The 69,685-nt window shown below is 37.1% G+C and overlaps 2 protein-coding genes and 1 pseudogene across 2 annotated transcripts in view; 1 reads left to right on the forward strand and 2 right to left on the reverse strand.

The window, feature by feature from the left end:
• Positions 1-6,257: 6,257 nt before the first annotated feature.
• On the reverse strand, positions 6,258-6,770 carry LOC103203334 (annotated as a pseudogene).
• Positions 6,771-19,222: 12,452 nt separating this feature from the next.
• Positions 19,223-46,359, forward strand: SRSF11 (serine and arginine rich splicing factor 11). Its single transcript, XM_042781983.1, has 14 exons — positions 19,223-19,422; positions 20,326-20,356; positions 21,429-21,430; positions 25,807-25,940; positions 29,688-29,797; positions 32,791-32,883; positions 33,547-33,596; positions 34,656-34,783; positions 37,246-37,327; positions 37,754-37,885; positions 41,619-41,708; positions 45,476-45,571; positions 45,919-46,057; positions 46,165-46,359. The coding sequence occupies exons 1-14, from the start codon at positions 19,223-19,225 to the stop codon at positions 46,357-46,359; spliced, it is 1,482 nt and encodes a 493-aa protein (XP_042637917.1).
• Positions 46,360-54,735: 8,376 nt separating this feature from the next.
• The window catches only part of ANKRD13C (ankyrin repeat domain 13C), a 164,419-nt gene continuing 149,469 nt past the window's right edge, over positions 54,736-69,685 (reverse strand). The window contains exons 12-13 of the mRNA XM_007948319.2: positions 65,596-65,696; positions 54,736-54,866 (exon numbers count right to left, since the gene is read on the reverse strand). Of these exons, the coding sequence (XP_007946510.1) occupies positions 54,736-54,866; positions 65,596-65,696 (232 nt within the window). The remainder of the gene's footprint in view (positions 54,867-65,595; positions 65,697-69,685) is intronic.

Below are 69,685 nucleotides of genomic sequence, written 5' to 3' on the forward strand. Positions count from 1 at the left end.
GGATGTCATGCTTGGTGGGGTGGAGGGTCGACGAAAGAGGGGGAGGCCTTCAACGAGATGGATTGACACGGTGGCTGCCATGATGGGCTCAAGTATAGCAGGGATTGTGGGGCTGGCGTGGGATCGGGCAGTGTTTCGTTCTACTGTGCATGGGGTTGCTATGAGTCGGAAATGACTCAACGGCACTTAACAACAACAACAACATCCATATTGTTAAGGTTGTCTCTACTCTGAAGAGTCAGCTCTTCCCCAGTCAAATTTTGAATGCCTTCTGACCTGATGGGGTCATCTTCCAGCACCGTGTCGGACAATGTTTCAAGGCTATTCATAAGGTTTTCCAGTCTTCTGAGTCTGTCTAAGCCGAGAAGCTCTGCTGAAATCTCTCCACCATGGGTAATTGTGCTGACGTTTTGTTACATGGTTCCATAGCCTCCAGCCTCACAGCAACATGTAAGCTACCACAGGACAACAAACAAGTTCATCTCTTTTAGTTGTTCCTAACCCCTCTGCACCTGCCTACCTTAGTTTAGGCCCCCACCTTAATATAGAGCCCCACCCAAGGAAAAGCATCCTCCAAGCTCTGGGGCTGCCAACCTCAGGCCCCTGCCTTAATATAGAGCCACACCCAAGGAAAAAGCAGTCTCCGAGCCTCGGGCCCAGGTACCTCAGTCTCCAAGTAGTCTGGGGCTTGGAGGCTGCTTTTTCCTTGGGCATGACTCTATAGTAAGGCCAGAATCTGAGGTGTATACCTGGAACTACTTACAGAACATACAAATACACTTAGAGAAATTTGCCAGTACATACAAATACACTTAGAGATAGTTGCCAGCCCTATACATGGTCATGGGAACACTCCCCCCTACATAGACATACCTGTCGTTCTGCCTGTCCACTCATTTATCAACTTTATATATTAATGTTTGCTATCACTGACAACAGTACTGTATGTGCACAAAGGTAGTGATCTTTGTTGTTTGTACCTCTCATGCACAATCTATGTCTTCCTCTTCCTCAGTGCCATCGTGTTGATCACTCGCGTTTGGTATATTTTCCTTCCCTTCACCCAAATCAATACTTGTCTCTACCTATCTAGCATTGTTCCCTCCCCTCCACTCCCACCCTTGGTAGCCAACAAAGAAAATTTCCTTCCACGTAGAAACCTTTCCTTGACTTCTACAATAACGGACTAATACAATATTTGTCCTTCTGTGACTGAGTTATTTCACTCAGCATAATGTCCTTCAAGTTCATCCACATTATGTGGTGTTTTGCAGATTCTACATTATTCTTTAAGGTTGCATAGTATTCCATTGTCTGTATGTACCATAGTTTGGTTATCCATGCCTCAGTTGATGGATACCTAGGTTGTTTCCATCTTTTGGCTTCTGTAAATAGTGCTGTAATGAAATGGGTGTGCATATGTCTGTTTTTGTCCTGGCTCTCAGTTCTTTAGAATATATACCTAGTAATGGAATTGCTAGGTATATACTAGTAATGGAATTGCTAGGAGGAGCTCTGGTAGCATAGTGCCTATGGCACTTGACTGCTAACCAGAAGGCTGGCGGTTCAAACCCACCAGCCACTCCTCAGAAGGAAGACTTGGCAATCTACTTCCGTAGTGATACTGCCTTGGCAACCCAAGGAGGGGTCGCTATGAGTCGGGGCCGACTCGACGGCACATAACAACAACAACATGACTGTGGAGTCAGCTGTCATTTCATTTCTGTTGAAGTCTGATTTATGTATTCTGCTGCTTTTTCATTGGGTCCATAGATATTTATTATGGTTGTATCTTCTTGTTCAATTGATCCTGTAATCATTATATAATGTCCTTCCTTGTCTCTTATTGTGGTTTTTCTCTTAAAGTCAACTTCATCAGAAATTAATATTGCCCCTCCTGCTCTTTTTTGGTTGCTATTTGCTTCATATATCTTTTTCCAACCTTTAATATTTAGTCTATTTTTGTCTTTATCTCTAAGGTGTGTCTCTTTTGGACAGCATATTGATGGGTTTTGTTTTCTTACCCAGTCTGCAACTCTCTTGTCCCTTGAGTGGTGTATTTAATCCATTGACATTCAGTGTAATTATTGACAAGTATGAATTTTGTTGCAGTCATTTTGTTATGTGTTTTTTCAAGGTATTCCTGGTTTCTTTGTTCCATATAATTTTCTGTGTTGAGCTTATTTTGTTTTGTGAGTCATGTTATCATTTCCTTTGTTGTTGTTGTATTAGTATTTGCTAAATATTTGTGCTTATCCTCTTTTTTATTGTGATGTGAAGGCTTATCATTTTTCTTCGAGATTACCCTGTGATTTATAATTTATCCCCAAGTTTAGAATAGTCTATTCTATCTTTTAACTCTCTTGACTTCCTCACTATTTAGAAGTTCTGTAACTACCATGTTTTTTCCATCTTTTTGGTTTGTAGTTGTCCTTATTTGCCAATTGATGTCTCTGGTTCCCTGTTTACAATCTTGTAAGCTTATTTTACTTTGGATACCTCCATAACTGGGTTGGTTTATGGGTTATGTCATCATGTGTGTTAATGTTTGGTGGTTGTTTGCTATTATTGCTTCTCTGTTTAAAGGACTGCCTTTAATATCTCTTGTGAGGTTGATTTGGTTTTAACAAATTCCGTTAATTTCTGCTTCTCTGAAAATCTAATTTCACCATCAAATTTCGTGACAGTTTTGCGCTGTATACAATTCTTGGTTGGAAACTTTTATCTTTCAGGGTTTTATATATACCATAGTAATATATCCTGAATGGATATATTCTCATCTTTCATCCTATCAGGGAAGTTCTCTTCCAACAAATCTTGGACAATTTCTCAGTGGTTTTCTTTTTCTCTTCCTGTTCTGGAATTCCAATTACACGTAAGTTATTCCTTTTGATGCTATCCCACATGAATCTTAGGCTTTCTTCATTTTGTTTTGATTTTTTTTCTGATTGATCCCTTTCTATCTGTAGATTTTGTATCATTTTAATTTTTCATTTATTTTGTCATTTTGTTCTTGTGTTTTCTTCCGAAATTGTTCTAGGGTTTTGTCTTTGTTATCCTTAATTTTGTCAGGTTTTTTTTTTTTTTTTTTCCTTGACCTGTCTCTCAGTCCATTGAAGGTACCTAAATATAATTCTTTTGAATTCCTTATCAGGGAGTTCCAATGCTACTTCTTCCTCAGGGATTTGTTCTAGGTCTGTATCCTGGTCCCTTGTTTCTACTGCTTTATCTTGCTTCTTTATGTGGACTGTGATGGTCTTTAGTTTCCAAGACATTGTGACTTTGTTGTATTTATATTTAATTGGTGATTGGATGTTGTAGTGATTCGCCCAAGATTTTTATTTTATTTTATTTTTGGTGTAAGGGATAGATACTGTGCTCCTCTATTCACTAGTTGGCAGCACTTATGCACTCACCAACTGTCTCCTGGGTGTGATAGAGAATGAAAGTGGCTGCACAGATCTCTGTTAACTGTGAAGAGCCGTTAAGGGTGAGTCAGGCTCTTATTGGTAGTCATGTGTCATTGGCCAATTGGTTCAATAGGAAGTGGTGGCTCTCACTCAGCAAGTGGAGCTGCACAGGTGATGCAGGTGTGGTTGGGTCATATGGGCATGGTTGATGTCTCCCACTCAGACAAAAACAGTAATTGAAAAACCATGAAAAAAATAAAAGCAAGAAGACAAAAAACACACCCTGCATAAACACAGGAACAATCGCCAAAAAGAGAAAAAAGAAAAGGCAATAAATGAGAGAAAATATTTAAAGAAATACTTTATAAAGCTAAAAGAAATATTAATAGAAAAACGGAAAATTAAAAACAAAAATCTGCAGTGTCTGGGGAGGGGAGAATAAGAAAAGAGGTAGAGTTGGAAAATAATGAAGGGAAAAATGCAAAAAGAAAAACAAGGAATGGGGAGAACCACAAGAAAGAAAAAAGTGGGAACCAGGAAAAGGGAAGAGACTAAAAGCCAAAAACTAGAACCTGGGAGAGGGAGAAGAAGGAATAATAATAAAAAGGATAAAAATAATAATTTTAATACAGATAAAAACAAACAGACTAAAAAAAGAAAAATCTGGCGGGATGGGGCAGGGCATCCAGGTGCCTTCAGAGCACACAGACAGGGATGGAATTCCTTTCAGCCCAGAAGGTGGTTGGGAGTGAGGTATGACTGCCCATCAGTTCACCAAGAGAGTATAGGATATAAGAGTAATCAGGGAAATATTGCACTTTCCATTCGTTCGTGTCTGGAATGTCCTTGTGGTCTCCAGCAAGTGGACCCTATTCTTAGGGCCCTGGAATCTGAGAGAATGCTGTTGGTTTAAATATCCAAAATGATTGAAATGCTTGTAAACATTCAAAATGGCTGTGCCCTCTGGACAGCCAGAAATCCATGGTTCAGCCTGTCTCCATCTTCACTGCTCCCTTTATTCACCAGCTACCAGTGCAGTCCTCTGTGCAGGCCCTGGGTATCAGGACCGAATTTTAGATTAATTCTTAGTTTCTAATGCCACTTGGAAATATCCAAGCTGTCCATGCTGTCAGGATCACCGACAGTTTGCAGTTCCATATGTCTCCTTTCTCGGTGTTTTCATTCAGGTTCTGCTACTAGTTGGAGTTTAGTCCACTTGTGTATCCTTCCTTTCAAAGCTCAGGGCTCCAGGATTATCTTCTGTATCTGTGTTAACTGGTTCCTTTTTTCTTTATTGAAGAGGATCTGTGTAGTTTGTCTGTTTATTCAGCCATCTTACCAACACTCCTCTGAAAAATTATTTTTTTGATGTGTTGTTGGAGTCTATTGTCTAGGATTTTGTTGAAGATTTTTGCATCTGTGTTCATGAGGGATATTGTCTGTAGTTTTCCTTTCTAGTGATGTCTTTGCCTGGTTTTGATATCAGTGTAATACTTGCTTCGTAAAATGAATTTGAGAGGATTACATCCTTATGTTCTGCAATAGTTTGAGTATGACTGGTGTCTGCTCTTCTCTGAATGATTGGTAGAGTTCTCTGGTGAAACCATCTGGGCAGAGAGTTTTATTTGTTGGTAATTTTTTAATGATCTGTTCAATTTCTTCTTTTATTATGGGTCTGTTCAAGTTTTCTATCTCATTCTGTGTTAGTTTTCATAAGTAGTGTCTTTCTAGCCATCAGTCCGTTTCTTTTAGGTTTTCAAGTTTGTTCTTGGTAGTATCCTGATACTCTTTTTATTTCTGTTGGTTCTGTTGTGACATCACCCCTTTCATTTCTTATTTATGTTATTTGCATCTTCTCCTTTTTTGTTAAGTTTACCAGTGGTTTGTCACTTTTATTAATCTTTTCAAAGAACCAACTTCTAGCCTTTATTTTTTTTTGTTGTCTATTTTCTGTTTCATTTATTTCTCCTCGAATCCTTGTTATTCCTTTTCTTCTGGTGACTGTAAGCTTTTTTTGCAGCTTTTTCTCATTGTTGGAGATGTTGTGTTAAGGTGTTGATTTTGACTTTTTTTTTTAATGAAGAAGTTGAATGTTTTATTAAACTGTTTCTTACTTTGCTGCAAGGCTGTTGCTTCATTGTATAAAAATAGCACCAGCAAAGACAGTATATATTATTGCAAAATTAAGAGAGAATCGTTCTTCAGCTTACATTGTACAAATAACAAAAACTTATCTCCACTCCCAGTCATTTCCAGTGGAAAAATCATTAGGTGTTCTGACCAAATCCAGGTATGAATGTCAACAGTAGTTACAATATTAAAGATATTAATTAATATTAATTGGCTTAAGATAACAGTGTTATCCTTGAATTACATAATGTTTGTAATTATTGTTACCACAGATAATTTCATGAATTCTGATTATTATAACTCGATCCTAACCTAATAATCGCAGGGTGTTGTGAAAAAGATGTTATATTGTGTTTATCTGCAGTCTTTAGAAAATTAAGGGGTACTGTCTTAGCAGCAAAAGTAATTTGTTTTCCATTGGTATTGCTAAAAGCTATTTTAATTCTCTCCACCACTAATTTAAGACAATATGCTGGAGTAGTGACCTCTGGTGGCGTAGTGCTTAAGGCATTTGACTGCTAACCAGAAGGCTGGCACTTCAAACCCACCAGCCACTCCTCTGAAGGAAGGTTGGGCAATCTACTTCTGTAGTGATACTGCCTCAGAAACCCAAGAAGGGGTTGCTATGAGTCAAAATTGACTCAACAGCAGTGAGTTTGTTTGTTTTGTTATTCTTGAATAAGTTCTTTCATACCAGTTTATTTAGGAGTTCTGTTTTCACTTCTCAATAGATTTTATGTATTTCCACTATGCTTTTTCATTCATCAGTTCATCAAGTTCTGATGGATTACTCAGTGTCATCTTGATCAGCCAACCATCTTCATAAGAAGATTTGTTAACAAGTCGTGGCTTTTCTGTAAGTGCTTTGTTAATTTACATTACTTCTCCAGATAAAGGAGAATAGAGTTAACTAGCACCTTTGACACTTTCCAGAGTACCAAACTTACCTTGTTTTTTCAATTTTGTCCCAACTTCAGGAAGACCACAATAAACAACAGCTCCCAAAGCTTCCTGTGCAACACTTCTGATTCCCGCTGTTACAATACTGTTGTCTGCTCTTACCCACTCATGTTTGTCTGTGAATTTACACACCAAGAGCAGAGCGTGGCCGGTGTGCAGAATCTGCACAGAGCCTGGCCCAGGCCTCCAGAGCCGCGGCAAGCACGGCGCTGAGAGTGCACACCAGCTGCAGGCCACAGCCCTTAAGCTCCACACCGCTTACAGTGACATGTTCACAGGGTGCAGAGGCTCACTGCACAGGACTTTGGCTCTCAGTGGTGGGGCAGGGAGGCCGCAGACCAGAGTGAGCTGGCTGGGTCTTTCTTCTTTTTTGATGTGTGCCTCTATTGCTATAAATTGCTCTTTGATCACGGCTTTTTCTGTGTCCCAAAGATTTTCATATATTGTTTTTATTCTCGTTTGAGGCAAAGAATTTTTTAATTTCATGTTTTATTTCTTTATCATCCAGTCATTTTTGAGGAGGGTGGTATTCAGTCCATGTGTTTGCTCTTTTTCTGTTGGTCTTCCTATTGTTGATTTCTAATTTTTAGCATTGTGATAAGAGAAGATGCTTTGCAGTATCTCAGATGTTTTTAAATTTATTGAGGCTTGCTTTGTGGCCTAACTTATATTGATCCTGAAGAATGTTCCATGTGTGCTGGAAAAAAATGTATGTTTTGCCGTTGTTGAGTGAAGTGTTCTCTAGATATTTTGTAAGGTCAAGTTGGTAAATCGTGTTTAGTTCTTCTGTACCTTTGTTGAGTTTCCAGTTTTTCTGTTTTGAAAGTGGGGTGTTAAAATCTCCTACTATTACTGAGGAGTTATCTGTTTGTCTTTTCAGTTCTGTTAAAGTCTGCTTTATATATTTTGGGGCTCTTTCTTTGGGTGTGTAGATATTTATTATGGTTATGTCTCTTGTTGAAGTGATCCTTTAATCATTATATAATGTCCTTTCTTGTCTCTTACGGTGGTTTTTGTCTTAAAATCTGTCTTATCAGAAATTAGCATTGCCACTCCTGCTCTCTTTTGGTTGCCATTTGCTTACTGTATCTTTTTCTGACCTTTGATTTGTCTTTGTGTCTAAGGTGAATCTCTTGTGGACAAAGTATTGATGGGTCATGTTTTCTTATCCAGTCTGCAACTCTCCGTCTCTTGAGTGGTGCATTTAATCCATTTACGTTCAGTGTAATTATTGACGAGTATAAATATATTGATGTCATTTTGTTGTGTTCTTTTGTGGTGTTGCTGATTTCCTTATTCCATATAATTTTCTTTGCTGTGCTCATTTTGTTTATAAGTCATGTTATCATCTCCTTCATTACTATTGTTTTAGTATTTGCTAATTATTTGCTTTTCCTCTTTTTTATTTTGATGCCAAGGATTAGTATTTTTCTTTGCAGTTGCCCTGTAATTTATAATTTTTTTCTCACGTTTAGAATAGTCTGTTCTACCTCTCAATTGCCTTGACTTTCTCACCATTTAGAAGTTCTGTAACTACACTATTCCCTCTTTTTGGTTTGTAGCTGTCCTAATTTACCAATTGATGTCTCTGGTTCCCTGTTCATAGTCTTGTAAGGTTCTTTTACTTTGGATACTTCTATAACTGGGTTGGTTTCTGGGTTATGTCCTCATGTGTGTTGTTTACTATTGGTTCTCTGTCCAAAGGATTGCTTTTAGTATCTTTTGTAAACTTCATCTGGTTTTAACAAACTCCCTTATTTTCTGTTTATCTGGAAATTTTTTAATGTCACTCTCATATTTGATAGACACTTTTGCTGGGTATATTATTCTTGGTTGGAAATTCTTTTCTTTCAGGCTTTTGTATATATGTTATCCCGTTGCCTTCTCACCTGCATTGTTTCTGCTGAGAAATCAGAGCTTGTTAGTCTTATTGGTTGCCCTTTTTAGGTAATTTTTCATTTTTCCTGTGCTGCTTTCAGGATTCTTTCTTTGTCTTTGGTTTTGGTAAGTTGATGATACTATGTCTTGGTGATTTTCTTTTGGCGTCTATCCTGTTTGGGGTTTGTTGGACTTCCTGAATGGATATATTCTCATTTTTCATCATATTAGGGAAATTGTCTTCCAACAAATTTTGACAATTTTCTCTGTGGTTTTATCTATCTTTCCCTGTTCTGGAATTCCAGTTGCACATAGCCTAATCCTCTTGATGGTATCCCACATGAATCTTAGGCTTCCTTGGTTATGTTTTGATCTTTGTCTGATTGATCCCTTAACAAAATAGTGTTGAGATATTTGTCTTCAGTCTCATTAATTCTGTCTTCCACTGATTCACTTCTACTCCTTTGCCTAGCCAATGTGTCATCTGTTTCTGAAATCTTCGTATTAATCTTCTGGATTTCTGTTTATTGTTTTTGTATCGTTTCTAATTTTTCATTTTGTCAGTTTGTTCTTGTATTGTTTTCCTAAATTGTTCTAGAGTAGCAAGTAAGTTTGTTTAAAAATCAGTTTTAATCCTGACTTTTTTTTTTCCTCTCCTTTTTTTTTTTTTTATAAATTGTGATTTGGGTGAAAGTTTACAGAACAAATTGGTTCCATTCAACAATACATACGCATTCTGTTTTGTGACATTTACTGCAGTCTCCACACTGTAACAGCATTCTTCCCACTTCCTCCCTACCTCTACCCCTGCCTTTGTTCTTCCTTCCCATTCCCTTCCAACATCCCAGCTCCATCCCTGGGCAAATGCTGTCTCCTTGATCTCATATAGGAGCTTGGTAACATAGTGCCTAAGGCATGTGACTGCTAACCAGAAGGCTGGCAGTTCAAACCCACCAGCTACTGCTCGGAAGGAAGGTTGGGCAATCTACTTGCATAGAGATACCGCCTCAGAAACCCAAGGAGGGGTTGCTATGAATTGGGTTCAGCTTGACGGCAATGAGTTTGGTTTTGGTTTTGATTTCATATGCTTGACTGTTATAATGAGTACATAGCCTCCTGACATTACTGTTTGTTCACCGTATAGGTTTGTTTGTCATTTGGCTGCCAGTTGACTTACAGGATTAAGTTCATTTCCTAGCTTGAAGCTTGTCTAAGGCCCATAGTGTTGGGGGCTGGTTCCTCCAGTCTTCATCAGTCCAGTAAGCCTGGACCTTTTTATGATTTTGAGTTGTGTTCCATATTTTCCCACACTGTCCAGGACCTCTTAGTGTGATCCCTTTTAGAGCAGTCAGCAGTAGTAGCCTGACACCAAGTTCTTCTGGTCTAAGGGTCCTGAAGTCAGGGGTCATATGTTCCATTATTCTTTTGAACTAATTGTTTCCTGTGGCTTCGATTTTCTTCACTCTTCTTTGCTCTAATGGGGAAAGACCAGTATCTGTATTTTTAGATGGCTGCTCACAGGCTTTTAAGGCCCCAGTCACTAGTCATGAAAGTAGAATAAACAACATTGTATTTTTGGACTATGTTATGAAAATTATTGTGTCTCAGTGTCCCCTAAGACTTTGGTCCTGAGCCTCCATACTCAGTGACTCATTGCCTCAAGATGACTGAGATGCTTTTATAACTTTGTACCTTGTATGTTCTACCACATTCATGGATCTATTTGCAGCACATAAAAACATATAGGTGGAGATGGCCTCTGTCAAGCCTGTATATATTTGCGAGTGTAGAACCATTTGCCTTCCCCTCCCTTTTCAGCTTGTATATTTATGCATCCACTCCTGAATTGTTAGTACTATTATTGAAGGATTGTGTATATAGTAATGTTCACTTTTACTGCTTTTAATTTTTGTGCTCCTCCAAGAATGTAACTTGTTAATCAAAGATCATCTATCTATAATGTATTTTTCTTTTTAACCCCAAAAAAAGTCAGTTTTAATCAAAATTCAATATTAGTTTTAAAAATTTACTTTACATCTCCCCTGCCCCCAACAATTTACTTCAAGTGGATTCAGTTTGCAACTTCATTTACTCAGTACTTTAAAAAGAGAAAGGCACTCTGGTGGCACAGTGGTTAAAGCATTCGGCTGCTAACTGAAGGTCAGCAGTTCGAACCCTCCATCTGTTCCATGGGATAAAGATGAGGTAATCTATGGGCAGTTCTACTTTGTCCTACAGGGTGCTTGGAGTCAGAATCACTTCATTGGCGGTTGGCTTGGGTTTTTTGGTTTTAAAAAGAGAGAAGCAGTAAATGTTTGTAAGTGGCAAATATGGTTCTATGTGGGCAAAGCAATCCTACAGTTTCAGTTAGACACCATATGGTGCTTTAGACATTATCTTTAATGTTCTCTTAACTTGCCAAGGGAGAAGAACATGAACAATTGGCAATCTGTTGACAATCATAATCAATAGATTATTAGTTGAGCATTTGATACTTAAATTTGGAGATGGCATATACTTTCAATTGCAATTAAGATAAATGTGAGATAATATTGATACCTTCCACACTGCCCCATTTTTTTATTTTTGCTTGAGTTACTCCACCACACCACGCTATGCTTTAAAAGATCACAGTTACATATACCTAAATAATTTGGGGAGCTCTGGTAGCGTAATGCCTAAGGCACTTGACTGCTAACCAGAAGGCTGGCAGTTCAAACCCACCAGCCACTCCTCGGAAGGAAGGTTGGGCAGTCTACTTCTGTAGTGATACTGCCTCAGAAACCCAAGGAGGGGTCGCTGTGAGTCGGGTCTGACTTAACGGCACATAGCAACAACAACAACAACAAATAATATGAAAGCTGTCTTGAGGGTGTTGAAGCCCTTGTTTCTAATTGTTGTCGAGTTGGTTTTAACTCACAGAAACCCTCTATAAAACAAAACAAAACACTGCACTGTCCCATGCCATCCTCAGAATCTTTACCACACTTGAGCCCATCATTGCAACCACTGTGTCAAACCATCTTGTTGAGGGTCTTCCCCTTTTTCGCTGACTCTCTACTTTGCCTAGCATGATAATCTTTCTCCAGGGACTGATCCCTTCTGACAACTTGACTAAAATCTGAGAGACAAAGTCAGGCCATTCTTTCTTCCTCTGGGGCATATTTGCTTATTTATTTAGCAATCCATAGTACATTCAGTATTCTTTGCCACCTCTACAATTCAAATGCATCAGTTCTTCTGTGATCGTCTTTAGTCATCATCCAGCTCTTGGATGCACATGAGGCTATTGAAAATACCATGTCTTGCTCAGGTACACCTTAGTCTGTAAAATGACATCTTTTCTCTTTAATACTTTAAAGAGATCTTTTGCAACAAATTTTCCCAATGTAATATGTTGTTTGATTTCTTGATTGCTGCTTCCATGGGTGTTCATTGTGGATTCAAGGAAAAGGAAATCCTTGACAACTTCAGTGTTTTCTTCATTTATCATGATCTTACTCATTGGTCCGTTTGCAAGGATTTTTGTTTTATTTTGAGGTGTAATATATACTGAATACTGCAGTCTTTGATCTTCATCGGTAAGTGCTTCAAGTGTTCTTCACTTTTAGCAAGTAATGTTGTGTCATCTGAATGTCTCAGATTCTTAATGAGTCTTTCTCCAATCCTGATACTACATTCTTCCTCATCATCCAGTTTATTGGATTATTTTCTCAGCATGCACATTGAATAAGTATAGTGATAGGATACAACTCTGACACACACCTTTCTTAATTTTAAACTATGTATTATCCCCTTAAGAGCTCTGGTAGCTTAGTGCCTAAGGCACTTGACTGCTAACCAGAAGGCTGGCGGTTCAAACCCTCCAGCCACTCCTCGGAAAGAAGATGGGGCAATCTACTTCCGTAGTGATACTGCCTCGGAAACCCAAGGAGGGGTCGCTATGAGTCGGGTCCGACTCCATGGCACATAACAACAACAACATTATCCCCTTATTGTATTCTAACAACTGCTTCTTTGTCAGTGTACAAGTTCCTTATGAGCACAATTAAGTGTTCTGGAATTCTCATTCTTCACAATGTAATCCGTAATTTATTATCATCCATGTAGTTAAATGTCTTTGCGTAGTCAATAAGGCACAGGTAAACATCTTTCTGGTATTTTCTGCTTTCAGCCAAGATCCACGTGACATCAGTATTGATAACCCTCATTCCACATCCTCTTCTGAATTTGGCTTGAATTTCTGGCAGTTCTCTGTATTACTGCAACGATTTCTGAATTATTTTCAGCAAAATTTTACTTGCATGTGATATTAATGATATGGTTCAATAATTTCCACATTCTTTTGAATCAGCGTTCTTTGAAGTGGGCACAAATATAGATCTTCAGTCAGTTGGCCAGGTACCTGCCTTCCAAATTTCTTGACATGAACAAGTGAACAAGCTGGTGCTGCATCTGTTTGTTGAAACATCTCCATGTCAATTTCTGGAATGTAAGACATTTGCTAACCAGGTTGGTGGTTCAAACACACCAGCCACTCTGCAGAAGCAAGACTGAACAATCTATTTCCATAAACATTTACCACCTCGGAAACCCAATGGGGGGGTCGCTATAAGTTGAAGTGGAGTTGACGGCAGTGGGTTTTTTTGGTTTTGCTTTTTGCCAGTGCCTTCGGTGCAGCTTGGACTTCTTCCTTCAGTAGCATTGGTTCTTGATCATATGCTACCTCCTGAAATGGTTGAACATTGACCAATACTTTTTGGTATGGTGACATCTTCTTCTGATGCTCCCTTTATCAGTCAGTGTTTTGCTCATAAAATCCTTCAGTACCTCAATGCAAGGCTTGACTTTTTCTTCAATTATTTCAGCTTGAGAAATGCCAAGCATGTTCTTTCTCTTTGATTTTCCAATTCCAGGTCTTTGTTTCATTATAATACTTTACTTTGTCTTCTCGAGTTGCCCTTTGAAATCTTCTGTTCAACTCTTTTACTTCATCATTTATTCCATTTGCTTTAGTGACTCTGTTCAAAAGCAAATTTCAGAGTCTCTTCTGACATCCATTTTGGTCTTTTCTTCCTTTCCTGTCTTTTTAATGACTTTTGCTTTCTTCATGGATGATATCTTTGATGTCATCCCACAATTCCTCTGGGTTTTGGTCATTGGTGTTCAGTGCATCAAATCTATTCTTTAGATGTCTCTAAATTCAGGAGAGATATAATCAAGGTCATATTTTGGCTCTTGTGGACTTGTTTTAATTGTCTTCAGTTTCAACTTGAACTTCAGTATGAGCAGTTCATAGTCTGTTCCACAGTCAGCCCCTGGCCTTGTTTTGGTTGACAATATTGAGTTTCTCCATCACCTCTTGCCACAGATGATTCCTGTGTACTCCATCTGGTGAAGTCCACATATATAGCTGCTGTTTGTGTTGTTGAAAAAGGGTATTTTCAATGAATAAGTTGTTTGTCTCGCAAAATTCCATCATGTGATCTCCAATGTTACTTCTATCATGAAAGCCATATTTTCCTACAACCAGTGTTTCTTCTTTGTTTCCAACTTTTGCATTCCAGTCACCAGTGATAGTTAACACATCTTGATTTCATGTTCATTCAATTTCAGACTGAAGAAGTTGGTAAATCTTCAATTTCCTCATCTTTGACTTTGGTGGTTGGTGCATAAATTTGAATAATAGCAGTATTAATTGGTCTTCCTCGTCGTTGTTGTTGTTGTTCTTATGTGCCGTCGAGTCGGCCCCGACTCATAGCGAGTCCTCCTTGGGTTTCCGAGGCAGTATCACTACAGAAGTAGGATTGCCCAACCTTCCTTCCAAGGAGTGGCTGGTGGGTTTGAACCGCCAGCCGTCTGGTTAGCAGGCAAGTGTCTTAGCCACTATGCTACCAGAGCTCCCGGTCTTCCTCGTAGGTGTATGGATATTTCCCATCAGTGACAGCATTGTACTTCAGGATAGCTCTTGATATATTCTTTGTGATGATGAATGCCATGCTATTCCTTTTTGCCAGAGGGCAAGGAGGCTGAATCTTCTGACCTCCTCTGACCCCACAAGAGGAAGACAGAATCACCATCAATAGCCCAAGGCAAGGCCAGACATGCCACCTCCCTCCAGCCCTTTCACCAACCCTGACACCAGCCATTCCTCCTGCAGCACCCACCACCTCTCTGCTGGGCTCAATAATTCGCTGCAGTGGCCACACACAACTCACAGATTATGGGGTTTATTAGTGAAGCACAGACTACAAGTCAAGTTCAGAAATGCACTCATTCTCTCGCACATCTCACTTAGCAGCCAACAGTCTCTCTCTCAGCAGCATGTATCTCACATCTCTCAGCACGTACATGTGTCTCAGGATCACGCTTCTCTCAGCAGCACATCTTTCTCAGCCACCAATCAGAGAGACTCCTTCTGCTTCTAGGAGGGCTCCTTTTGAGCCTGGCAGAGTGACCAAACTAATTAATCTCAACATCAGAATTCTGTACACCTGAGAGAGAACTTCCTAGAAGATTGCTTCTTGTCACTCTGAACAGAAATACCCCAGGTGGATAACTTTAACAATCAGGAGCTATTCAGTTGCTCATGGCAAATTCCACCATGGAGTTTATAGAGACTTACGGCTAGAAAAGCCATACCAGGTAATTTAGTATACTGTACTTTTCAATTTGTCATTTCCAGCATAGTAGATCATATGATTGTCTGATTCAAAATAGCCAAAACTAGTCCATTTCAGCTCACTAATGCCTAGGATATTGATCTTTACGTGCTCCATTTCATTTTTGAAAAGCATCATTTTGTGAAGCATTATTTTTTAATATTCTCTGACAAACTTTTCTGCTGGTACCAGTTACCAATAATTCTTCTTCTTCATTCTTCTTGATTCTTCTTAATGTTAGTCCTTATAATCTTAGGGCACATATGATAAGTAGAACCTTGTGGATCTTTAAAGTACTGTGGAACGCCTATCAGCTATTTTATGTATTTCAAAAAGTCTATTGGAAAAAATATATTTTCCTATAATATGACCATGTTGGCCAAAATGACAGGTTGGGCGCCCCCCCTTTGGGTTAAAAATAGTATTAACATTTAATCACACTGATAATATAATTCCCCAAGATAAACTACATGACTTGTCCCTGTGCACTTTCACTTTATTTTTCACATTATACTGATAGGAACTCTTTTGAAATCCCTCTCTGAATTATAAACTAGCAATCATTCAACAAACAGTGGTCTTCTTACTATTCTTGAAAACTCCAAACTTGTTCTTATATTCGGCGCTTTTCTACATTTGCTATATTTTCTATATTTGCTGTTTTTTCTGGAATCCTCTTCCCCAGAAATTCAAATGGCTTGATCATTCCTTTCAGGTCTCAGCTTCTATAACACCTTCTTCTCTACCTCCTAACCTGTTTTTATCATAGCACACTACTCCCTTATATTTTTGTGTTTGTTTACTGAAAATTTAACATAAACCAAACCCAACTCACTGCTATCAGGTCAATTCCAAGTCATAGCAACTCTCTGTAGGACAGTAGAACTGCCCCATTGAGTTTCCAAGGCTTGTAAATCTGTACGGAAACAAAGTGTTTCATCTTTCTCCTGTGGAGCTGTTGGTGGTTCCAAACACCGATGTTTTGCTGATGCTTTAATCACTGCACTTACCAGAGCTCCTGAAAGTTTGCAATACTAGACCTAAAATTTGATGAGGTCAGGAACCTTTTTACAGTTGTATATCTAGCAGCTTGGAAAATCTCTGGAGAATGTTGTTTTTGCCTATGATTCTGACTCAGAGACCCTACAGTTCTACAGGGTAGAACTGCCCCTTGGGGTTTACAAGGCTGCAGTTTTTATGGAAGCAGACTAACATGTCCTTTTGCGAGGAAGTGGTTGATGGGTTTTAACCTTTTACCTTTTAGTTGGCAGCCAAGTGCTTAACCACTGCACCACCAGGGCTTTTTCCCTGGAGCATAGTCAGTCCATAATATCTTAAGGAATTTATGGGTTTTTTGAGAGTGATTCTTCTAAAATAGAAGATAAAATAAGACAGGCATGATTCCTTCCCTAGTGTTATTTGTCTTTTTTTTTTTTTTTTTAATCACTGAGTATCACATACTGATTGGCCAAACCAAAATACCAAAGTCACTGCTATCAAGTTGATTATGATTCTTGGGACCCCGATTGTGTCAGATTAGAGCTGTGTTCCATAGGGTTTTCAGTTGCTGATTATTCAGTTCAAGAATTTAACTCTTGGAAGGCACTTCTAGGTGGACTTGATTAGCATACAAGCTGGTTAACTATTTCCACCACTCAGGGACTCCCCAGATGGATCCTTGTAGGCACTCCTAATAAATATTGAACTGTTAAGAATCTGTGATTGTCAGGTAAAGATATCTGATTTTGAAGTGATAAATTATTTAACATTCTTTTACATTCACAGATACAGCATTATAACTGGTAAGCAGCTACTTGTAATTAATAATTTTGCTGAGGCTCACATTCAGTCAAGTATAGGAACCAACAGAAGTCAATTAATAAATTGTTGTTGTTAGTTGCCATTGAGTCTTATGGAGATCCTGTGTATACAGAGAACTCCATAGATTTCCATGGCTGTGACTTTTTGGAAGCAGATCTCCAGTCTTGTCTTCTGAGCTACCTTTGGGTGGGTTTGAACTGCCAACCTTTGAGCCAGTAGTTAACTGTGTGTACCACCTAGCCTGGTAGCATAGGAGCTCTGGTAGCATAGTGGCTAAAGCACTTGACTGCTAACCAGAAGAAGGCTGGCGGTTCAACCCCACCAGCCACTCCTCGGAAGGAAGGTTGGGCAATCCTACTTCCGTAGTAGTGATACTGCCTCGGAAACCCAAGGAGGGGTCGCTATGAGTCGGGGCCGACTCGAGGGCACATAACAACAACAACAACAACAACCACCTAGCCAGTTGGCTCCACACCCAAATCTCAATAACCATGTACCTTAATCTTTCAGGAATTATACTCTTGGTATTCACATATCACAGATACTGTATAAGGCCTCAGGTTTTAGCCTCCAAAATATACAAGGTCAAGTAAATTATTAAACAAGTATTTTGGAGTAAATGACTGCTATTAAGGCCGATTTGTGCAGTGTGTTCAGTACGTTTATTGGGCATTGTGTGACATTGTGCTAGGTCTGAACTGACCCAGATAGCTCATGGTTTTGTGAGGGATACATGTCACTGTGTTGTTGTCGTGTTGTTATGTGCCATCGAGTCGGCCTCGACTCATAGCGACCCCTCCTTGGGTTTCCAAGGCAGTACCACTAGGCTGGCGGTTCAAACCCACCAGCCACTCCTCGGAAGGAAGGTTGGGCAATCCTACTTCTGTAGTGATACTGCCACGGAAACCCAAGGAGGGGTCACTATGAGTCGGGGCCGACTCGACGGCACATAACACCATCACCACCACCACCATGGAAGTAGATTGCCCCATCTTCCTTCCGAGGAGTGGCTGGTGGGGTTGAACTGCCAGCCTTGTGGTTAGCAGTCAAGTGCCTTAGACACTACGCTACCAGAGCTCCCACATGTCACTGTAACAAAATATATGTATGGATTCCCTGTTACCTAGCAGAGAAGAAGCCCTGCCTCTACATGGTGGCATGTACTCTACCTGGAAATGGTAACAGTAAGGGAAAGCTCCACAGAGGATATCAGTTGGATAAAATGAGGAAGGACTTTTGCAACTTGTATGTACAATGAAATAAAAGATTTTTATGTTGAAGAACTGCAAATGGGTAACTATGAAGGTGTGGGAATACTTCATTCAGATGAAATTAAAAATGTAGGCCCGCATTTATTTTTTATAGTCAAAACTTTCAAAATTATTTTAAGCAATAGTATGCATGTGAAGAACTCTTTCTTTAGAAAGTTCAAGTTGTTTACTTTTACTTAAAATAAAAAACATGGCAGGGAGGTCATTTTCAACCCAGCAACCCTATAGGACAGAGTAGAATTGCTCTATGATGGTTTCCAAGGCTGTGAATCTCTATGAAAGCAGAGTGCCACATTTTTCCCCCTCAGAGCGGCTGGTTGGTCCACTGACATTTTGGTTAGCAGCCATGTGCTTAACTGCTGGGCCACCAGTGGTACGGTAACATGTGCTTTTTAAATGTCAGCTATTGTGAAATAAAATTAACTTACAAATATATCTTTATGAAGGTTTTAGTGAGAAACAAATTGATTACTAATAATGTTACTAAAAAAAATCTACGTAAGGAGCTTTGGTAGCGTAGTGCCTAGGCACTGACTGCTAACCAGAAGCCTGGCAGTTCAAACCCACCACCTATTCCTCGGAGGAAGGTTGGGCAATCTTATTTCCATAGTGATACTGCCCCAGAAACCCAAGGAGGGGTCTCTGTGAGTCGGATCTGACTGGCGGGCAGTGAGAGTTAAAATCTATTAAAAAGGAAACAAAAAAAAGGGAGGTGACAATGACGCCTTTCACCAGGCCATGGTGGCGCTTGCAATTAATTCTGTGGCTGCACGCGAGGCTACTGGGCCTGCGCGGGGCGGGGTCAGCGGTGACGCGCCTGTGCGCCGCAAGGCATTGTGGGGAGTTCGGGTCCGCTGGAGAAGTGGTTGTAGGTTAGGTGGGGTGGCCGTTTGTTTTCTCGCCATCTCGAACTCCCGCGCTCTCTTCCCTCCCCCCAGCGAGTGGCGGGGCGGAGAAACGGTGGTGGCGGCAGCAGCAGTGACCAACAGCGGACACTTTCCTCTCACGAATCGGTTCCTCTTCCCTCTCCCTCTCACTGTTTGTTGTGTGTTTGATGTGTTAAAGCAGGAGCGAGAACGTGAGCAGCGCCATGAGCAACACCACCGTCGTCCCCAGCACGGCGGGCCCGGGCCCCAGCGGCGGGCCCGGTGGCGGAGGTGGCGGCGGCGGAGGCGGCGGCACCGAGGTAATCCAGGTGACTAATGTCTCCCCGAGCGCTAGCTCTGAGCAGATGCGGACCCTCTTCGGTTTCCTAGGAAAGATCGACGAACTGCGCCTCTTCCCGCCGGAGTGAGTATCGGCCACCATCACCGTTTTTGCTACGCCGCCTCAGTCTGGGCCTAAACCACACACCATTTTCTTAGGCCCCTGTCGCTCCTTACCCTCCCTACACAGGGCTGGTTAGGTGAGGCTGGTTCATTTACTTACGAGTCTATGTCTTAGGCCTACAAATAAAGTAGAGGCAGAGCAGAGACTTCCGGGAGTGGGAAACATTGGCTCTTGATCTCAGAATTTCCCCCCCCCCCCCTTAAAAATTGTGCCAACGTGGTCCTTTTGCCTTGGTGCGCGTAAAACCAGACAAACAGCACGCTGTGTATTGTATATATAACCGTCAAGTATTCTTTGAAAGAAAGATAACAAATTACTTATCCCTGTGTTAATTTGGTGGTGGTGGTTCACTTGTTGCTAAGAGTTGTTGCTCAGTGATACTGGCCCAGGGAATACAATTCAGAGAACATACTTTTTTTTGACAGACTGTTAATAATTTGAACGCAGAGTTTTTAGGATGACAAAAATAGATTGTAGCTGAAACATAGATTTTTCCTTTGTTAAATAATGTGCAGATTTATATTTCACGAGACATATTTCTTGAGAAGGAATTTAATAGAATTAAATTTTGAACTAGAGTGTATGGTATTTTGTTTTTATTCTGTTGTCTCCTTAATTTACAAAATTATTTTTATCACAAAACTATTAAATGAGTGGATTAATATTTAAGAAAAAATTGAAAAGCTATTAAGTAAAAGGTGTAATTTTAGAGTAAACTATTGAAATAAATAGTGTGTTCTTTGAGAAGACTTGTTAATAAAGTGAAAATTTTAAGTAACTAGTTTCTGTGAGTCTCTTCCGACTAGATGGCAACAGGTACCCACTGTTTGTTGAATTTTATGGTGTCACTTAAGTATAAAACAGGAATTTGGAATCCTCAAGGAATCCACTGTTGGTAGTTGTCATTATCTTACTAGTATGTTTAGCTAAAGTATTTGGTGTCAGGATAAGTTATTTGATCAACGTCTAGCATATTTTATCATTTTTCACTTGTAGTTTTAAATGATTGTTAGTGTTTCCGGATTAGTATATTTTTGAGGAAATATGCATTGGGAGAGAGGTTTCTTATATTGCTTATATTCGGTATGGAGTTCTGGAAGCAACATCTACATGATTTTGTTTTGGTTATTTTGAACAGAAATATGACTAGCTTTGGTAATACAGGCCGCATAGCTTGCATATATGAGCATCCACAAGTAGATGTTTTGCTATTCGTTTTTCTCACAAGATGCCCCTTATGTTGCATGGCAGAACATGAGAGCAAGTCAGTGACACATTTGATGATTGTTATCATTTTAATACCCTGTATTTGAGGTATTAGATTTATTTATGATAATTCTTTACAGTCCCACCAGTAAGAATTTTATTAACAGTTGCTGACTTATGAAGTTTAGTTTATTCTCTCAAGGTACTGTTTTTATGATGCATGTATAGAGAGGGGACAGTAGGATGCCAGCAGTTTACTGGTTCATCTTTTATGTAATGCATAGGCAGTAACTGAGGGTCATAATAGACCAGAGTCTGGCTTTTAGCTTTGTGGTTAAAGTAGTAACTGTTACATCATGATCAGGATATCTAGTATGCACTGGAGAACTGTTCTTCCAAATACATGATCTGCATTTAAGAGGACTTCTTGCCTACATTAGGAAGAAGAGATAAACGTTGACATATTTTTTACACTTTGGGTCTTCTGTGTTCCCCCTTAACAGATCATTTCTATTCTGAAAATGTAACAAGGTTATAATACAGAGAATGTTAACTGTATCTTTACTGCCCTTCCAGTTTTGCACAGCATTTACTTAGATGGTTACTTTGTTCATTTAATGTTGATTTTTACTACTTTAAATTTCTGTAGCTGATCTGACCTACACATTTTGGGAATATAGTGATTATTCCCTCACTGATTTCTATAAACTCACTAGTTTTCATCATTAGTTTGCCAGAGATCGTGTACTGTGGACCCCTAGTGGTCTAAAAAGGTTCATCATTCCAAAAATAGAACTCTATTAACTCATGCAGTTTTGATGGTTCAGACTACATGAAATTCTATTTTACACATATTTGCCACTTGATTTTGCTTTTTTCTCTCAAAAGGCATTCATACTCATCTGAAACTCCTTTTCTCCTAGCAAGCATGTCATGTTCCAAATATGAGATCTTTGAGGACATCAGTATCACTTGAAGGGCATTTTTAGAGTTTCTTTTAGAGCCTTCCCCACATCTGTTGACTCTCTGATCTCAGTTTTAAATGTGATTTTGTGGGGAAATATCCCTTGAGTTATGCCAAACATTTCAGTGGTAATCTGCTCAAGATGATTCCCACCTTTGTTTCGTCAAATTAATCTATTTCTTGGTTATCTAAGTAAGTATTTGCTAATCTATAATATAGTACCATCCATCTGCATGGTAGGTACTACAGCTAACTTGCTCTTCAGTATGACAATCCTGCAGCTATTTGAAGGCAGCTAACAGTGTCCCCCCTCATTTATTGTCTAGTTTTAAAGAAAAGTGTTACTTTGAGTCTAGTTGTCGTTAAAACACATGTTGGAAAGTCAGCAGTGCCTGTTACATGATAGATGCTTTCCTATTTCATCTGCTCCTTACAATATGGAGGAAGAACATATTTGACCCAGTTTTACAGATAGGTGAATTTCTTGTAGGATGTTTTATGTGCCTGAGGCACACTAGTAGTAAGTGTCAGAACTAACATTTGAACTCCAGTGCTGACTTTACCACTTGAATTTTTAATTTAGCCAAGCAGCTTGTAAGTAGCATCATACTTTAAATTAGTATTTTTCAATGCCTGGTTTTTAATGGGATTTGTGAATGGAGAAGAGTACAACTGAAGTGTTTATCTGGTAATGATCCCAGTAAAGCTTATATCAACGTTAAGCAGTTAGTGAAAGCTACTGTAGAAATATAAATAAATTGAAACATATTAGTAACTTCTTAGTGACTAAAATTAGATACTCTAATGGTCACATTCATGTAAGTTAGGTCAGGGAGAACTCATTTCACCTTTAAAAATTTTTTTTCTTGAATACAACATTTTTTTACAATTTCTTAGGAACTGAATAAAAAGTCAACCTCTGTCACACCAACTAAGGGAAAAAAAAAAAAAAAAAACACCAAACCAACTAACTGCCTTTCAGTCAATTCCAACTCAGTGACCTTATAGGACAGAGTAGAATTGCCCCATGAAGTTTCCAAGGTTTTACATCTTTACTGAAACAGACTGGCACATCTTTCTCCCACAGAGTGGCTGGTAGGTTCTAACTGCTGACCTTCTGGTTAGCATACAAATGCTTAAACTAGTGCTTGGTTTTTTATGTGGTGTGTTTTATTTTAAAACTCAGAATTTTCAGAAATGATTAACATAGCATTAAGGTGGGAGTTGAAAGTATTAATCAGTGTCCTCAACCAGAGAATCTCATGGGCATGAATATCAAGGGATTCTGTTTCAGTAGACTTGAGATGGACAGCAGAAGTCTGAAATACCCACCAAAGGACACTTTGAGAAATGTTGGAAACAATACCATTATATCTTAGCTGGAGGGTGTAAGTTTCATTCAGGGGTCACTCTTCCCTCTTATTTATCAGTTCTTTCCAACTGCTTTGCCTTGTCTTTATTATTTAGATATAGGAAGTAAAGACATTTACATTTTTAGAAGCATTAATTTGCCCAAAATTCTAAGGTTTAAAAACTGATTTTAGGCATCAGTCTTCTGATACTAGTATGCGTCTTTTATTAGCAAATTTTAACTGAGAAAGCATAAAAATAATAGCTGTGTTGCATTAGCTGCAACTTAAAGTCCTTATTGAAAATCTGTTTAAATGAGATGCTTTGAAGTATGGCGAGAGATGAATTATTTTATTTGCCCTTCTCATTTTCAATTTCATGTCCCTACGTTTTCCATAGTGTTTAAAGTACTCATATTTTTCCCCCTTTTAGGTTTTTATGTAGCCACAGTAATTTATGTGTAATAATTCCTGTGACATGAGTGCATAGAACAAAATATGAATTACTTTTATATTCCCAAGTGAATGGAAAAATCATTGTAAGCATGAAACTTATTTAAAGATGGTATTTAAAAAAATTTTTTTTTGAAAGTCCTATCCAAGGAGGGGTCACTGTGAGTCAGGACCAACTCGATGGCACATAACAACATCTATTATATAGATGCTCTTTAAGAACTTTACATTTGGTAGTCATTTTTTACTTTAGTCAAAAAACAATAGATATCAAGGGATATCTTGACTTGGTGTAGAGGTCACTTATTTTAAAGAATTTTAAACAACATTCACTTTCCCAAGGCATTGTATAAGATGTTAAAGAACATAAGATAATATCAGCATTTAAAAATTTAATTCGCAAAAACATGGGGGTCAGAAAAGAAATAATGCTATAGACTTAGTGTTAGAAATGGTAAAATAGCATTCTTTCTACTGTTCCCATGTATCTCTCATTCATTGTGTGATGCTCTTCAATTTTAAACTGTTACCAGTAAAAAAAAAAAATAAATAAATGCCACGGTGTATCTTTCAGATCATTTAGTAAGCTTCTGTAACAAAGTGGCTTAGATCCCATTTGGATATAGTCAATTTTGCTTTCAATCTAGATTAGGGTCTGCGTGAAGGAAGGGGGGAGACGTTTTAGAGAAATTTATATTAGAAGTTCTAACGAGTTTGAGTTCTCAAGTCATTCATAGTCTCATGTTAGTCTTCAGGTTATGAGGAGAAAGTAAATTTCAAGTTAGTACCCAAAAAATGAAAAATGTCATCTTTTTAATAAATATGTATCTCTGAAATACCTAGTGAACCAAATCTTATGTAATTATGTTTTTATGTACATTATGAAAATGTCTCATTTATTGGAAAAGTTATTGATCAGACAGACCTCTTCTAATGGGATTAGAATATATTACAGGATTTCCTTTCTCATTATTAAGACTTACCATGTTAGGCTTTTACAATAATAAGGGTTTTGTGTTCCTTAAAACAGTGATGTTCTACCCTGGCAGCATATAAAAACTGTCAGTGAGAATTTAAGAAGTAAAGCTGCTGCTCCTCAGGTCCCCATCCATCAGAGATTGATGGATTTGATTAATTGATGTAGAGTGGAGAGCCTGGAGATTTTTTTCCCCACAGATGATTCTGATCTGTAACCAGGGATAATTACTACTGCCTTAGGGCATTAGTTTCAAATTACATTGGGTGTGAGGTTAGGAACACAGTCTACCTTTAATATTTTCTTTCCATGGTTTAACAGCAGAAATTTGGACCAATCCATATAAAAGCCAGCTCCACTCTGCATTCTCTACCCTGCTTACACTGCTGTAACATGCACTTGTCTTTGCCTTACCCAAGGAAACAATTCGTTGAGAAACATGACTCTTTTGCTTATTGGAATTTTACAAAATGGTAAGGAATGTGGGATAGTGTCCCCATATGTGCTTAATTTTTTTTTTTTTCTTCTGAAGGTACTGTAAGCCAGAAAGCTTTAATTCTTTACAAAGCCTGTGAGTTCTTATATGAAAAAGGAGAGGGACAGGAAACCACTATGTGGGTCAGGAAAACTCACTGATTATCAAATGCACTTTGCCAGGGTATTCTTTTGTCCCTGAAGTGGAGAAAACTTCATATTTTTAACTGAGAAAAGTTAGCTGTGATACTTGTGAGGCAGTGCAGTTCTCTGCACACATAGGGTCACCATGAGTAGCAGCTGACTAGTGGGTAACTAAAGGAGCAGTAGGACAGTGCCTCAGGCATTTGTAACACCTCAGAAAACCAATGGGGTCGCTGTGAGTTTGAATTGACTTGATGGCAGTGAGTTTGGTTTTTTGGTTTGAGTTAGCAACTAACAACAACTTCCTCTTAACGGAATATTCCCATAGAACTTAACAAAAATACATAAGGCACAGAGGATAAAAGTTAGCTGCAATAAAAAATTTTCTAAGCCAAAACTAATTACTACTTTTTATTTTTAAAGGCAATTAATAATATGTTTGGTATTGGTATTATAAAAATTGTTGGCTGTCTGGTGACACATACCCAGAATCTGTAAACTATGAGACTTTAATTTCAAACCAGTTTTGATTTGATAACACTATAAATTTAAACAGTAATTATAAATTATCTACAATGCAGTTTCTGCATGAGTTCAGTGGACAGTACATTATTTGAAATGCCGTTTTCTTTTGTCCTAGTTAAACTAACATGTGCAGTTACTTGGTTTTATCTGCCAATTTTACTTTTGGAAGGGAAGTTTTAGTCTGTGAATTATGGGTTTGAGTTGTGGCTGATAATGCTTTTTGTCTTCTTTTATGTTATTTGTTTATTTTTTAGTGATTCGCCTTTGCCAGTCTCATCCCGTGTCTGCTTTGTTAAGTTCCATGATCCTGACTCAGCAGTTGTGGCACAGCATCTGACAAACACTGTATTCGTTGACAGAGCTTTGATAGTCGTACCATATGCAGAAGGTTTGTGCTTTGTTTAACTACCTCTGTGGGCATCCTATGATGACCATCTAATCTACCTCAGCTTAGTTATAGAGTGAGCGTTAGTCACATGTTAAATATCTAAGCTATTAACGTTTTGAAACCCTTGTTATACTGCGGTCCATAATTTTTACTTGCAGATTTCTTTTTAATTCTAAAAATTATAAATGAGATCTGCTTTTATAAGATATGTAACTTTTGCTTTCTTTTAAAAGATTTTTAATTTCATTATAACCATGTCCCTAATTGTAGTTATCTAAGATACATCTATTCAGTAAATTTAATATTGAGCTTTATCAAAAAGTCTTGATGGCGAATGGTTTACTCCATGCAGACTTAATACAGAAACTTTCAAATAAATGCATGACTGGTATTTCTGTTTTTAATAAATTATGAGATTAGTTTTATTTCCTTAGTGTGCCCTCTCCCTGATAAATTCAGAAAAAAATCTCACATTGAATTCTTCCAGTATACCAAGGGTTGCAATATTTTGGTTTCTACAAAAAAGTTCAAGATTTCCTATAGCTTATGTGCCACATGGGCACTGGGTGTTTTGTTTTTATGCCAGATTTTCTTGTTCATTCTTGCTGTGTTTTCTAGAATATCTCTAAATAATAAATTCTTCTCTCTGTTATTTGTGTGTGTGATTTTTATAGTGGAGAAGGCAAATGCAAAACCCTTCCAGATGACTGAAAAACAGTGGGTCCTCTGCAGCTACAGGGGATTCTAGACATTAACTAAAGGCCAGCAAGCACTCAAGTCCCCCAAGTGTTTTTCTGGTGTAACCATTTGTTAACTACATTTTCTCTCTTTTTACATTTTAGGCTGTTAAAGTAATTTGACAGAGGAAAAAAAAAAATGAGCAGGTTTTTTGGATCTAAAAAAGCCACTGTGACAAGACAGCACTATTTTAATATCATTTTATAAAATTTTCTGAGGCATATTTTATAATTAGTTTGCTCCCTGTGTACTGTTGATTTGTTCTTTGGTAACTATAAATTTTGATCAAACAAGTCACTTAAATATGATAAAATTACTGGATTTTAAGTTAATAATAAATATGCTGACCAGAATTTAAATGCCTTTACCTTTTCCTTAATGAAATGGTCAGTGGAAGGAGAAACTCAATACTGTTGTTTTTAGATGCTATCATAGATCTTTGAATACCATTGTGAACATTTAACACCGTGCCTTGTAAAAGTTGTGAAATGTCTAGTCCTTAAAACATAGAAAAATTGCCTCTGCGGTTTTATCTTACATTCATAGATCAGTTAAGGCATGCTAGTAGTACATCTCTCTCTGTGATCTAAGATATGTGGGCCCAGTTTTAAGGTTTAAGAAAATATTTAAAAACTGACAAACTTTTGAGGTGGTGTGTTTTAGTTAAGCAATTTCTTTTATGCCAGTGTACCTGTTGTAGGATAAGACATACCATCAAGAGAAAATTTTCAGAATTTAAATTCAGGGTGAGTAAAAAGATAAATGGATAGGTCTTGGAAAAAAAAAAAAAGGTCAAATGAGTAATGTGCCAAACATTTTAGCCTTTAAAGATTTTGTATTGGCTAAGTATTATAGTTCAAACCCTGAACATAATACAGTATATCATAACTGGCTTTCATAAATACTTCCAGGCTCTAATAATTTTTCTAGATCTGTTTTTGAAAGTGAAATATTTGGAAGTTTGCATAGAATTACAGATATATGTAATTCATAATCTATTTTTGGCATAATTTCTGGTGTGATATGCTGTATTAATGTTGTCTCTACTAAATTATGAAATCAGTTCCCTTTGTCACCATTCTGTAATTTTAGCTCTTATACTTTGGTGTTGGCTCTTGGGCAGTGTTTTAGAATAATAAACACAAAATCTATGGTAAGGAATAGTCTTAACTGAGATAGTTGGATTTGGAAGGAACTCTTAATAGTATTGGATTTTGGGGGTTATTTAGGTTCCTTGGTTAATGTTTGTTTCTTTTGTCTGTTTCTTTTTCTTTCATTTCTACACATTCATGCAGTATTTCATGGTTCTATCAAAGCAGCAGTAAAAAAAATACTCTTGACGCATGAAAATTAACTGGTGAGGGGCCTCATTGCTATTTTTAAATTGTAGTTTTATTTTTAAATAGTCTTTTTTTAATCAGAGGATCAGATGCATGATTTTTTTTAATGGATGCAGATCTTCTATCAGGTGTCTCAGTAAATTCAAGAGGATTTTAGTTTGCCAGAAATGTTGCAAATGCACTAGTTTGAGTAAAATGTTGATGTATCCTCTTGAGACAATTTTGCATGCAAAATTATCCCATAATCTTTGTAGGTTTGTTAATATTGATGCATTAATGCCCTATATCTAAATTATCTTCACCCCTCTCCCCATCCATAACTCTCGGTATCTAAATTGATGACAGCTCTGACACAAGCAAGATAACAGTGCTGTGTAGTATACATTTGTTTATATTATCGGCACTTCTCAGTATAGGTGGAAGGAACCATTACCTTTATTTAACAGTGGTTTTTCTTTTTTGTTGTTGTGTTTTACAGTTCTTTTCCCTGGTTCAGCCTGAACTATATACCAGGCCCTGCTGAAAATACCACCCAACAGTTTTCTTCTGCAGCTTATCCAGTTTCTCTTAAGTGCCCTGTACATATTGTATGTTTTATGATGAGATGCAGTTTCTTAATATGTATTACAGAAATACTACTGGTATTTGCAAATATGTAGTTTAATTGTATTATTGAACTCTCATTTTGGGGGCTTGGGCACATTAACAGATTAATCCATCTGTATAGGGCTTTTGCTGTTGGATAGAATTTAAATTGTCTACATAAATATTTGTCTTAGGACCCTTAGATTTTTATCTGAATACACAGATTAGGCTTTTAAAACCAGACATACATTTCCTTTTTGGCTTAAGGAGTTTGGCTAAGTTAGCTTTTTAACTGACACTATATCATATAGCAGCATTTTTTGGTATGGTTAGCATGGCACATGTTGGAACATAAAGCATTTTACTATACAGGTAAGGAATGTGCCATGTTGTTTACCTATTCTCTCTCTTTCTCTCTCACTCACTCCCACACACGCATCCTGAGTGTATTCAGAGACCTTCTGAAACATAATCATTTCATAGTCAGCAAAAGCCCTACGCTTGATTCCAACAGAGTATTTCCTTTACATACTTTTCTTCTCTTAATTTTTACAAAATTTATATGGTAGGTGTAAAAAAAAAAAAAAAAAATCTTAGTAACTGTACCATATTATTAACCCCTAAATCAAACTTTTTTTGTCTTGTGTATCTTGATTTTTCTGTGTGCTTTATAGTGAAGCAGCCGACACGAGTCGTTGTTCATAAAACAGCTTTTGAAAGTTGAGAGCACACCCCTGGAGAACCGACTGTGCTTGCTTACGTTTGGTTCATGACTTAAAAATCGAGTACAGGTGATGAAATCTTGGCAGTGTTAACAAAAAAGTAGTGTGTATTGTGCTATTTTTTTTTACTCTAGAAACTTAACCATTTGTAGAGAAAAAGGAAACAAATTTTCACACATTGAAGTTTCATTCTGACATAAAATTAATGATAAATAATCATAGCAATCAAGCTTTATATTTTAGCGAACATAAGTACTTTCAACAAACTCAGGTGGTGTATCAGGGAGACATTTTCTGGGTGTTTTTGTGTGTTTTCTGTCGTGCAAAAGAATGTGTTCTAATGCAAGGATATTTCTCTGCAGGAGTTATTCCTGATGAAACTAAGGCTTTGTCTCTGTTGGCACCAGCTAATGCAGTGGCAGGTCTTCTGCCTGGTGGTGGACTCCTGCCTACTCCTAACCCACTTACTCAGGTATAAGTTCTGTTAAAATTTTTAATTGTGTGGATACAGTTAAATCTGTTTCAGGTTTTTAAATGCTGTTGTGATTCTAGTTCATAGACCAGACTTGTGCACAGTATTTTAAAAGGTTATATTGTAGTCATAAATAAAGAAAATTTCTTGAAATGTTGCCCTTTTTTTTTTTAATCTACATATTTTACCAATATTCTTTATTGAATTGACAGTACAGGACCATGTATACAAATGCTACTCATGTCCTGCACATGGCCACCCTGTTACCTGCACAGACACACACACCCCAACCAATCAGCCAGGAGCTGATTCCTCTCCAGTTCTCTTTCCTCATGTTGCTGAGCCTCCAAGAGGCTAGAAATGGCAGAGCTGGCTTCTAAGCATGAGCCCTGGGGTCAGAAGAGAGCAAAGGCCTGGATTCCTTGCTGCCCCCAACTCCTTCCTGTTCCAGTTATGGGGTGCTTAAGTATGACTGGAATTGGAGTGGGAAGCCCCCCCATGACTCCTTCATGAAGGCTTATTGACCAGTAGCACAGATACTCCTCCCTTTTAGCCCTCTCTGCATATCCTTCCCAAGTTACCTCTGCCGATCATTAAGGTGGCAGATTGACCATTTTTCAAAGGATGGAGGTCAGTACACAGATGAGGTGTTTCTGATGGTGGAGAGCCCATCCTCTCTTGTGTGTTGTAAACACTTTATTTTCTTTTTTCAATTTAATGTTTTAGAGTGGGGGTGATTTGGGTGAAAGTTTACAGAGCATGTTCATTCTCCATACAACAATTCATACACATTTTGTTTCATGACACTGATTGCAATCCTTGTAATATAACAGCGCTTTTCCCACTTGAAACTTTGCTCTTTTTTTTTTGCCATTGTTAAAAACTCTGTTCATTAGGACCATAAAGGAAAATAAAGCTCAAGTTCAGACCTTTTTAGTGAAGGCTTTCTGTACAACCACCATTTTTTCCCTCTCCTCAAAGCCCTCTGGTCTTTAGCTGTATCTTGGGGTTTGAATTAAGTAAATGCTATAAAATAAAGATGAATTCTGGTTGGGGATATATGATATTGATAAGATGAAATAAACTTGGAGAATATTTCTGTGGATTATATTTCTACCCCTAATAATATAAAGAGTGTATAATTTTTTAATTAAAAGCCACTTTTTAAATACCCTTCTAACCACCTGAGTAGATTTTAACTGGTCAGTGATCTCTCTACTGAAAAAATTAATTCAGTTAATAATGAGCTGCAACTAGAGTTTTATAACAGTGTTCTTTTTATGTCATCATGCTTGTGTAAATAATTAGTTCTGTTAACTCTTAAGTGAAAGAATGGAATGAGTGTTAGAATTAGGAGTTCTTGGGTTTTGAATATAAACTTGATTATCTCTTAGCCCTAAGTTTTTACCTCTAAAATGAAGATCTGAGTGATTTCTGAATCCTTTAATGTGTAAAATTATGTAATAACTATAAAATAGTTGTATTTAGATAGCTGTTTTTATAGTAACATCAACAGCATTTTTTCTATAATTAGTAAATAGTTTAGTGATGGAAACTTTGGTTTTTTACACTTAGTAATTAAAAAAATACTTGTGCAGAACATCAGACTGTCTCTAAAGCTATAGGATTTTACATAATTGTGTCTTTTAAATTATTAATTAAATTATTAATCAGAATTGTATCAGGAGATAGTCATAATAATTTGAACACAGAAAGTGTGTAATGTAAAGAATTATTAACTGGTTACAGGCTGTTAACTGTTAGGAGAATGCTAAAGAATATATAAATAGCAGTTAAAGGAAGCAGCCACTACATCTAGAGCTGAGACAGAAAGAACACGAAGAAGAGCCCGTTTAGATGAGGAAGGTCCCCTTCAAGGTTTAAATTTAAACCACCTTTGAAAGGATGGGCGCTCTGGTGGTAGTGTGCCTAAGGCATCTGACTGCTAACCAGAAGGCTGGTAGTTCAAGCCCTCCACCCACTCCTCAGAAGGAAGACTGAGCAATCTACTTCCGTAGAGATACTGTCTTAGAAACCCAAGGAGGTGTCACTATGAGTCAAAATCAACTTGATGGCAGTTAGTTTGTTTTTGAAAGGATGGATAGTGGAAAAGTTCTCAAGGTGTGCACATGCTGGGTATCTGCTCAAGAGATTGTCACTGATAATCACTGAGAGTTGAAGGCAACAGAGTGTCCCATTGAGTACTTCAGGTCAAACAGAAATGGAACAGACCAGGAAGGAGCAGCCCTCCCCCTTTGGCCAGTGATCTTGCAGTGTCTTCTATAGACGAAGCTTTAACATCATGCCAACTGTCAAAGGAAAAATGTTAATAGAGTCCTGCCTCCAAGCAAACCAAAGCAAACCAAAACCCACTGCCACCAAGTCATTTCTGTCTTACTTCCCTGAAGGACAAAATAGAACGGCCCCATAGGGTTTCTAAGCTGTAATCTATGCAGCAGTAGATGGCCACATCTATCTCCTACAGAGTGGCATATGGGTTTGAACCACCAACCTTTTGGTTAGCAACAGAGCACTTGTACCATTGTGCCACCAGGGCTGTCTTAAGCAAGGCAAGGAATGGGTTTGGGGTTTGGAGCTGAAAAGTAATACTTAACAATTGGCATAAGTATGTATTGAGGTTTTTTCTTTTTTTTTTTTTTTTTGTTTGCTTCCTCTAAACTTTGGTTTAGGGGTAAAATATTCTGCAGTGAGTGAGAAAATGGCGTTTTATTATGTAAATCAAGGGTCAGCAAACTACAACCCAGGATGCAGAAACCTATTTTATTTTTTATTGAAACATAACTATGCCTATTCTTTTATGTATTGTCTGTGGCAACTTTCAAGCTGTAATGGCCGAGTTAAATAGCTGCAACAGAAACCACATGGCCCAGCAAACTTAAAAACTGCTATCCAGCCCTTTACAGAAAAACACTTGCTAACCTCTGATTTAGAGAACAAAAGTGAAGTATTAAATAAAATATGAAATTTTGCAGATTGGCGCTGTTCCTTTGGCTGCTTTAGGAGCTCCTACTCTTGATCCTGCCCTTGCTGCACTTGGGCTTCCTGGAGCAAACTTGAACTCTCAGGTATGGCTTAATATCCTTCAACTTTGAACCTACTTTTATAATTAAGGATATATTTCATTAACTTAATTTTAATTTCAAGAATAGTAGTAATTTTTTCTAATATACACTTGTTGAAAAGAGTTTTTACAGGTCGCTGAATTACCATTCTTTATCTCATTAAGAATTTGTTTGTTTTATATAGTTCATAGTAGATAATAGTTTCATATCAGTATGTCATGAAAGGAAGGGAAAGCAGAGTTATAATATGTTTTCCTACCACTTATTCAATTGGAAATGTTTCTTTTCTTTCGTTATAATGTAGCTAAAATTTTTTATGCTATCTTGATATACTGGCTAAGTACTTTGGTTTCCCATTTCTTTAAACATTATCTTCAGGAAATCTTAAAATAAGATGTAATTGTTGCATAAAATCTATACTGTTCAGCCTCATAATGTTCAGATTTTACTTGCTGGAGCTGCTCCAGCATTATAATAAGCCACTGAAGTCATCTGTTGTGGCTACTAGAAAATTGAAAATGACAGGTGTGGCTTACATTATATACATGTTGAAAAGTATTGTGCTTTAGAGTATGCTCCTTTTTGTAGATTTCCAGAGTGTCATAATTGAGAAAATAAAGTACATTGTTTTATGTATTATTACTGTTCTTATTTTTGTTTTTGCAGTCTCTTGCCGCAGATCAGTTGTTGAAGCTTATGAGTACTGTTGATCCCAAGTAAGGGTTTTTCTTTGTTTCCAGGGTTGGTATAGATAAGGTGTTGATTATCTAGAGAGCAGTTATTATTTAAAATGAAAAGAAAGTTACCTAATCTCAATGCATGCAGTATGTTTTCTATCTTACAGAAAAACAGAAAAATCCAGGAGAAATGCCATCTATAAAGAATTACGTTTTAGTGTAGTTTGGAGTTTTCATAAAAATTAGAAAGCTTATATCGGGATGGTAGGAGAGGAATTAAGTATTCTTTTTAGCTCATTTATTCAAAAAGTATAGTTAATACCTGCTGTGAGTCCTACCTCCATGTCATTTATACTTAAGAGGAAAGACATTAAACATTCAAATATAGTAAAGCATGTGTAACAGCTAGGGAAAGTACAGAAGAACCATGGGAAGTTAGTGTAAAGTAGATGAAATTAGTTTGAGGATTAGAGAGGCTAAGCCCTGAGGCATGAATACAATAAACAACAACACACTGCCGCACTGCCCTCAAGTCGGATCTGACTCATTGCGACCCCTCCTTGGATCCCTCCTTGGTTTCCGATGGAAGTAGATTACCCAGCCTTCCTTCAGAGGAGTGGCTGGTGGGTTTGAACTGCCAGCCTTCTGGTTAGCAGTCAAATGACCTAGGCGCTACATTAGTTTCAGAAGTGAAGGAAACTAATATAGGTTGCATAGTAATAGCCAACATGTTTTATTTATTAGGTACTTTGGTGAGTGTTCTTCATGCTACAACTTGTAATTGTCTTCTACTTGATATACAGCAAATCAATGAGATTTGTTTTAATGGGTAACTCTTTGGTATATTCAGCTTTATGCATTTTCCACTTGATTTGGTGAAAGTGAGGGGTGGGGAAGAGGAAGAAATCATTCAACTGTGATCATTGGCCCTTTTCTAAATTATAGTTAAGATAATGATGAGGCTTATACCCACCACTCAGCTTGTAAAATAAAATATCACCAATAAACTTCAAGATTCTGTTCAATTCTATGTTTATATTTGAAATCCTGGCATGCGTGTTTAAATATTTCACTTTTTAATTCTTGGTTCTGTTTCAGGTTGAATCATGTAGCTGCTGGTCTTGTTTCACCAAGTCTGAAATCAGATACCTCTAGTAAAGAAATAGAGGAAGCCATGAAAAGAGTACGAGAAGCGCAGTCCCTAATTTCTGCTGCTATAGAACCAGGTAAAATGTGTTTATGCAGTTGTGTTGAGTCTTAAACGGTATGATTCTTGGCAAAAATAATTGACATACAAACAGAAATGTGTTGCTAAATACTGTAGATCATTTTCTGATTTTCTGACTTCTGACATAATGAAATTCATGTGATACAGTGTTACTTAGTTGGGTGAGGGGTGGGGATTGCCACAGGCATATTTGAAAATGTCTTAGAGACACTAGGTTTTCACACTTGTACCAGCTCCATCTGGTGGGTGGATGTTAGGGATGTTGCTGAACATGCTACAATTCATGGAACAGCTCCCCACAACAAAAACTGATCTAGCCCAAAATGGTCATTTTTGACTGACTGGGATGACATTTTGGTTATTTATAAGCATTCATAATTACAGTTGAAATAGCTTAATTGATTTTTGCCTTTTATTTTGCCTAGAGAATCAAGTGAAGACGGTTCTTTGTATGCCATTTGCTTAAGGAAGAGCAAATACTTTATGCTTTGCAGGTTGTGTGCCTGAGATGCAGTGAATGGTTATCCCATTATTGCTGTGTGCTGTCAAGTTGATTCCAACGCATACAACCCTACAGGGTTTTAAAGCTGTAATTTTTATGGAAGCAGATTGCCATACCTTTCTCTTGCACAGCACCTGGTGGGTTTAAGCTGCTGACCTTTTAGTTAGCAGCCGAACGTTTACCCACTACACCATCAGAACTCTTTTTAGTATATATATGTAGTATTAGAAAAATAATTTTAAATTATAATATTAGATAAAATGATATCAGTGCTTTATATATGTATCATATTTAACCAACACAATTTAAATAATTTGCCCAAGGCCACGTAGCCAGTAGTAGAAATTTTAAATACATAATTAGATTTGTGTAGGTCCGAAGTCAGAGCACTATGCTCTTTTTGTTTTTAATTTTCATTGAAAACTCTTACCTGAAAGTAGTTTATCTATGAATTGTTTGTTATTCAAGTTTTTTTTTTTTATTAACGATGTCAGTCACAATAAATTGAATGACATAAATGAAGTGACCTAAACGTGAAAGAGGAACTCAGTCTCACTTTGATGATAGCTCAGGTATTTAATACAATGACTATTTCTCTCATCAGGTTCTAAGTTAAATGAATTTACTTTGTGCTATTTTAAACCTGGGAAGAATTCAGTTCTAGATGTGGTTCTGACACCACTGAAAATGCTGGGGGGAAGAGGATCAATAGGTAGATTTCAGGAAGAAAGGTGGCATACTTATAGACGTTTCTGTCTCAGAAGTACAGTGAATAGTGAATGAATTATGCTTTTTTGGAAAGCAAAGGCCAGATAATGAGCCTTTTCATTAAAGCATAGAACTAAATGGTAGAGAAAAGAGATGAACAAGACTTAACCTTTCCCTGTCCCCCAAACATGTACATGGTATGATAGGAAACACTTTGCAGGAGCAAGAATTTAAAATACATTTTTATTGAGGGACATTGGTGGTTTCATGGCAGAATCCTTACCTTCCTTGCAAGAGACCTAGGTTTGATTCCTGATCATTGGACCTCATAACACAACCAACTTCACCACCCATCTGTCAGTTGCCAATTCTGACAGATGCAATTTCTTGCCAAAATTTTGAGTGGGTTTGAGCAGAGTGTTCAGACTAAGATCCCCTGGGGATATATTTCCAAAACTCAGCCATTGAAAATATCATGAATCACAGTAGTCCAATTCACAAGCTAACTGATCATGGAGATGGCAGAGGATCAGGCTTCATTTTGTTCCATTTTGCATGGGTCGCCATGAATTGGGGTCCAGGTGGATTACAACTAAAAATAATATTTATTTATCATGTGTTTTATGTTAAACACTGGCTGTGGAAATATTATTATACCTAAACATAAGAGTCTTAATCTGGCTGAATTACATTTGGGATCCTTGTTGGCCCAAACAGTTCAGTGCTTGGCTCTTAACCAAAAGGTTGGTGGTTTGAACCTATCCAGCAGTCCATGGGAGAGACATTGCATTCTGCTTCCATAAAGATTATAGCCAAAAAACTCTTTGGGGCAGTTCTACTCTCTCACATGGGGTCACTGCGTTAAAATCAACTTGACGGCACCTAACAACAGTGGAGCTGAAAAGAAAAATGGGCCCCTCCTTTAAATAGCCCTCTAAAGAATAAATCAGAGTTGAGGAATGAGAAAGATAATCCTCCTCATAGATACCTTTTTATGAATAACTCTTTGTCATCTCCATAGTGTGGCAGGTAAGGACCCTTTAGCTGAGAATTAGAAGTCTATAATTTCGATCTACCAAAAGCCTGGATGAATTATACTGCTTTAGTAAGCTTGAATGTTCTGGTTGTAAAGTAATCACTTGTAACATTCAAGGATATGTGTAAAAGCTGAAACCATAAATTGTCCTGAAGTAGAATAATCTTCCTGTTTGAAAATTCCTAAATCCAGATTCCTTTCCTTTTAAATCCAGATAAGAAAGAAGAAAAACGAAGACATTCAAGGTCAAGATCACGTTCTAGGAGGAGGAGGACTCCCTCATCTTCTAGGCACAGGTTAAATTGTGTTTTGTATGCATTTATACCTCACACAAAGACAATTTCTGTTTATCACGTTCTTAATTTGTGGCTTGTTTCCCACTAGCTCCTAGATAAAAGAGTATTTTCGTAAACACTGCTATAACATTGTGCATGAATGAGAGTTCACAAATGTATAAATGGAGAGTGGACATAGGACTGGTTCAATAGGTTGAGATAAGTTTAAAAGGTAGGAGATCCAGGTGTTAAAAAAAGTATTGCTAATTTTTAGGATATTGAAGAAGTTTACTTTATAGGGAGTAAATAAATAGTGGTGGCATCTGGCAGGAAGTTTTCCCCACTTACTGGTGGCCTGCCCATATATCTGAATGTTTTTCTAGTTTGATACTAAATGAAATAGAATATTTTTATATTTATATGCATGTACTGTGCTCCTTTACATAGGCGATCAAGAAGCAGATCACGGAGGAGATCACATTCTAAGTCAAGGAGTAGGCGACGGTCCAAAAGTCCAAGACGGAGAAGATCTCATTCCAGAGAGAGAGGTAGAAGGTCAAGGAGCACGTCAAAAACCAGGTATAGAAGACTGTTAACATTGCATGAGGATACAAATTCAGAGCTCTTATGATTCCAAACACTGCTACTTAATGATAAAAGATGTAGGGGGGGTGGAAATACGGCAAGAGTGGGGAAGGAGCTAATTGAAATTTTAGGTGATGTGTTTCCTCATCCTCCACTGTAAACAAACTTCATCTCTAAGCTGAAGGCCTAACTAATATTTCTTGGTAGGTATAAATTCTTAGGTGCCTTACTACTTTCTTCCTTTTCTCTAAACCACTGCTAAGGATTTACCACCAAAAGGTATGCCAAAGAGTTTAACACACCCATGCCTTATTCACTTTATATTTCTGTTTATAAGTAACTTAACAACTGTTTGTTAACAATCATTATATACCAGACTCTGAGCATACAGGAGGGGCTTTTGTCCCATGATTTGGGCAACTAGAAAGTTAAGGTGAATAGTCCTAAAAATAAAAAGAAAAAAAGAATCACCTTCATGTTTTATTTCAACTTAAACAAATGAGTCTTTGGATATATGTCCAGAATCTTTAATTAGTGTGCTTAATCTTGGGTAAAACAAACCACTGTTTTTAAGTGACATGAGAATTTTGTGATTTGAAACGTGCCTAGATTTTTATTTTTTCCCGTATATAGTTGTCATACACATGCAGTTTCATAGCACATATTTTCTTTAGCAGTTACTCCTTCTCTGTTTTTAATAAACCAAAACCAAACTTACTGCCGTCAAGTCAAAACCAACTCATAGCAACCCTCATTGGGTTTCCAAGGCTGTAAATCTTTACAGAAACAAATTGCTCGTTTTCCTTTTGTGGAACACCTGGTGGGTTTGAACTGCTGGCCTTCTGGTTAGCAGCCAGATGCCTTATACACTATGCCACCAGAGCTCCTTCTCTTTCTAATATTTACTTTAATTTTCTAGAGGCAGCTGTAAACTTTTATATTAGCTTATTCATTTATATGATTAAATTATGTAGTTTTAAAAAAAGTACATCACAAAAGGACAAATATTGTATTAGTCCGTTATTGTAAAAGTTAAGGAAAGGTTTATATATTGGAGGACATTTTCTTTGTTGGTTACCAGGGGTGGGAGGGGAGGGGAGGGAATGCTGTTAGATAGATAGAGATAAATATTGATTTGGGTGAAGAGAAGGGCAATGTACCAAATGTGAGTGACCAATATGGCAGCATTGAGGATGAGAAAGACATAGAGAGTTACATGGGCAGTACAGACAACAAATATGAACCCTTTTGCATATACAGTACTGAGTTGTCAGTGAAAGCAAAGATGGGTATAGGGACAGATAGATAGGTGAACAAGCTAAACAATTAGGTATGTCTAAATGGAGAGTGTATCCAAGATCATATATAGGGTTGGCAGACAATGGGCCTATAAGTTCATGTGAATGATCAGAATTCCCAGGTGTATAGCAGAGCTGACAAGGGGCAAGGTTATGGTCATTGCTTGGTCACAGCCAGCTACCCAGAGGGACCGAGTAGTTGATCCTGTGGGCTTGGGACCATAGTCACAGGGGACATCAAGCTCAATTGGCATAACATACTATACAAAACATTGTTCCACCTACTACTTTGGCGAGTAGCGACTGGGACCTTAAAAGCTAGGAAGCTGCCATCTAGATGCAACAACGGGTCTCTCCTCGTCAAGAAGAAAGAAGAAAACCAAAATTAATGGAAACAATCAGTCCTAGCGAATGGTACACCATCCGATCTGCAACCTATACAACTATGAGACCAGAAGAACTAGATGGTGCCCAGCTACCACTGCCATCCACTTGGAAGGGATGTAGGAGATCCTGCATAAAGAGGGAGAACAATGTGGAACAAAACTCAAAATCATTTGGAGGCAAAAAAAAAAAAGAAGGTGGGGACCAGGTTTGCTGGTCCAATAGAGCCTGGTGTAACCACTGAGACTATGGCCCCTAGCTGCCCTTCAGGTCTGGAATTGAACCCACAACTGTGGTTTCCAGCCAAACAAAGTACAGGCATGTGAGTTAAACATTTACCTCAAGTAGACACACGCCCTGGAGAGAACAATCATGGGAGATGGAAGGGCTGCTTATGCACAGGGAGATAGCTCAGGGTGCAGAAGAGTATGAAGGGATGGACACTGGGAGGAGGTAACTATGGGGAGGAAATGGGAGGGGAGCTGTTGCATTGTGGTAAATTTTGGTCAATGACATGAGACAAAGTATATGTGAACTGCTGTATGTAAAGTGAATTTACTCTGTAAATCTTCACCCAAATCCTAAAAAAAAAAAAAAAAGTACAGCTACGGATCAATAAAATGTATTCTTAACAAGCATATAACTCAGCTGATGGGAATATTGGTACTCAGCATCTTTGCTGTATGTGTGTGTTCAACCTATATTGGAATTTTAGTCATCATGTAACATAGGTAATCATCGATTAATCAGGTAAGATAAGGTTGTGTAATGGAACATCTATCACAGTTGCTTTGTGCCATGGAGGCATGCAAAGAAGAATTAGTCATTCCTTCCCCCAGGGAACTTTCTCATGAGGAGAAAGGTGACTGTAATTATAAAGGAAGGATTATTGTTAAGTGACTTGCCACTTACTAATGTTGAAAGAGAGTGAAAAGTGACTATAGTATTCTGATAGATTTGACAACTCAGTGGTGACATGATTTGAGGCAGAGGGAGGTGTTTATAAAAGTTAGCATGATTCTTGAAATAGCAAGTATTTTCAGGAAATGAGGTTGGAAAAAGGAGTAAGATACATCACAGAAGTCCTTGTACTTGTAATGTTAAGGTGTTTGCACTTGATTCAGGAGGGCAGTGGAAAGGCATTGAAAAGTGATAAATAGTAAACTATTTTCAGGCTTATACTTTGAAAGCTTTCTGGCAGGCAGTTCAGAATTAATTTGTGAAAGACGTGACTAAGACCCTTTAGAAGGCTGTTGTAGTCATCTAGGAATTAAATGATAAAACTTAATGTAGAGAGAGGGGATAAATGATGGAGCAGGATGACAAGAGTAAGGAGAGAGAGGAATAGAGAACCTGGGGTAGAAGGTTCAGCTTAGAACAAAAGGGCCTCTCATTCAACAAATAAATACTAATTACCTGCCTTTTGCCCAAGGTAATGGGGAAAATGATAATATTGGGGGAAATGGTACGGTTAGTAAAAGTAATTTTATAGTTATCTGTAAAAAGATTTAAACTTCAGCTATGGTTGTAGTATCACTCCATTGTGGAATATTTTTCTGAAAGCAATGAATAGTCCAGATGGTATAGCAGCAGACAAATGGTAGAAGGTTGGCCTGGTTAACTTGGGATGTTTGCTTTGGAAGAATAATTAGGAGGGTGATGTTATGAGTAATTCTGGCCATAGTGAGTTTGGAAATTGATAATCATATGATAGAAAAAAGTGTTAAAGACTTAGAGACAATTAATGAGCATATTGCTGTTCACCGTCTAACGTACCAAGAAACTGGCCATCATTAAAATTCTTTTCTCCTCACATAATCTACTGGGAAAAGTTCATGTGGAGCACTAGTAAAATAGGATGTTTAAAGAATTCGTTTACCACAAATATATGCTTCCTGAGCATATATTTGTTTCCGTCAGAATTATATCAATGTTTCCAAGTATGGAGCTAGATCTAATTATATTTTTGTTTTTATTTGTAGCACTATATAAATTTAGACTAAATAGCTGAGTCTTTTAATTCATAAGTTGTGTTCATTTATTAGAGACAAAAAGAAAGAAGACAAAGAAAAGAAACGTTCTAAAACACCACCAAAAAGTTATAGCACAGCCAGACGTTCTAGAAGTGCAAGCAGGTAAGGTGGCATCATGACTTCTGCATTTTTTTTCCCAAACTTTGCAAAAATACGATAGCCTGTGAAATGAAGTATTTTCCAGAAAATAGATACATATTTTAGTGCTGAGAAAAGTTACACTTTGCCGTTACATTGAAAGTTTTTTAAAGGCAATTTGTGAAGAGTAACCTGAGGCTCATCTCTCTTTTCACTTAGTATTTTATGGTGTAGAGGGTATTTGAAACAACACGGAATTCAGCTGAGGTCAGTTTCTATTTTTGGTATATGCATCCCCACATCCTGGTTTTTATTTTTTTCCCCCTATTCTAACAGTTACGTTTTAGTGACTAAAGTATACTGAATTGTTGCATTAAATTGGTTTTAATATAATCTACGTGTTAATTTCAGAATAATTGTTCTTTTCCATATTGTGGTTTATTAATACATTAATGGGAGATAGCTCAAGTTCTGGTTTGTGTTATGAGATTGGTAATTTTATCTTCGAATTGCCATAGTGAAATTCAAACAGTGTTGCAAATATTATAGAAAATATATTTACATTTAACATGACATTCATTATATAAATAAGGGGAATCCATGCCTAATTCCATTTATTTTCAGTCTTGTTTATAAATGTCTGGCTGCCTTGTTTATTAATCTAGTTTTTCTAAATGCCCTAGAAGGCTCTCACACCATATGCAAAAATTAGTTCAAAATGGATGAAAGACCTAAATGCAAGAGCTATAACTCTTAGAAGAAAATAAGAATAAATCATTGTGATTTACCAGTAGTTTTCCTAAAAGTAACACCAAAACACCACTAACAAAAGAAAAAATATATAGGAAAATTGGATTTTATGAAAATAAAGAACTTTTTCCTTCAGACACTATCAGGAAAGTGGAAAGACTCACAGTGGTTGAAAATACTTTCAAATCATGTAGCTAAGAACCAAAAAACCAGACCCGCTGCCATCAAGTTGATAATGACTCCCATTGGGTTTTCAAGACAGTAAATTTTTGCAGAAGTAGATGGCCTCATCTTCCTTGTATGGAGCAGCTGGTGGCCTGGAACCGCTGACCTGGTTAACAGCCAAATACCTTACACAATATATAAGAAGACACCAGAGCTTCTTATATATTTAATAAAATCCACTGCTGTCGAGTCAGTTCAACTCATAGCAACCCCTCCTTGGCCTTCCAAGGTGGTATCTCTACAGAAGTAGATTGCCCAGTCTTCCTGCTGAGGAGTGGGCTGGTAGTTTTGAACCACCAGCCTTCTGGTTAGCAGTCAAATGCCTTAGGCACTACACTACCAGAGCTCCCATGTATCTAATAAGACTCTAGATAGAAAGAACTGTTAAAAAGCAATAATAAAAAGACAAATCAATTAATAAATGGGCCAAGAATCTGAGAGACATTTCACCAAAACTATACAAATTGGGGGGGGCACAGAAGAGATACTTAGTATCATTGTTCATCAAGGAAATGCAAATCAAAACCACAACGAGATAACCATGTCACATCCACAAGAAAGCCTATAATCAAAAAGACACATTAATAGTAATTGTTAAGTGAAGTTGTGGAGAAATTGAAACCCACATACATTGCTAGTAGAAATATAAAATGGGTGCAGCCATTTTTTAAAAGTCTGACAGTTCCTCAGAATACTAAACTGAGTTACCATTATACCAATATTACTCCTATTGATATGCCCAAGAAAAATAATAAGTCCACAAAAAAACTTGTATACCAATGTTAGTAAGCAGCATTATTCAGAACAGCACAAAGTCATAACCATCCAGATGTTGACTTACTGATGTATAGATAAATAAAATACATCCATGCAGTGGAGTAGTAGTTGCAATTTAAAAAGAAAAGAAAGAAGTACTGACCTAGACATGTACGAACCTTGAAAACATTACGCTGAATCAGAGAAGCCAGATACCAGACTATCTTCAGTGATTCCATTTATTTGAAATGTCCAGAAAAAGGAAATTGTGTAGATAGACTAAGGTCCCTTGAAGACTCAGGTGCGCCTGACACAAGCCATGGTATTTTGAATCACCTCATATGCATGTGAGAGCTAGACAGTGAATAATGAAGACCAAAGAAGAGTTGATACTTTTGAGTTGTGGTGCTGGAGAAGAATATTGGGAGTACCGTGGACTGCTAAAAGAACTAACAAATCTGTCCTGGAAGAAGTGCAGCCAGAATGCTTCTCGGAAGCAAGAATGGCCAGACTTCGTCTCACCTACTTTGGTCATGCTGTCAGAAGGGACCATTCCCTGGAGAATGATATTATGCTTGGTAAGGTGAAGGGTTATTGAAGGAGGGGCAGGCCCTCAAGGAAATAGATAGACACAGTGGCTGCAGTGAGGCGCTCGGGTATAGCAAGGATCATGGAGCTGGCACAGGACCGGGCAGTGTTTTGTTTTGCTGTAAATAGGGTTACTGAGAGTTAAGAGATGACTCGACTGCACCTAACAACAACAGAGAGACAGAAAGTAGTTTAGTTGGTGTCTGGGGCTGGGGTATGTGTGGGACATGAGACGGTGGATGGGTTGAAGGGTAGTATGAGCATACAGGGTTTCTTTTTGGGGTGATGAAATTGCTGAAATCAGTTGGTGATGTTTGCCCAATCTGAGTCGTCTAAAAGCCATTGAAGTCACTGATACAAGTGAATTTTGAATGGTATGTGAGTCATACTATACCATTAAAGCTACTGAGAATGGGGTATACCCTAGAAATGTTTTAAGTAAATGTTTAAGAAATAAAATGAAACAAGGTATAAATAGTGAACAAAATGCCAAACTGAGTCTGAGGATAGGTGGCAAAAGGGGCATGAAGCATGGAAATACAACATGAATTTTCTTACCTTAAAAACTGGAGGGATTTTCATGTCTGTTACTGTAATGTACTTTTAACTGTCTTGAAAAACATAATATTTGATGAATGAATAAATGTGTAGTAGTGTTTCTAGGACAGGAGGTCAGATAGGTGCAGAGCTTCATCTGGAAACAGGACCACTCAAAGTATATTTAAAAAAACAAAACTGAGTCGATTCAACTCATAGCCACTCCTCCTCGGGTTTCCAAGGTGGTATCTCTACAGAAGTAGATTGCCCAGTCTTCCTTCTGAGGATTCAAAGTTAAAGGATTTGATTTGTTTGGCCCTAAATCATAAAATGGTCATTTTGCAAGTCCTTTAAGAACTTTAGATTAGTGGGATACAAAACAAAACAAAAATTGCATAATTTAAAGATAGGAGAAAGGCTTTTATCTTACAACTAAATGTTCACAGCATGATTAGGGCTCAGGATTTATTAGAGCGTAGGGAATTTATTTGAGTTGTAACTTAACCCTAATTCTAGTTTACTGTATTTTGCCTTAGGGTTAAAAAGTTCCTTTTTTTGATATATTATTAGCAAATGCCTTCCACGTCATAAAATTACTGAATTATCTTTTATCTAAATGTTTGAATCTAAAACCAGATTCAGAAATTATAAACTTTAAGCTGTTGTTTCTTCTTGCATTACAGTTTGGTAATAATTGCTCTCGAGCTTTAATGCTGGTAATGTCTTGATATCTCAGTATTTCTAATATCCTGATAATCAATATCTTTATGAACCACTATATTATTTTTTTAAGGGCAATAAAAGGCACACCATGCTCGTGGTTTATAATTGTTTTTTGAAGTTCTATGTGGAGCTTCTGTATCATGTTATTATGTACCTGCATTTTTGATATAATGTTGTATTTTAAAGCCCAGTTTGCTGATTTGTGATTTTAGAGAGAGGAGACGAAGAAGAAGCAGGAGTGGAACAAGGTCTCCTAAGAAGCCCAGGTCTCCTAAAAGAAAGTTATCTCGCTCACCATCTCCTAGGAGGTAAAGAATGTTAACTATTCAGATCTGTCCTGTAGTTTTTCTTTTTCACTAAATAAAGTGCTTGAAAACATACTACCACATTACCTTTATGACTTGAGATACTGACAGTAAAAACTGTTTTAGGATTTGGACAAGTTACGATCTTTTTGCCTATATTTCTGAGGACAGCCTATTCCTTTATTGTCCAGCCTTTTGAAATTTAATCTTTGCTGTCCTGTTTGTATCCTGTGAACTTAGGTCAAGGTCTCCATCTAAACAAGTTAAAACATTTCTACACCCTAGGATGAAACCTCTTGAAAGGTTTCTTTAGAGTATCTTTTTTCAAGCACAATTTTCTGTCCTCCTAGACATAAAAAGGAGAAGAAGAAAGACAAAGACAAAGAGAGAAGTAGAGATGAAAGGGAACGATCAACAAGCAAGAAAAAGAAGAGTAAAGATAAAGAAAAGGATCGAGAAAGAAAATCAGAGAGTGATAAAGATGTAAAAGTATGTTTACAAACTAATTTATTTTGGTAGTTTGGGTATTTTAGTATTTTTAAGAACTGATTTTTCTTTGAAGAAGTTTACGTTGTTTATTCTCCTTGGCAAAGCAGGTTACACGAGATTACGATGAAGAGGAACAGGGGTATGACAGCGAGAAAGAGAAAAAGGAGGAAAAGAAGCCAATAGAAGCAGGTTCCCCCAAAACAAAGGAATGTTCTGTGGAAAAGGGAACTGGTGATTCACTAAGAGAATCCAAAGTGAATGGGGATGATCATCATGAAGAAGACATGGATATGAGTGACTGAATTTTGCCTCTACAGGTATCCAACTGTATACATGCATCAGTGTCATTCCTTTGTGAGATTTCTTAATGCTGTATTTGTTCATCTCAAATCTAGATGTATACAGCTCTGAGTTATAAATGGTTATATAAAGCTCCTGATATTAATATTAGTTATTTACATCAAAAGCTTTTAGAAAATGGTCCATGGGTAACCAGTTCTTGTCATGGTGAAATCTGAGTAAACAAGCAGTTTTACTATTCTGGTGCTGCTTCGTAACAAAAATGAAAAGCTGCATGCATCTACAGCAGGCATGGATTGTTTATGTTGTATGATCTCCTTTATTAAGTAAGTTCACTTATAGTATTTCTAGAATTTGATTCATTGCCGTAATACAGCCATGTAGGGAATGCACTGATTGCATGTTATTTGTGACAGGAATATCCTAAATGTCATTAAAATCCTTCAACATGATGGATCTACTTATGGTCTTGTTTGTTGACATGACAAATTAACATTCTTATAGTTACATCTGAAAGTGAACATTTTAAATAGATAATCCTTTTAAGCCTTGTGGCTAAATTTTTGTGGATTTGTTTAACTTTGAAAGGTTATACATGCACTAACCTTTTTTGATGGCTAATTAGGCTTTAATTACAGAAACAAGATTTCACATAAAATTTTGGGCAGTGAGTGAGTAGCAGCATATTTTGAAATAAGAGTTGTACTTTTCCATAAGGTCTTTGGGATTTTTTTTTTAATTTATTCTATATCAACTTCAGTGGAAGCCGTCTGCCTATCCTGAGTCCATCTGTAAAAGGTGGTTATATCTTGTCCTGATTTTCAGTTTTGCACTCTCACTGTTTTAAGCTCAGTGTTGGAAAAAGGGGGTAGTGCATTTTAAATTGACCTTCATATGCTTTTAAAATAAGACAAATCGACTTGATAATGTACTTTTTATTTGATCTCAAGTTGTATAAAACCAATAAATTTGTGTTACTGTTAACTGCAGTAGTAATCTTAATGCACACAGTGATTCCATGTTATATGCAAAAAGTAGTTAGGCAACTGTTTTCTTAGTTACAGGAGTTTTAAGCTTCACTTTTGTGCAGTAAAAACAAAAGTAGGCTACAGTCTGTGCCATGTTGATGTACACTTTCTGAAATTGTTTTACAAGACTTTGATAATAAAACCCTTAAAACTTATGTTCATGTTTCTGTAAAACTGTACTTGTATTTATTTACACTATTGAATGTATGGCATTTACCTCATTTTTCTTTTCCCTGTCCTCGTTTAAATGTGATTAAGAAGAAATGCATCACTATATATAGTGATGAGCTGCCGTCAAAATTGTCAAAGTTGACTTCATTTCCACCTTAAACAATTTTTCTTAACAATTTTATTTCATATTTTGAGTGTGGGAATGGGGTTGAATAAAGTGATGAACTTTAGGGTAAACCAGTGATCCCACCTATAGCTAATGAATTTATATTTTCATTGAAATATAAATGCTCTCCTGGAATAGTATTGAAGCTGTCAATGGTATGCATCTACTGTAAAATACTAAATAGTATATTTATTCATTTATGAAATAAGTAGTGTTTGGATACTTAAGATTAAAGGAAAATGAGACTTGGAACTTAAAGCTTTTTCCAAGTTTGAGTGTAAATTTTTTTTTGGTTAACCTTTAAAATGAAATGCCATAGAAAACAGTGTTTTTACAGTTTATAGTAAGTAATTTTTTAGAGATTTTATCAGAAAATTTTGTCTATATTGTATAAGAAGTTACAGTAATGGTCCTAATAATCATTGCATTTTAAAAATGAAATGGATTGCAAATGACATTTATTTGACATTATAAAATAATTTTTAGTAGATGAAAGGTTGAACCATATAATACTGCCATTTTTATAAGTCAAAAGTTAAATACTGGCCATGTGATATGGTTAAACCTGATATTACTCAAGTTTGTTTACTCACTTGTAACCTCTAATTGCAAATACACTAACTTTCTAAAATAGATTGAGAAACTGGCTATAAAATAGCCCACTGACTTAAGATGCTGGAGTGAAGGGAATCTATACTTTGGATACTTATTTTCAGTGAACATTTTCTCCACAAAGGTAGGGTTGCACTGGGACACAAGCCTTTAACACAGATAACCAGTTGAAATCAAATTAACACTGCCTCCACACTGAGTTTTGTTCTGTATTTGGTAGTAAAAATGATTAAAAAATAAAAGTGGTTTTGTTAGAAAAATGTTTGCCCCATTTATTTGATTAAATGCACCAGGAACGAGTGAGAGGTAGTAGCTGTATAACAAGCTTATACAGCTAAGAGTCCATTAATGATCACTGAGAGACGTTCTTCATTTGCTAATCTGTAAAACTGGAAGTATACCTCCCTTACAATTTGATAGTTAGAAAAAGAACTCAACCAATGCCTGGATCAATATACAGTAGTTGGCTATTTGATAATAGTGCTTTTGAAAACTAACTAAAAGCACTAAGGTGTAAATTACATGTGTATTAGGCTTGGATAAGGCTGTGTTGCTTTCCACTGATATATCTATGGAGGTAGAAATGTGGAAACGTAAGTACTTGCACAGAGGTAGAGAAACTGGGCTTCTATTACAAAAGAAGTGAAAACTAACAACACAGAGTTGCACTTTACAAGTCACATTCTATTGTGGGCATGATACAGCATGTGGTGGTGGTGTTGTTACATGCCGTCGAGTCAGCCCTGACTCCTTGGGTTTCCGAGGCAGTATCACTACAGAAGTAGGATTGCCCAACCTTCCTTCCGAGGAGTGGCTGGTGGGTTTGAACCACCAGCCTTCTGGTTAGCAGTCAAGTGCCTTAGCCACTATGTTACCAGAGCTCCCATAGCCTGCATAGTATCACTGAGTATCACTTTCTCCAGTTGAGCACGAAGTGTCTAGGGTCCATTGTCTTTGAAGACTGATATATTTATCTTTTAAACTGGAATTGAGATTTCTGTTCCTCAGTCTCTATTTCAAATCTGAAAAATACATTTTAATCCCTGTCCTATTTAAAATATTTCTCTGAATAAGTTTATGTAGCTGTTAAGTTAAACGTGTATATAATGGAATTGTTACTGGTACTTAAAGAGCATTCAGAATGTCTGCTGCTAAGGCTTTATTTAGCAGACATAGTTTCCATTTTCTCAATGAGACTAACTCTGAAGTTGTAGATATGTGACTCTGGTTAACTTATTTTTTTTATCTTTGCTTTCATTTTCGCATGTAACAGTATATTGGAAAATTTAGATCCTACCAGAGTAATTTGGCAGTGGACCATGCTACTTCTTTACCAGCAGGAATATGCTTAAGAATATATTAAGTTGTTTTGTTGAAGATACTGTTCACAGTCTTGGTTCACCAAGAATGGATATGAAGTAATTTTACAAACTTTTCAAAATAACCATATTGTATGCTTACAAAAATAGGAGAAATGACATGTACAATTTCTTTCCAAACGGTCTCTTTTTATACTTTCCCAGTGCACAGCCACTAAAACTGTAAAATTCAGTAAGATGATAGAGTTAAACTTAGGTTTGCTTAAATGCCATTTTGGAAGAAGCATGTAGATTAAGAATTTTTTTCTTTGAGCAAAATCAATATTCAGTCAGGTCTTGGTGAAAGAAGCAGAACTACTAGGAGAGACTATAAAAGATACTTGACCTCAGCAATTGTAGGAACTGGTTAAATGGTTTCATCTGAAGCTGGAACTTGAAGACCACTGGCAGTCAGGAAGGGAAAATATATGTCTGGTGGGAGAGAACAGTAAGCAAGCAAGAACAGCAGCAGGAGCTGGAGCCCACAAGGACTGAAACCTGGGCCAGGGCTTGTTGGTTTCCGACCTTGGTGACTAGGAACCTTTGCTACTGATCTAAACACATGCAAAACCCTGAAGTCTGAGAAGCTAGAGGAGGTTCCAAGGGAAGGTGGACTGATTGCAGGCCCAGCTGCTTTCTCATCCCTAAGAAATGAGCAAGCAGATGAGCCACAATGTGTATGAGCTACAAATGGTTTCTGCATCCTGCCTTCCAAAACTCCTACTATACCACCTACATTTGTTACTTCCTTTTAAAATGGGCTTTAACCACTATACCGTCAGGCAGCCTTAAAACATCCTAGCTAGTCATTCTCCTTATTTAGTGACCAAGAATTCTATGATAGTGCCCTGTTACTGAATAAGCAAGGTAAGCACAGGCTTCTTGTGCTTGCTTACTAATTTGTAGTCAACAATTTCCTATTTTTCACATCAAAGATTCTACTTCTAGGGATGGCTGACTGGCATCTGTATTTCTTTCAACCCCACACCACCTTACTACAAAATCAAAGCCTCTCTTCAAATTTATAATCCCTGACAAGGACCAACCAAGTACCTGGTAAGCACAGGCTTACTCATGCTTACTAATCTGAAGTGGTTAATTTCATGTTTTAACATAAAATATATGTGACCCTGGGTACATAAGCAGTAGGGATTTTTTTTGTGTTACACAAGGTTTCTACTTTAATTTTCATCTGCAAAACATGATCAAAACCACCACTGACTGACAAGTACCTTTCTTTGAAAACCCTTAACAGATGTTGCTTCAGTATGTGGGAAAAGTGTATTCTGTGTATTCTAGGTGCCATTGTGGCTAAACGTACTATTCTAAAATGAGCTACAATTTTAAAAACTTCATTTATCACATGTTAATATTGCTGTCAAGTGGATTCTGACTCATGGTGACCCCAGGTGTGCAGAGTAGAACTGTGCTCCAGAGGTTTTAGTTGATTTTTCATGAGATTGATTGCCAGGGCCTTCTTAATGCACCTCTGGGTGAACTCAAGCCTCCAACCTCTCAGTTAACAGCCAAGCACATTTGCACCACCTAGGAACTCCAAGCACACGGCCAAAAAACCCAGCCATCAAGTCAGGGCCCTATAGGATTGCTATGACCAAAAGGAAACCCACTGCCATCAAGTCAATTCCAACTCATAGCAACGCCCATTGCGTTTCCAACACGGTAAACATTTATGGAAGTAGACTGCTCTATCTTCCTTCCACGGAGCCATGGTGCATTTAAACTGCCAGCCTTTTGGTTAACAGTCAAATGCCTTAGGCACTGTGCCCCCAGAAGTCCTTGATTCAGTATTTACTCCATTACTTTCATTGCCTCAGAACAGGATCTTTGTCTGCTATTAGACTTAGCGAAAACTAGAGAGCTGGCCACCCAAACAATCTTTATTCCCCACCTTCCTGCAAGGTGTGAATTAAGTAGTAACATTATGAAAACGCATCTCTAATTGCATGAGTGGGATTCAACCACCAGTTCTAAGTGGGAGAGGAGAACTAGTTTTTCAGATCTGTATCTCAGGGGTACCAGAGGTGGAGATGAGCCCACTCAGTGTAACCTTATCAACATTAATTGTAATTTGACTTTTGCTTTGCACTTCTCTAAAAATGTTTCTATACAGTATCAATCTTGGAAAAAGCATCTATGTGTAAGTGAACCCCACAGTTTAAACCCATGTTGTTAATAAGGGACAACTGGGCTTATATTCAAGGAGTTCTGATGGTGTAGTGGGTAAGGCATTGGCTGCTAACTAGAAGATCGGCAGTTCAAACCCACTAGCTGCTTCGTAGGAGCAAGATGAAGCAGTCTATTTCCGTAAAGATGTACAGCCTTAGATACCCAATGGTAGTCACTATGAGTTGCAGCTGACTGGATGGCAGGTTTGGGTTTCATACAAACGTTCACAATAGTCAAGGCATCTGCTTCATACCTCCCTTTGTGTTTAAAGTGCTTGTCTGCTATTCACAAAGTCAGCAGTTCAAACCTATCAGCTGCTTCACAGGGATGAGGCAGTCTGCTTCCATGAAGATTTACAGCCTTGGAAATCCTATGGGGAAAGTTCTACTCTGTCGTATACGTATAGGGTTACTATAAGTTGGAATCAACTTGACAGCAGTGGGTTTGGTTTGTTTGGTTTATGAAGTTTGACAGTTCTCTATATAATATATGAACAGCTACAGAGAGGCATCTTGTCTGTAGAAAACAATGTTCTTGAAGACGAAAATACCTTCTTCGTGATCCCATACTGGTAGCAGGAATATTGAGCATTTCTAAATGGCCATTAAAGGTGACAATCTTCTGGTCCCCTTTTCTGGTACCTTATCGTTTTCAATCACAAATGGAAGATACAGAATGATCCAGACTACAAAATCTAGATTTTCACATAATGTTACCAAAATACAGTTTTTCAGTCTGTTCATTTGACGCACAGAGTACAGCTTCATTCATTAACTGAATTAAAAGGCACATTCTGAAATAGCAAAAAATACCTAATATTGTGAAAAGTTTATTTACATTAAGTAATTCCTTATAGTCACGAAGAAGAGATACTGACAATTACTTGTCCTTTATGATCCCAGAAAAGACATTTTGGAATGGATAATGTGTTTCTACTATTAAAGAAAAATGTAAGTATTTAAAATCCAAGTGGAAAAGTTTCAGTAGTCTTCCTACCTCCAGTGTACTTCAGCAGTGTTCACAGCTTTTAAGAAGTCAATAAATCCCAAGCTGCAATTAACCATTTTTTTCTCCTCTAGGTGTCGGCACTTATGAAAAAGCCTGCTGTATACTCCGGAAATTTGGTCCTCTATTAGCCACAGAGTAAGGGAGCCTAAGAGCAAGTGATCATTCATCGATGCCTTTCAATGTCTCTTACTTTACAAAACCACTGAAGAAAGTATTTCCGTCTCTAACTCACTTGATGTAATAACCATTCCATAAGGATCAACTTTCTATTCAATAAAGCTAGTCTGAGTTTACCAACTCTTCTTAAAATTAGGTCTTTGAATTTTTAACCGATTATTTTCCTTTGTTATACAGTGTATTTTGATAAAATGTCAACATATACAATGTAGTATGCATCAGCATGGAATGTTTATTGTTATATTTATTTAAAGATAACTTGTATCTTTAAATAAATCTTCAAAAAAAGGTCTCTAAACCCATTCAAATTCTCTAAAATCTTGGAAGAAGTTTAAACTGGTCATTCTAAAAAACTTGACAGATGCATTCTGGGAATTCATCAGGATACATTTTGTAAATTAAGCTCATTAATACATGACACTTAATAACTGTATACATTATTCTCCCTAGTTTATTTTCATTCTTGGACCTTCAAATCATACTGGAATAAATATGAAATATTTTAAGTGCAAAATTAGTAATGTACGATTTTAACACTTGGGAAACAAATTAATATTTTCCTGTGACTTAAAAAAATAAATAGGCATTGTCAATCTTGTGTAGGTTTCTGGAATTTAACTTGTAACAAATATATTCCATTAGCATATAAAATGTTTACCTTATTTTGAAAGCACTAAATATGTGATGTCCAAAATAAGGATTATTTTTTAAAATTGACACCAATGTATCCATAGTTCACTATACACAAAGTAAGACTGATGTGCACTTATTAAGAAGCAAGTTTAAAAATTTGGATTTTTTTCTTAAAGTGCTATGATTTGGAAGATAAATATTTTTAAGCATGCTAACCATACCGTATGAACATATAGCAAGGACTTGTTAAACTCAAGTTTAGGGGAAAAAAAAAGTTCTATGAAAGGAAGGTTAGTAACAAACATTTTCCATTGAAGAAAGAATTCAGGTAAAAACAAATAGCACCACAATGAATTGCACTAAGGTGCTAAGGGAGGTACCTTATTCCCTGCAGAGTGAACGCTCCTTCTGAAATGTATTGCAACGATAAATGCAATTGTTTAATGGTTACCATTTGATTCATCCATCTACAGAAAACTGCATTCCTTCTAGTTCATTATGTTGAACAAACATTCAAATTACTGAACTATACATAATGTTACACAGTTTATATTTTTTGAAAACAAAGTTTGAAGGAATATTTATAAATAGTCACCTTGAATATAAGATGACAAGTTTAAAAGGACTTCATATCTCTTAAGACATTTAATTTATGTTAATGGTCCAGGAGTGTTTTATATATAGATATATATATATATAGATATATATATTTTTATATGCATATATATTTCAACAGGAAGTGTAAAAATTTTTAAAAACAAATCACAGCACTCAGCTGTTTTACATGAGAAGGTATTAGGGTCATTAAGGTGTCAGACTATTACACTTATATATATTTTTAAAAAAGACTGAAAATGGCACATCAAGAAATGCTGAAATTCTTACTAGATGCCCATTTGATTACATGACTGATGTGTCAATTCAATGGAAAATTCCCTTTTCTTTGCTGAAAGCATTTATCCCTTCTATTTGGATCCAGTTCTGAGGTCTCTGCATTCTTTTACTTTCCTTGATAAAGAACATCATTTTCAAAGTCAGTTAAAGATCGGGAAAGCGGCTCGGATCTTCCTTGTAGTCATCAGGTATAGTAAAGATGGAGCCATCAAATTCATCATACCGAAACTCCTGAAAAGTCACAGTGGCTGTGATCGTGGGAAACACGGGTATATCTACAGAGAGAGATCATTGATAACACTGTAAAATCAAACGTTTATTTATGGATTATAAAAACTATAGAGATGTCCATACTCCTTAAAACAAAGCATTACTCAAAGACCAGACCAATCTTAATGTATGTCTAATACTAGGTGTTTGGGGGAAGGGTCTGATTGTAGGTAAGGAAGAGGGAAAGACACCTAGGCATCAAGAATGACAAACAATCCACAACTTCTTTTTTCCCAATCTTAAAAGTAAAATGTCAGATCCAAAGTCTTGAATTTTTTAGGTGACAGGAGAGCAGCCATTCTGTACACTCTACATTCTGACATCTGTTCTTCAAACTATGCTTTACAGATTATGCTGGCTCTGGTCCATGCTCAATTTCACTTTAAAGAATCAAAATAAAATACAGTCATCTTTTTTTTCTTTTATTTTAAAACAATCAATCTTTTTAATATGTAGTATAGAAAGTCTCACCAGAATTGGCAGATTATTCTAAAATCTGAGTTCTAATTCTTACAAGTCATTTTACCTCTAAGCCTCAGGGAATGAAAATCTGAAGCTCCCTGAAACAAAAACAATTCTATGAGAGCTGAGTATCTACCCAGATTAAAGACATACAGTGAACTAATTCTATTTTCCTGTTAAAATCCCAGTATTTTATTGCAGAAAGTATTATTTTCATATTTAAAAATACTTAGCCTGAAACACAGAAGTAAATGTAAGAATTAAAAATCATTCATTTGTGCCTAGTATGTGTATTTGCTATTCTAATATTCAATGGTCAGCAAATACTGGGTGTTTGGGGAAGGGTATGATTGTAGGTGAGGAAGAGGGAAAGACACATAGGCATCAAGAATGACAAACAATACACAACTTCATTTTTCAGTGGCTGCTCAGTGGACTGTTCTTCCAAGGCTGGTCAGCTAAGAATGGCCTTTTACATTTCTTAAATGGTCAGAAAAACAACAGCCAAAGAATATTCTGTAGTATGAAAATTACATGAAATTCAAACTTCAGTGTCCATCAATTTTTATTGAAACACACCCATACCAATTTTACTAGTCCATAGATATTTTCTGACAGATGTGTCAGAGTCGGAGCCAACTCGACGACACCTAACTACAATAGGTATTTTCACGCTCCAACAATGTTTAGTACTTCTAAGAGACTAGATGGCCCCACAAAGTTGAAAATATCTCCTATCTGGCCCTTTCAGGAAAAGTTTTTTGGCCCCTGGTCTAGGCAATGCATCTGTATCAAAAGAGAAAATTCATGCATTTGTGGAAATTACTTTCTGTTTAGGAGAGACAGATAACAAGAATAATACAATGGTGAAACCATCTAAAGAAAAGGAAAGCACCCTAGAAGAATGGAGAGTTGCAGTGAGTTAATGAAAATGATGAGTAAAGGAAACTCTGAATGAAGTGACCTTTCAGCAAACACCTAAGTGCAAATCATGAAGTTACCAAGCAGAGGGGAATAACAAGTATAAATGCCCTAACAGAGTGATCTGTTCTGGGAACAGGTACGAGGCGACTGTGGCTGCACCTGAAACAGTGAGGGGAAGATTAGCAGAAGACATCAGAGGCAACCAGATCATATGGGGTTGGGTCAGAAAAAGACTGGCTTTTACTCTAGATTTGAGACAGAAAGCCAATGGAGGGTTTTAAGAAGAGGAATGACAAGTTTAAGTTTTATAAGATGTAATGAAAAGATAAAATTGTGTGGCAAGTGTGGAAGGGAAGATGAGCTCTACATGGAGCAACCAGAAAACATAAGTCAGGAAATTTGAAGAAAAACTGCTACTACTCATTGAGACAATGACTTCCCCACCCCAACCTCCAAAAAGTCAAATCTTGAAGAGATTAAGTAACAAAGACAGAAAAATGTCCACTATGTTTGTTGTTTTTGTTGAGTACTGCTGAGTCAATTTCCAACTCACAACAACCCTATGTGACAAGGTACAACCACACCACAGGGTTTTCTTGGCTGCAATATTTGCAGGAGCAGATTACCAAGTTTTTCTTCCACAGAGCGGATGTTGTTTCTGTTATGTGGCATCGAGTCAGCTCTGACTCCCAGCGACCCCATGGTACAACAGAATGAAACACTGCCCGGTCCCATGCCAGCCTCACAATCCTTGCTGTATTTGAGCCCATCATTGCTGCCACTGTGTTTATCCATCTCATTGAGGGCCTTCCCCTCCTTTGCTGACCCTTCACTTTAACAAGCATAATATCCTTCCCCAGGGTATGGTCCCTTCTGACAACATGACCAAAGTAGGTGAGATGAAGTCTGGCCACTCTTCCTTCTAAGGAGCATTCTGCCTATACTTCTTCCAGGACAAATTTGTTAGTTCTAGCAGTCCATAGAAGCTCTGGTGGCATTGTGCCTAAGGCATCTGACTGCTAACCAGAAGGCTGGTGATTCAAACCCACCATCAGCCACTATTCAGAAGGAAGACTGGGCAATCTACTTCCATAGAGATATTGCCTCAGAAACCCAAGAAGTGGTTGTTATGAGTCGTAATCGACTCGACAGCAGTGAGGTGAGTTTGTTTGAGCAGTCCATGGTACTTTCGATATTCTTTGCCAACACCACAACTCAAAAGCATCAAATCTTCTTTTGCCTTCCTTATTCATTGTCCAGCTTTCACATGCATATAAGGTGACTGAAAACACCATGGCTTGGGTTAGGCGCACCTTAGTCTTCAAAGAGACATCTTTGCTCTTCAGCACTTGAAAGAGGTCTTTTGCAGCATATCTGTCCGGTGCAATAAGTCATCTGATTTTTTGACTGCTGCTTCCATTGGTGTTAACTGTGGAACCAAGTAATATGAAATCTTTGACAACTTCAATCTTCTCTCCATTTATCGTGATGCTGCTTATTGGTCCAGTTGTGAGGACTATTGTCTTCTTTATGTTAAGGTGTAATCCATACTGCAGGCTATAGTCTTTAATCTTCATCAGTAAGTGCTTCAGGTTATCTTCACTTTCAGCAAGTGAGGTTGTGTCTGCTCTATATCACAGGTTATCAATGAGTCTTCCGCCAATCATGATGCCATGTTCTTCTTCGTACAGTCCAGCTTCTCAGATTATTTGCTCAGCATACAGACTGAATAAGCATGGCAAAAGGATACAACCCTGACACACTCCCTTCCCGATTTTAAACCATGCAGAACAGAACCCCCTGTTCTGTTCAAATGACAGTCTCCTGGTCTACATACAGCTTCTTCATGAGCACAGTTAAATGTTCTGGAATTCCCATTCTTCTCAATGTAATCCATAATTTATTATGATCCACACAGTCGAATGCTTTCACACAGTCAATAAAACGCAAAAGTCTTTCTGGCATTCTTTGCTTTCAGCCAAGATCCACTACATCAGTAATGAAGTTCCCTATTTCTACACCCGTTTTTGAAATATCTTCAACAAAATTTTACTTGCAGGTGTTATTAATGATATTGTTCAATAATTTCCACATTCTTATGTATCACCTTTCTTTGGAATGGGTAAAAATATGGATCTCTTCCAGTCACTTGGCCAAGTAGATGTCTTCCAAGTTTCTTGGCATAGTTGAATAAGTACCTCCAGCACAGCATCCATTGCTTGAAACATTTCAGTGGGTATCCCATCAATTCTTAGAACCTTGTTTTTCGCCAATTCCTTCAGTGCAGCTTTGACTTCTTCCTTCAACACCATCGATTTTCGATCATAGGCCACCTTCTGAAATGGATGAACATCAACCAATTCTTTTTGGTACAGTGTGTTCTGGTCACCTAGTGCCACTCTGACAGAAATATACCACAAATGGGATGGCCTTAACAAACAGTTTTATTCTCTTACAGTGTGGAGGCTTTAAGCCAAGTTCAAAGTGCCATGTTCTAGGGGCTGGGTGAAAGCCCCTTGCTCCCGGCCCACTGAAGCTAGAGGCTTTTCTTCACTCAGGCAGCTACCGGCTGCTGAGGCTAACAAGCCCAAGGTTGACAAATAAAATGGCACAGTCCCAATGTTACCAAACCACATGGCAGGCCATTAATTTAAGTCCATTGTAAGTCCAAGGTGGGCAGAGTATGGCAGGCTACTGGACAACAACACAGCTACATGCAGGATCCAATCATGCCATGAGCTAGAGACCATTCCCCAAGGCTTCTGCTTATATTCAGCTGTTCACAGTAGATTCCACCATGGAGTTGACTACCAGTCTCATCATGGGGAATACTACATCCAGCTGCCCAGCCACTCAACCAGACCCAGCCAACTTGACACACAAACTGAGCTACCACACAGTGACACTGTGTATTCTTTCCATCTTCTTTTGATGTTTTCTGCACCACTCATTATTTTGCCCATGGAATCTTTCAATATTGCAACTCAAGCCTTGAAAGTCTTCTTCAGTTCTTTCAGCTTGAGAAATGCCAAGCATGTTCTTCCTCTTTGGTTTTCTAACTCCACGTCTTTGAACGTTTCATTATAATAATTGACTTGTCTTCTCAAGCTGCTGTTTGAAGTCTGTTCAGCTCTTTTATGTTGTCATTTCTTCCATTTGCTTTAGCTACTCTCCTTTCAAGAGTAAGTTTCAGAGTCTCTTCTAACATCCATTGTGGTCTTTTATTCCTTTCCTGTCTTTAGTGACCTTTTGCTTTCTTCCTGTATGATGTTCTTGATGTCACCCCATATTTCATCTGGTTTTTCATCACTGGTATTCAATGCATCAAAATGAAGAGGCATGGTGTGGCATTTATTGTCACAAAGAATGTTTTAAGATCTATCCTGAAGTAGAATGCTATCAGTGATAGGATAATATCCATACAAGTAGAAGAAAGACCAGTTATACTACTATCATTCAAATTTATGCATCAAACACCAAAGCCAAAGATGAGGAGATTGATGATTTTTACCAATTTCTGCAATCAGAAATTGACCAAACATGCAATCAAGATGTGTTGATTAGTACTGCTGATTGGAATGCAAAAGTTGGAAACAAAGAAGAATCACCAATAGTTGGAAAATACGGACTTGGTGACAGAAATGATGTTGGGGTTCAACTGCATGATACAATTTTGTAAGACCAACTACTTAGTCATTTCGAATACCTTTTGTCAACAACATAAATGGTGGCTATTCACGTGGATTTCACCCAATGGAATACATGGGAATCAGATAGACTGTATTTACGGAAAGAGGTGATGGAGAAGCTCAATATCTACAGCCAAAACAAGGTCAGGAGCTGACTGTGGAACAGACCATCACCTCCTCATATGCAGGTTTAAGTTGAAGCTGAAGACAATTAAAACAAGTCTATGAGAGCCAAAATATGACCTTGGTTATATTCCACCTGAATTTAGAGACCATCTAAAGAACAGATTTGATGCATTTGACAGAGCAGATGAGTGGGTTCAAACCACTAACCTTTCAGTTAGCAGTCGTGCACTTAACCTTTGCACTACCAAGATTCTTTATGAATAATCAATAATACAGTTAATAGAGTGGAAGACATAAAGAGACTCTGCAATGGGCTGAAGAGAGGAGTAAAATTTTTACTCTGAGGTAATTGTAGATTCACATGAAGTTAAAAGAAATGAGAGAGATTCCTGGTGCCCTTTACCTAGTTTCCTCTAGTGGTAACATCTTGTAAACAGTACAGTATCAAAACCAGTATAAATATCACGTTATCAAGATAAAGGACATTTCCACTGTACCAAGAATCTCTTCTGTTGCCCTTTTATACCCACACTCACTTCCCTCCTACCACCACCTTCTTTGTAAATCCTGGCAACCATTACCTGTTCTCTATAGTTTTTTCATTTCAACAAATATTTCAATAGAATCTTACAGTATCAACTTTGGGATTTTTTTCTTATTCAGAATAACTCTTTGGAGATTCATCCATGTACTAATAGTACTAATAGCTACATGTACTAATAGCTTATTCCTTTTCATTGATAAGTATTATTCCATGGTATAAATGTACAACCATTTCTTTAGCCAATCACATGTTGAAGGACACCTGAATTGTTTCTAGTCTCAGTCTATTATGGATAGAGCTGCTATGAAATAAACATTGTGTATAGGTTTTATTTGTTTGTTTGTTTGTTTGTTTAAAATCTGGGATAAATGCCTAAGAGTTAAAATTGCGTGGCCATGTGTAGTTGTATGTTATGTTTTAAGACACTGTCAAACTTTTTTGGACTGGGTGTACCATTTTACATTATACCAACCAAAAACAAACCCACTGCCATCAAGTCAATTCCAACTCACAGTGACCCCCATTGGGTTTTCAAGGCTATCAATTTTTACAGAAGTAGATTGCCCCATCTTTCTTCTGCAGAGCAGGTGGTGGGTTTGAACCACTGACCTTTTGGTTAGGCAAATCCCTTATCCACTGAACCATCAGTGTTCCTTTTACATTACATCTGTAATATGTCAATGATCAAATAATATGTAAATGATCAAGTTTCTCCCCAACCTTGCCAACATCTGGTGTTGTCACTATGTTTTATTTTATTCTGGTGGTATGCAATTGTCTTGTGTTTTTAACTTGCATTTCCATATAGGGTAATGATACTGAACATTTTCTAAGTGCTTATTTGCCATCTGTATATTATCCTCTTTTGTGAAATGTCTCTTCCATACCTTTTGCCTGTTTTGTCATTGGCTTGTTTATTTTGTTATTGTTGAATTTTGAGAGTGCTTTATATATTTTAAATACTAGAATTTTTTTCAGATACATGGTTTGCAAATATTTTCTCTTATTATATACCTTATGTTTTCATCCTCTTAAGCTCTCTCACAAAGCAAAGTGTTTTTCATTTGGCTGAAGTCCAATTTATTAAATTTTCATTTTCTGGATCATGCTTTCAATATGAATTCTAAGAACTCTTTATATCTAACACGAGACCTCTAGGATCTTCCCCTACTTTTTCCTAATAGTTTCATAGTTTGACATTTTACATTTATATCTATGATCTATTGTAAGTTAACTTTTTTATTAGGTAGAGTTTCTTTTTTTTTCCCCCAGTTGCTGTAGCACCATTTATTGAACAGGCTATCACTGAATGGCTTTTGCACCTTGTCTAAAACCAGACAGACATACTTGTGTAGGTCTATTTCTGGGATCTCTGTTTTGTTACATTGATCTATATGGTCTATCCTTTTTGCTAATACCTACATACTCTTGATTTTTGTAACTATATAATAAGTCTTGAAATCAAGTACTCATTCCTCCCAGTTTATTTTTTTTTCAAAATTATTTTAGCTAATATATTTCCTTTTGTTTTCACTATAAGTTTTAAAATAATCTTGTCTATATCTACACAAAATCTTGCTGAGATTTTGCTAAGTATGTTAAACCCATGTATCGATTTGTAGATAACTGACATTTTTATTATGTTTAGTCTTCCAATTCATAAACATGGTATGTCTCTCCATTGGTTTAGATCTTCTCTGATTCCTTTCATCAATGTTTTGTAGTTTTCAGCATACAAGGCTGCATGTTTTGTTAGATTTATACAATTAAGTATTTTCAATTAAGTATTTTCTTTTTGTGTGAATGATGATTGCAATGGTATTTAATTTTGGTGTCTGGTGGCATAGTGCCTAAGGCATTTTTGTCTGCTAACCAGAAGACTGGCGGTTCAAACTCACCAGCCATTACTTGGAAGGAAGGCTGGGCAATCTACTTCTGTAGTGACACCGCCTTGGAAACTCACTGGGGGGTCGCTATGAGTCGGATCCGACTTGATGGCAGTAATTATGAATTTAATGATAGTATGTAAAAAAATGCAATTGATTGTTGTATGTTTAACTTGTATCCTGTGACTTTGCTAAACTCACTTACTAGTTTCTAGGAGATTTTTTTTTTTCCTGCAGCATCTTTAAGATTTTCTACCTAGACATTCACGTCATCTGCAAATAGTGAAAGCTTTATTTCTTCCTTGTTGGATTTGCATAATTTTTCTCTCTTTTTCTTTCCTTATTGCACCAGCTAGAAAATTTAGACCAGACACCTTTGCTTTGTTCCCAATCTTAGGGGTATGCATTATTTGGTCTTTCACCATTAAATATGTATCTTACAGATGATGCTCTTTATCAAAAGAGAAAGTTCCCTCCCGTTTCTAAGTTTCTGAGACTTTTTTATTATAAAGGATGCTGAATTTTGTCAAATGATTTCCTTATTTTGTCTGATATGATCATGTGACTTTTGTTCTGTCATCTTTTAATATGGTGTCTTACACTGATTTTCAGGCGCTGAACCAGATTTACATCCTTGGAATAAATTTCCCTTACTATGGTGCATTAAACTTTTGTATCCATTGTTGATTTCAATATTTGCTATCATTTTGTTAAGGACTCTTCCATTTTATAAGGGACATTGGCCTGTATTTTTCTTTATTTGTATTGTTTTGGTCTAGTTTTTGTATCAGGGTAACACAAGCTTCATAAAATAAATTGAGAAGTGTTCCCTCCCCTCTTTCATTTTCTGGAAGAGGTTGTGCAGATTTATTGTTAATTCTTCTATAAACATTTAATAGAATTTTCCAGTGAAACAATCTGGACATGGAAATTTATTTTCAGAGAGTTTTTATATATTCAATTTATTAATAGTTCTAGGGCTAGTATTAGTATTATTCAAATTATCCATTTCATGTTGAGGGAGCTGTGGTAGTCTATGTCTTTTAAGGAAGTAGTCTATTCTGTCTAAGTTGTCAAATGTATGTGTGTAGAACTGTTTATTGTATCTTTAATTATTCTTTTGATGCCTGCAGGGTCTATATCCTGCTTTGTATCTTATAGTAGTAATCTCTACTTTTTGGCCTTTCTTTTTTTAAATCAGTTTTACTATAAGTCTGTCAATTTTATTGATTTATTCAAAGGATCAGCTTTTTATTTCACTGAATTTCACTTTTTCTGTTTTCAATTTCATTAATTTCTCTTCTTCCTCCCTTCTGCTTGCTTTGGACTTATTTTGATCCTTTTTCTAAATTCTTGTGGTAGAAGCTTAAATTACTAATTTGAGACTCTTCCTTTTTTCTTAATATATGTATTTACCTATTATAAATTTTCCTTTCATCACTGCTTTAAGATATATTCTACAAATGCGGATACACTGTTTTCTTAGTTAACAAGTGCTACTGTCACAGAAATACCACAACTGGGTGGCTTTAACAAATGGAAATTTATTTTCTCACAGAAGGCTAGACATCCAAATTCAGGGCACTGGATCTAGGGGAAGAAAGGGTCCCTCTTTCTGTCCACTCTGAAAGAAAAAAGTCCTTGTCTCTTTCTAGCTTCTGCTGTTGGGCAATCATGTGACATGTTATCTTCCCCTCTCTTTGTGCTTGTTTGCTTACCTGCTTAATTGCTCTTTTATATATCAAAACCGTACTAAACACTAACACTATATATTGATTTGTCTCTCCTACTGAAATGTACATGCTAAGAGGGAAGGGACTTTTGCTTAGTTTCCAGTCCTTATCAGAGCATTTAGCACACAGCAAGCATTGCCAAAATATTAGGTGGATATTATGGATTAAATTGTCTCCCCAAAAATATGTGTTGTAAATCCTATTATATCTGTGGTTATAATCCCATCTGGAAATAGGGTTTTCTTTGTTAGGTTAATGAGATATTATTAGTGTAAACTGTGTTTTAAATGAATTTCTTTTGAGAAAATAAAAGAGCAGATTAAGTAAGCAGAGATGGAGGAAGACACATTCCAAGCCACATGAAGATCACCAAGGAACTAAGAACCAGCACAGAAAGGAAGCCTTCCTCTAGAGCCAGTGCCATGAATTTGGATTTATAGCCTCCTAAACTGAGATAAAATAAGTTTGGTCACTCAAGTTACCCACTTAGGATCTTTCTGTTACAGTAGCACTAGATAACTAGGATGATGTTGTTGTTGTTATATGCCGTCGAGTCAGCCCCGACTCATAGCGACCCCTCCTTGGGTTTCCGAGGCAGTATCACCACGGAAGTAGGATTGCCCAACCTTCCTTCCGAGGAGTGGCTGGTGGATTTGAACCGCCAGCCTTATGGTTAGCAGTCAAGTGCCTTAGGCACTATGCTACCAGAGCTCCTTAGATAACTAGGATAGTAGATGAATATTAGGATGGATAAACAGCATTTGAGGACTGTCCTGGTATGTCCTACTGCTTAATCTAAGCCTAAAAAACCAAAACATTTTTTTAATATACTCTTGTTTCTAGTTCTCTAGTATAAATTAGAAAGGTAAGTATATGTAGAAACGAGAGTTTACTCTTTTTAAAGATCATTGTTTAAAATAAAATTTAGGATAAACACCTAAAAGCCTGAAAAATAAAATATATGGACATTCTTTTACCCATGCAAAATGATGGCTGACTCCAAAATATTTCCACTATTCAAAAACTCAAATGTTTTCTAAAAATTAGGGCTAAACGCTAATCTCCCTATTTCAAATTAAAAACATTATCACAGTGCATCCTTAATTCAGTTGTACTCTGTTGTATTAAATATTTTCATATTCCTTAGATTTAATAATAATCAAGTACAATTAGTGCTCTCACAGGGCCCTTATATATTTGACATATATTGACATGTATTAAGTATTAACACACGTAATTCCAGAAAAACTTTACAAAAATGTAAGCAACTAGGAAATCTACTTTCCTTCAAAGCATATTTTTTATTAAACATTATTAAATACCTCCATATTTCTAATAAACACTTAAAATACATCTAAATTTTTCCTTACCTAGTTTTACAGGAAAGCCTGGAGGAAGTTTCATCTGAACAAATTCTCTAAGCTTGTTAAAGTGCTTGAAGGGAGCTATTACTTCTAAAACATTCAATAATCTGAAAATGGAAGAAAAATGTTTTTTTCATTGTTTAAATTATTTCTTTGTATCCTTATTTTTTAACTGTATGTTTCAAATCTAGATAATATCATAGCTTTTTAGCTACTAAGGATGAGGAAATCACTGTTCCTTCTTCCTCCTCTTTTTTTTTTTTTAACTATGTCAAGGTTTATAACTTCTAAATTTGACTGTGCAACAGTATTTCCACAGTTATTTGATTTTAGCTCTGTATTTCAATAGATTCAACACTTAAACATGTCTTCTTACTAATGTCTACACATCCTTTCTTCAAGCAAATTCATCATTTGGTTGGCTAGATTTCATTGTCAATTTCTTTTTGTGAAGAGCTCTTCTTACCTACTCAGTATACCCTGAATTCTCACACATTTGAAAAATAAGTGTTTCTTGTCTTTCTATTTACAGGGAAATTTGGTTGGCATAAAATTTCAGGTTATATTATCTTTCCCTCCAAATTCACAATGATATAATTTCGTATCTCCTAGCATTTCCTATTACAACAGTCATTACAAAACTTTTCTCATATTTGGTTGGATAGATTTCATTTTCAAGTAATATTAATTTTCTTTCAAGAAAGACTCATGGAAGCATATTTCTTGAACTATTTTGTGTCTATCTTCAGATATACTATCAGCTCACACGTTCTCTGCTTCAGAAATGCCAAAGTGAAAAAAATGTACAACCAAGCTGAATTTTTAACGCCTCTGGTAAATGATTTGCCTTTTCTGCCTGGATGTCTTTAGATTTCCTCATTAATTACTGAAGTCCTGTAATTTAACCAGGATAATTCTTATACCTGATCTTTCTGTATCAATTTTTCCTAGAAACTAATGTTGTTCTATAGATTCAGTTCTTCATGACAGAGAAACTTTCTTTATCATATTCTGAATACAATTTTGGTTACATTCTGGAGAATTTCTAGTTTAGGAACACCAATGATCCTTATACTTAGCCATCTATCCCTGTCCTCCCCATCTATTACTACTATAATTTTTTATAAAATCTTTTACCTCTGCATTCGCTATGATATGTCAAAATTTAATTTTCAGCTACATCTATTCTGTTCACTGTTGTTTGTAATGTATTTGTTTTGTAAAAATTCTGCTTAATCCTCAATTTATATCTTTCCTCTTTCAATCTTTATGAGAGCTGGGGTTGTGTCAACTTGGCTGGAACATAATTCTAAGTGATTTAAGCAGTTGTGATGCGGTTATTCCCATGATGAGGTCTGATGTATATGCTTTGTATAGCCAATCAGTCAAAAAGGAGTTTCTCTAGGGCCATGGCCTGTTTCAAATACAAAATGCACATCCTGGTAAAATTTGAGAACCTCCTGTGGATCTGGATCCTGTTGTGCTGCCTACAACTGTCCATGAGCAAACAATCCACCATTGTATTTGGTGATCTTAGATTCGTCATCTGCTGAAGTCAACAGCTATTATATTGCCTGCCAACCTTGAGCTTGTTAGCCCCTGCAGCTGTGTGAGTCAGGAAAAGCCTCTAGCTTGACATTTATTCCAGGAACTTGGGACTTGCCAAACTCTATAACTGTGTGACCCATTTTCCTAAGATAAATTTCTCTCTCTAAGCTTTACTGGTTTTGCTTCTCTACAGAACCCAGCCTAACACATTTGGTAACAGGACTGGAGTGCTGCTCTGACAGATACCTAAAATGTGGAAATAGAAGTGGAGTACATCCCTGACCCAAGAACCATGGCAGAGAGACCCTGGCAGAGAAACTGCAGCAGCAGAGCTGAGAGACTGGCATTAGACAGCAACAGCCCTTTCAGCCCATGGAGGAGAAAGCTGGATGCCACTGGGTAGGTGGCTTCCTGGCAGAGTGGGTTGCCTTCCAGCATTAACTGGAAGATACTGGCATGAAATGGAGTAACAGGTTGGCCGGCCCACAGAATAAGAAAGCTGAGTGCTTTTTTGGGCAGAAAGATTCCTGGCGGAGTGGGTGCCTTCAGTATTAACTGGCAGAAGCAGAGAAACCAGGGAAATGGGAAGCAGAGCTACCTAAGACTCAAAGGGTAGGGCCACGGCTTCTGGGAGTGGAACCACCATAGCCCCCTTCCAAAGACTCAGACCTTCATCATCTTCATTCTGGAGTGTGGGGCTAGTTGTTCATTTGTTCCAGTGGGTTGGAACCATAGCCATGCCCAAGAGATAGAAGAATGTGGCCTGCGAGGCCAATGGGGTGAGGTACCCACTATGATGAACTAGGGGACTAGAGCCACCCAGTGAAGAAGATCTGTACTGGTGCCACCCAATGAAGATCTGTACAGGTGTCAAGCTGACAAGGGGTGGAAATGTGACAGTTAAGGTTATGTGTCAACTTGGTTGGGCCTGGTTTTGAGATGTAGTTATTCCCTATGGTGAGACTGGTAATCATCTCCATGGTGGAATCTACTCGAGCAGCTGAGTAGCTGCCTTAAGGATGTGGTCTGCTTCCAGTATACAAGAAGAAGCATTGAGGAAAGTCTCTAGCTTATGGCATGCTTGAATCCTGCATGTAGCCAAGTCATTATTCAGTAGCTTGCCACATTGTCTGCTGATCTGGGGACTCTGCATGGGCTTGAATCAATGACCTACCATGTGGTTTGGTAATCTCAGGACTGTGCCTTTATACCTGTCGACCTTGGGTTTGTCAGCCTCAGCAGCCAGCAGCTGTCTGAGTGAAAAAAGCCTCCAACTCCAGTGGCCTGGGAGTAAGAGGCAGAGCTGAAGCTCAAGGTCGAGGGGCTTTCCACCCAGCCCCTAGAGCCTGGCACTTTTAACTCGGACTTCTACCCTCCAAAACTGTAAGAGATAACTCCTGTTTGCTAAACCCGTCAGCTGTAGTATTTTCTGTTAGAATGGAACCAAGTAACCAAAACAATCTCCTTTTCATTTTATTCTGTTGTTTTATCAGCTCATCTTAATGTACTCTGGTTTACTGATTTCATGTTCTTTTCATAATTTTCTATAGCATTTACAGAAATATTTTTTCTTTTCTTTTTTTTTTGGCCTATGCTTTATTTTAAAATGAGTTCCCCATCTGGCTTTTACATGCTATGTATTCTATATTTTACTTTTTTCAGAGAGAATGATTATAATGAAAATACTTTATCAATTATAAGATACCTATTTTTTCACATATTAACATCTCTGAAATCAGACAACTACTAAAATTGATGACATAATTAGTTGTATTTTTCATACATAGTAGAGTATAAAACAAGTGTGTCTTTGAGTCAATGGGATCCTAAATATAATGAACTATGGCCGACTGTACATATCACTAATTCTCTTTACACATTTCCTGAAAACTATCTACCTTCTTTGTGCTATAACTCAGGGACTCATAGTGCATTCTATCTACTTTTTTAAAGTGTGGGTATAGAGTGGAAGTGAGAGGTAGGGCTCAGCTAATGTTTCATGTGTGGACTTGAAAAATATGTCCTGCTCTCATCTCTTTGGGATTATTTTATTTAGTTAGTTTTTAATGTATTAATGTTTTAATTCTGCGTTGGAAGAGGAAGAATACAGACAGACAAAGTACCCAGGACTTCAAATTAAAGTCAGCACAAGCTACATTTTATCCATTCTAAACATCTCTCCACATTTAAGTTTTTCTTAAAGAGGCATCTGGTAAGGGCAGGTTTTACAGGATATATTCAGCATGTTAACTACAGTATTGTTTAGAATAGTGATAAAATGCAAAACAAAATGAAATACCAAAGAAAAAAGAAAGATGAAAGTGTAATTATGGTAAGAATTCGAATAAAAACTCACTTTAAAGTGAAAAAAAAGAAACTCACGTAATAAAACATATACTATTTCCCCATTTTTATAAAAACTATAAAACCACAGAGAAAAATAATCTGGTATTCACTATTCAGGAGTGAAAAAAAACTGCTACCTTTAATCTATAAACTTCCACACAGGTATTTATATATATATATATATATATATATATATATATAT

Source organism: Orycteropus afer, unplaced genomic scaffold (assembly GCF_000298275.1).
Source record: "Orycteropus afer afer isolate SDZICR_OR568_19922 unplaced genomic scaffold, OryAfe1.0 scaffold00213, whole genome shotgun sequence".
In the NCBI taxonomy this organism is placed as follows: domain Eukaryota; kingdom Metazoa; phylum Chordata; class Mammalia; order Tubulidentata; family Orycteropodidae; genus Orycteropus; species Orycteropus afer.

Bases quoted from the DNA above. Each gene is read 5' to 3' on its own strand.
- SRSF11 (XM_042781983.1), top strand. From the start codon at position 19,223: ATGAGCAACACCACCGTCGTCCCCAGCACGGCGGGCCCGGGCCCCAGC. The intron at 19,423-20,325 runs GTGAGTATCGGC...AGTATAAAACAG, and splicing joins CTGCGCCTCTTCCCGCCGGA to GAATTTGGAATCCTCAAGGA. The intron at 34,784-37,245 runs GTAAAATGTGTT...TTTTAAATCCAG, and splicing joins TTCTGCTGCTATAGAACCAG to ATAAGAAAGAAGAAAAACGA.